This window comes from Camelus dromedarius, chromosome 35 (genome assembly GCF_036321535.1).
Source record: "Camelus dromedarius isolate mCamDro1 chromosome 35, mCamDro1.pat, whole genome shotgun sequence".
Lineage (NCBI taxonomy): Eukaryota > Metazoa > Chordata > Mammalia > Artiodactyla > Camelidae > Camelus > Camelus dromedarius.
Genome location: NC_087470.1, coordinates 9,160,701 through 9,232,789, shown reverse-complemented (window position 1 = coordinate 9,232,789; position 72,089 = coordinate 9,160,701). Strand labels below are relative to the sequence as shown.

Genomic DNA, 72,089 nt, shown 5'->3' with positions numbered 1-72,089 from the left:
CTCTGGTGTGTAAAAAATATGTTGGTTTTATCTGGATTTTTAATTCAGTGAAATTATTAAGAAATTAGCACGGGAAATGAGATAACTGTTGTTAAAGGCCAACCATGAAGCATAGATTTTGAGAAGTTCTTTATATATTTTAACTTTCTTAATGTAGCAACATGTATTATTAGAGAGGATTTTACTCCATTTCATAAAAGAAGAAAATGAGACTCAATAGCCTTAAGCCATAATATGTTGTCTTTAGACTCTGCCTATCTATTCTTCCCACTCCATTCTCCTTGTTTTAATGATGTGAAAATACCAAAACATAGATCTGAACATTGGCCACATTGTGGAGACTGTCATTGAGGCATTCTTATTTTTTGGGTGGTGGAGTGACTTCTCTTTAGGTCTTTGCCAATTGCCTTTTCCTAAGTTACTCATTTAGCAAGCATATTATGGTTATGAAAACATGATGGAGAGTAAGAACACCATCTTCAGCATCAAGAGATATGGGTTTTATTACACATTATGCCATCTTTTTTTTTTTTTCGATAACCTTAAACAGCCTCCCCTATTTGTACAAGTAGTTTGGGTAAGTTGGAAGGTGTTTCCACGTTGTGTGATTTTGCCTGAACCAATATGTTTATTGCCATAAATATAGTTATTTTTGTTTCTACTTCAATTGGAGGTAAAATTGGAAGAGTTATGAGACCACAGTCCACCTCCCAAAACTTTTCTGTTTCTGGTAAACAACTTCAGAGATGTTCTTCTGTGATAAAATTGTCTCTGGATTGGACTAACACAGCATGAACTCTGCTCTTGTGTGCTTTGTTATATTGAGAACATGTTCCTCTACTTAGTGAAATGTCATCAAAACACTTTGGCAGATATCTTGTTTTTGTGAAATTAGTCCCTGAACCTATCAAGGTTAATCCATTCCTCACCTAATTTCTGATCAACTGTGGTAAAATCTATATAAACTTTCTTCTGCTTTCTTTCTGATTTACTCTTCAAGTTTGAGAATCTGTGATGCTGTCTCTTCAGAGTTTACAACACTCTGGCCTTGGATTTGTATTCTGGGTACAGACTTTCCTGGTTTAGCTCCAGGAACTCCTTTTTTGAAAAATTATTTTCCTGGACAGTGTTCACTGCTTTAAACCTATCTCTGTTCTCCTTCCAAGCCTTGCTTCTCTAGGGCTTGGGGAGATACACTAGACAGGGGTTGGGTTTCTAAAGCAATCTCTCTGCCCAAAACTGTAGCTATTTAAGTAGAGGATGGAAGGACACTTAATGGGCCATTGCAAATGGATGTCAAGCTTTTATGAGGTTGGAATGATGATTGTCTGTACCTGCTAATTCTTTAATCTGACTCTGGCTTTCATTCCAGAGTTGAAAGAAAAATTCAAGTTGAAAGACATTCTCATGATGACACTTCAGGAAAATCCATACTCCCCATAGTTTTATAGATGGTTTCAGACCCTCATTCATATAATCTTCAGCATCTAACATTACAAATATTATTTTTGGCACTATAATATTAAAGTGTCTAGTCAAACCAGGTTTACTAATGTGGTTTCAGTTTTCTTAAACTCTTTCCCTTGGTGACACATGCTGCTCACAGTGACCACATTCTTTGGAGCCAATCCAGAGTTATGTACAATTTTTTTTCTTATTATTAATTCAAGCATATTGGAACATGGTGATTTAGTGTGGTTCTGTATAGGAATATCCATAAGTTGAATTGGACTGAATCTATTTTTAAAATAATTTCAAATATCAATTTTGTTTATTTTAGTAGATAATTGTAATAGGCCTTACAATTGGTGGCAGCATAAGAGTATCAGGACACTTGAGTCACAAAAGTATAAATGAAACATAAGAATCCTGGCCCAGAATTTAGTGGCCTGGCTTCTTATTTCCCCACCACAAATGGTGCTCATTTTCCTGTAAACTTGCTGTAAATTGTGAGTATTGATGCTTATTTTTTTTCTATTCCATAGGAATATTATGAGATTAAATTTAAATAATTGAAATAAATGCATTCCACCATCTCTGAATGTAATTGAAGGATGCAATTATTTTCATCATTGTCATTACCATATCATCTCAATTGCAGAATGAGACAAGATCCAACTACTTTGAAAATTGCTGTGAACTTTATTAGGCATAAAGTGCTAATATTATAATAAGGTTCATAATTGTCACTTAATGTACATCTGAAAACAATATTTAAAGCTGTGATTAGCGTTAATTGTAGATCAATTGAAATATAGAATACATTCATGAAAATGTTTAAATCAGATAGTTAACCACCCAAATTTTTAATTCATACAATAGGCAAGAGTCAACCTCCATATTATACACATTTGTTATCAAATACTTAAACTCAGAAATGGTAAACTTATTTTTTTATCATACTGTTTTGTCTTCATGTAGACTTAAAGAGGAGTTCAAAATTAAAGACGAATGCTACAATAATTCTATTGTGAAGTTCTCATGTTGCTGACAAGACCTCCTAATGATGGTGAAAGACCCCTGAGGTCCAATCAGCCACAGCTAAGAAACTTCACCAAACTGGCCTGCAAACAGGATATGTGGTAGCACTTTTAAGGCTCAAGAGAAATAATTTATCTAAAGGTAAATCAGCAAAGACTGATTGTAACTGAGCTAGTTGGCATTTTTCATCTTACTACTTTATTTCTTTCTTGGTGAACTAACGGCTACCTGGGACCCTGGCCATGGAGCTATGTTAGACAACTTCATAGGTAAGATCTCCTTTTCCCCAAGAAACCACATAATCATAGATTTTCAAGTTTAAATGAATCTTACAAATTATATAATCACTGTCATCCTCATCAATCTGAGATTTTAACCCCTCTTCAACTTGCAAAACATCAAGAAAGATCGACCCATCTACAATACCACCAACTTTGAACAAAAAATATTTGGATTTACTTTCTCAGTGATATGTATTTAAATTAGTTATAGGAATAATATAGTTAGAATTAAATTAGTTATAATAATTATATACTGCAAATTTGCATCATTTTTTCCTACTTAATAATACAATGTAAGTATATCCTATGATATTACACAATTTTTAAAACACTTCTGTTAAAAACTACACATCAATCAAAGAGATGCACTATATTTTAATTATCCATCTTTCCAATGTTGAACAGTCCATGTAGTTTCTAAATTTTCCACAGGTTTTAATAATTGTGTTGAATACATTTATAAATAATTATTTTTATGTTTTAAGAATATTTTTGTTTAGGGTTTATTTCTAGAAAGCGTATTGTGGAGCCAAAGATAAAAGAAAAAATTAATTTTTATTTCTTTAGTTATTTCTAAACTGATTTTATTAATTATGTCTAATTCTTACTATATGTATAATATACTCTCTTCTGACCTATAGGATAAGTCAACCAGAGAATAAGGGAATGCAATGAAGCTGATGCACTTTGTTTTCACATATGGATACATTTTCCAGCTTGAGAAATTAAAAAATAAAGCTCTTTTAAAAAGGCAAATGAACTCATATATAAAACAGAAACTGACTCACAGACATAGAATACAGACTTGTGGTTGCTGGGGGAGGGGTGGGAAGGGATAAACTAAGAGTTTGAGATTCACAGATACTGACTGGCATATACAAAATAGATAAACAACTTTATACTGTATAGTGCAGGGAAATATATTCAATATCTTGTAGTAGGTCATGGTGAATAAGAATATGAAAATGAATACATGTTTATTCGTGTATGACTGAAGAATTTTGCTATACACCAGAAATTGACACAACATTGTAAACTAGCTATAACTCAATTAAAAAAATAAATTGAAAATTAAATATCTTTGTAATGAAAAGACATATTTTAGGCAGAATACATCTTATTTTGTTTATGTTTCCTCTTTTCTTTGGGAAATTTATGTCCCTAAATGTCCTCATTCTATTAGTAATGCAGTGTCCTGTAACCAGGAATGATGGAAGATGGATGCTGTGGAAAGATGGGAGAAGTAGGCATGAGAATGCCTGTAGCAGAAACATAAAGGGGTGGGAAGGTCACTCACATCATGGAGGGATGGGTTGCTGCTGTTTGGTAATGAAATTTCAGTCACTAAGGACATTTAACAAGGACACTTCTCATGACTGTGTAAAACAACATGCATTAATATATATAGTAAATATCCAATAAATATTTTTTGAATGAGTGAATTTGACATAGGCATTTAGAGTAATAGATTTTGCATGTGTCAGGATTATGTGTGTATGTGTGTAAATATCTAGTGCATTACCTACCTCTCCACCTTATCTAGCAGATTATTTCTTTTTGTTCTCCACATTAAATTTTTATTTTTAGAATTTTGAAAATAGGGATTTTTTTCCTTGATAGATCCTTGTGTGTTGAACACCTATGCAAGAGTTTTTCTTTTTAAATCAAAAATATGAAAGCTCAAAATTTACCAAATATGACTATGTTAAATTATATGTGGAACAAATTTTGAAGAATAAAAACTATTGATTTGCAAACACTATAATTACCTAGAAAGTAAAATGATCCACTAATATATTCTTTCTTAGAGGCAATTAATATTTCATATTTACCCTATAAGTGTAATTGAAAATGTTAAACTGGAATACAGATTACTTTCAAATGTTTATTTATGTTTCTCATAAAGTAGAGAGTGTGATAAACAGAGCAGGAGGACGAGAACACTTGAATTCATTGTAGGTTTATGGTCTGGGGAAGCAGGTGTATTATTACCCATGGAGAGTGACAATTCACCAAGCTTCACTCATAACCTAGTGAGTTTCAGGCAGTGCAGACATTATTCCAGGCACTGTGGTAGGTGCAGTGAATACCTTATATGTTCTGGTAGGTACCAAGGAGAGTGAGTTGCCAATGACATAATACATTTCCCAAAAGTACCTGCTTATGGTAGATATTTATTGATGATATCTTTCTTTCCACAGTTAAAGTGAGGATTCAAATATAAATTCTCATGGAAGAGGAAATACCTCTTACGTGTGTGCAGCAGCTTTCAGGTTACAATATACACCTGAGAATTACAATTTGCAAGCCCACAGACACAGAGGAGGAATCAAAACCATGGAACACAGAGATGACTTAGCAGAGTCACATGGAGCTGGAACAAGAAAGAGAATCCAGATATTGTGTAGACAGCCTAGGATTTTCTCAGTAAATTACTGACCAAATGTTGCCCTATAGATGTTTTACAGGTGACAGGTACGAGGTGTCTGAAGAGATGGGAACATCATGGAGGAGGTAAGAGAGAACTGAAACAAGCACTGAGGCAGGAGTGTCAGGGACATGATCCACAGGTACAGTGACTGCTTTTTCTTTTACCAAAAATTTCAGATCACAATTCTTTCATGATTAATAAGTATCATTCCCTATTCTTTTAGATAATTGAGTCCCCAGGAAGGTGTAACTTGCTGAATGGATCTCCTCATGCCTTCCAACAACGTGACTGAGTTTGTTCTCTTGGGAATCAAGCAGAATCCACACTTGCAGAAAATACTGTTTATTGTCTTTTTGCTCATTTTCTTATTTACAGTGTTGGCCAATCTGCTCATGGTCATCACCATCTCCCTCAGCCCTGCACTTTCAGCTCCCATGTACTTCTTTCTTCCCTACTTGTCCTGCATTGATGTCCTCTTCAGCTCTGTCACAACTCCTAAAATGCTTATTGACCTACTGTACCAGAGGAGAACCATCTCCTGGGGTGGCTGCATGACTCAGCTTTTTGTGGAACATTTCCTAGGAGGATCAGAGATCATCATCCTGGTTGTCATGGCCTATGACCACTACATGGCCATCTGCAAGCCTCTTCAGTACATGACCATCATGCAACAATGGCTCTGCCAGTTCCTGGTGGTGGTGGCCTGGCTTGGGGGGATCCTACATGCCACTGTGCAGTTTGTTTTTGCATTTGACTTGACCTTCTGTGGTCCCAATGTCATTGACCACTTCAGGTGTGATTTCTTCTCACTGTTGAAACTTGCCTGCAGCGACACCTACAGGCTTGGGGTGGTAGTGACTGCTAACAGTGGGGGCATGTTCTTACTCATTTTTTTATGCTACTCATCTCCTACATAGTCATCCTGAGCTCCCTGAAATCCCACGGCTCTGAAGGATGGCACAAGGCCCTCTCAACATGTGGCTCCCAATTTACAGTTATGATACTCTTTTTTGTCCCTTGTATATTCACCTATGCACGTCCTGTGGCCACCTATCCTGTGGACAAGTTGGTAACTATGTTCTTTGCAATATTCACTCCTATGTTAAATGCTATCATTTACACAGTGAGAAACATTGAGGTGAAAAATGCCATGAGGAGTTTGTTGAAGAGGAGAGTAACTTAGGCTGTTCATGATGCCAAGAAACTCATGATTTATATACATGGGAGGGTTATACATGTTGTAAATTGTGAAAAAAATAAGAAATTTTGCAGTCACTGACAGAAAAAAATGGCTCAGAGACTAAATTTTGTTGAGTATTTTATTTTGATGAGACATTTATTAGGCATTTTGATGAGTTGTAATGCACTTTACCAAAGTTTTAATGTTCATGTTCATAGCTTCAGAATAACCAATGGTAAAGACAACAATAAACTGCTAGTTTGATTGTAGAGTATGTTTTAGTCCAGAGTCTTACTGCTACTTTGCCAAATTTTTCATATACGTTTGTTGGATGAAATTGGCTTTTCCATAGCACCTTCATCTCAGAACTCTTGTTTTTTGTTATTCTTGGCAAAGTAAGTAAGGGATAGAAATTCTTAGATAGGTACGTGGGGAAGAGACAGTTGTTTGAAGGAGTCACTGCTGATTTTTTCCCCTTGCACTATGCATTTACCAAAAGCAAAAAGGGAGACCTCACAAAAGGAGGAAAGAATAATTCAAAATCTCTCTCTCCTTTCTATCTTTTCATAGCACAACAAATAAACCAGAAATTACAGATTCCTATTAATTTGGTTTTAAATTCTTAAGCATCCCTATGGCTCACAATTTTTCTTGACTATAAAGAAAATGTTTACTTTTGTGATATTAAGACTTCAGGAGCCATGTGAAACAAAAAGTGTAAACTTACTTTCATTCAATTAAACAAAAAGGTATATATTTTGGTTTCAAAGCTATTAGTCTATAGGTCTGATACATACTTTTACACTAAATGAACACCTTATTATCTATCAGACATCTTCACTTCAGTTGATTCATCCATGCACTAAACTGGTAATTCCATTATTAGTGTCCCGTTTTACAGAGAAGCAAATTGAAGCCAAGAGAATTTTACTAATTACTTGCATCACATCACACATGCTTACCCTATAAATTGTGCCTGAAACTATTACACTGAAATGCACCTTCCTTTCAAAGGTTTTAGCTACAAAATTCCAGTTAGGTCTTTAAAACTCAGTCTTACTTTCAATGAATCACAATTGTATCTGGTATGTTTCTGTTTATAGATAAGAAAAGTTATATATATATTAAAAGTCTTAATGATTCACTTTGACCTTCCAGAAAATGTTGTCAAACTTGTTGTAGCCTTGTCTCATCTGTAGGTATTCATTTCAGCACTACAAGTTTTTCCTCTTTTTGAAATTTTGACTTATGTCACTTCACTTTTACAAAAGATCAACATTAATATGGTAACAAAAAGTTTTAAAGCAAACAACCCCTACTGATTTCTTTCAGTCAGTGGAAACAAGTCCTAATGTTGGCCTTCATTAAAGCAAAGTGGCTCAAGTGAACTTTTGGAAGGTGAGGGATACCTGCAACTCTCCTCTATACATGTGGAGAATATTAGATCATTCCGTATTATTACATAACTCTTTATAAATTAGACTTTCTCTGATTGCAACACTCCAACTCATGTTATTTCTCACAAATGTACCTTCACAAACTTGCTGGTCAAATGGAGCTACTTCTTTCCATAATTTGACAATACAATAAAGCCAGAGCATGGTACTGGGGCAACTGTGTTTACTAAAATGTGCATGGCTGTCTCAAATTCATAAGAAACAGAACATTTTCTCCAAAATCTAAGCCTGGAAGATGATATAGTCATCATTTCATCTATAAAATGATCAAGTTTACAATTGCTGGTGGGAACTAACCATTTCAACAGAATCTAGACTAAATGACATGTAGTTCATTTTGTCTTATGACTCTTAGGTAGGAGATGAGAGTAATCCAGGTGTAAGGATAGGTAAAGTATTGAGTAACAGTCATTTTTATTCTAGGACCAAACAGAGGAATTGAAGAGGGAAACTAAGGCCAATGATTGTGTCTTAGAGGCTATAACAAGGGCTCACTGAAGGGGAGCAAGGGGGCTGAGATTACTGAGGCAAAATTATACATTGTCAAAAGCAAACTTGGAAGATACAAGAACTGAAGGACAAAATGTAAGACTTTCTGGAGTTCTCAGTTGTTTAAGTCTTGCTAATTTGTGAGTAAGTTTAAGCCCTGTTAAGATGTTTCTTTACACTCACCATCAAAAATCTCTCCTGAGGACAAACTGCTATCTGATTATTTCCAATTCTTTAAAGAAAAAACCTAGAAGGAAGTAAGTATGTTTCTTCTGAAATTAATGACATGAGTATTGTTTGGATATGTTGTCCCATTCTGTTAGCATTTATTACTGGGAAAATGGCTCCATGGCCAGTTCAGCTTAGGAAATTTTGACTTATTGAACCAAAAAAGACTGTTCAGTGCCTATAATGGAAGAGAATTGTAGGAGCTGGGTATACAAGGTAAAATTATACAAACAGGGTTGTATTTTGTGTGGAAAGTAAATTCCAGTAGGGAGTAGATGGGTAATAATCAGGTAAACAAAAAAAGAAAAAACAAAAATATAATTTTGCTAGTAATGGATTTGATAAATGAGAAGCCTTGGGTATAGATTTGTGTAGTTGAAGCACCACAGAATTTCAGTTGGGTCAAAATTTAAATAAGCACATTAAACCCCTTCTATTTTTTTAAATGTTTGTTTTTTAAAACGTGCATTTGACGGGAGTGCTATTTCTCCCAAGTAGGTAAAAATTGTTTGGGGGGGTATGAATATTTTTTTACTGTGTATGTATTTATATATAATACACAGATATAAATAAATCATAAAAATAAGTTGTACATTTGTAGCATTACTATTTTAGAGGGTGAAGTGACTAAGGGTCTAAATGCCAAAAAAAAGCACCTTTGTGGGGCAATAGTGGAAAAACAGTTGAGGAATATTGCCTTGAACCTTGTCTGAATAATTACATTAGCATATGGGGTAACTAAGAATCTTAGTAAGGGCAATCTAAACAAAGAGGTTGGCCAGTCACCTGTGAGGATCATATTCAGTAAAACTGGAAGAGTCTTCCTTCGCCAGGGACTTCCCAGAGTGTACGGTCAAATATATTAATGACCCAGTTGTAATCTATGAAAGGTATTATTAAGTGTACGGTATTGGTACTTTTACTTTTAAAGGTAGAAATGAATGAAGGCTATAACCCCAAATATTTCTAAGTTGAAAACAAACCATTTGATAATACTAATTCTTTTGCAGTGAGAAAAGATTTAGTTATTTTTCTGGCTAAGAAACATTTTAAAATCCTTTATTATGGCAACTGTCCTGCAGTTAGATGTGACACAATTTTAATAATAGCCTTGAGAGATGTAGACAGCACCAGATTGGGTGACAGAAAAATTCAGTTCTGGTACCAGCTAGGTGGCCAAAAACAAGTCCTACTGACATTTTCATTTGTTAATACAGGGAGATGGATCATCGTGTGGCCATTCTTCTATTGAAAAAGAGAGTTTAGTTGTGGAAAAAATAAGTGAACTTTTAATACCTTGATCTGGCTTTGAGCTGGTAGAGCATTGGGTTGGCATGTCTCCAGTGAAGCTCTGCCCCTGGGAGAAGTGGATCATCACAGGGACAGATGGACATTCACTGGTATGATGATTAGTGCCTCGGTCAGCAGAGACACAGCCTCAGAGGGATGCAGGTGAAATGATGCAAGTCTGCACATGTTGAAATCCTGTGTCATTTGAAAATTCTTCAAAAATAGTAGAAATCCTGGTTCTGTCAAAATAACTTCCCACTAAGTATTTAGATGATTTGTTTCCAGTGTAAGTCCCGATTTACTCACTTCAGTGTTAGGAATTGCTAAGTTGAAATGCTAATGTATTATGAGTCCTACCTTTTTTGTACATAAAACTTTGTATGAGTACATCCTTGATGAGGTGAGGCCTTTGGTTACCCTGACTTGATTCTAGAAAATTTACTTTTACAATCTCTGCCTCACACTTACAGGGACCATGAGGTGGCTGGTTTTAGAGGTCACAGAGACCACATTAGACTGAGTTGTGGAGGTGATTTTAGAAATGTTTTGAGTATTAAACATGATATTATTAATTTGAAGTACTATTTTGAAATCACTGAAATAATTGAATCACTTCTATACATGCACAACTATATTTTAAATGTGCTACTAGATCACCTGTTTTTTCTGTATAAACAAATTTTAGCCTCAAGATGGAGAGCTTTGAGCTATCGACAGTCTTTAGCTTAATTTACATTCCTCTTGGTTGGCATTATGGAAATTTAAGTGTTTACCTTTTGGACTCTATCCAGATTATGAGATTAGTAAATAAGTGTTTGTTTATGTTTCAGAGATGATATGTTAGGAAAAGGAGGAACAGGAGTAGCCGGAATGTATAGGACACTTCAAGACAGATTTTATGTTTCCCACTTTTTCAGCAATTTTCTCTGTATATGTATTATATAAGTAATATATATAATAATAATATATGTAGTATATATTTCTGTGTTCCTCTGGTACCAACTTCCTTTAACTTTATTCTTTCACTAATCAGTTTTGGAAAGACTTTCTGTTTTGGTAAGTATATATTTATTATAATTATTTAATGAAACTAATACATTGAACTAAATATATATGTGCATGCATATATGTATATACATGTAAGTCAGTGCTATGGGTGATGCATTAGGTTGCTCCGGAATTAAGCTTGTTCCCTTTGGAAGCATTCCAAGACAGAATTAATTTTTATATCTACAAATGCATATTAATTTTTTTCCAGGGAAAGTTCTACTGTAGATAATTCCATGTCTATTCATCTTTCAAGGAAATCACAGTGAGTTAGGAAGACTAACTGACTGAAATAAGCCTGCAAAGCCCTGCACTAGAGACAGTCTTAGTGATGCACATGCTCAGTGCACAGGCCTTGTGAGCAGCAAAAGGCCCTACTGCTCCTTAAAAATGACAACACAGGGACACTCCCTAAATACACTGCTGTCACCCTCCTGCTATCCAGGATGTTACTGAATAAATCATCTAGCTCCATAAGAAATTTAGACACAAGAAACACAATCAACTCTAAAGTTGTCTCCTTGGATTCAAATCCAGTATTTATTACTTGCTAACTGTATATTCTTAAGCACATTAATTATTTTGCTTCATCTCAGCCATACTGTATGTCTCATCATAGCTAATTGTGAAGATGAAGTGAGAAAACATGTATAAAATATTAGAAAAATTTCTAATACATAAGATATACTAAATAATATATTATTGTTGTTAGTTTGAGTTAGACACTTAGATATGTGTATAGATTATATATCTCTATATAGATATTTCATTGCATTTAATTTAGCTTTATCTGGAGGCCAACATTCATTTTTTATCTCACAGTGAAATTCTGTGAATGAATGATTAAATGAATGTAAATTAAAATGATTTAAATTTTTACCTCATTTTTAAAAAAAGTATATATTCAATGTTGATAATATTTAGTGTCTGTAAGGCTGTGGGGAAAATTACTCTTTAATACACAATTTATGGGAATGAAAGATGCTTCAGGATGTTGAGAGCAGTGTTACAGGATCTACCAAATTTAAATCTATGCATATTTGTTTTGTTTGGTGATGACATAGATTTCTCCAACAGAAATATTCAAACAAGCAAGTAGTGATTTCTGTAAGTTATGTTCATTGTAACCCTGTGTATAAGGCAAACTATTAGAATAAATTTTGAGCAAACATGGACTTATTAAAGGAATCATGTGGTAACCATAAAATGGAATGATATGTAGCAATTAAAACGAAGGAAAAATCATAAGTACTGACAAATAGTGCCCATACAAAGTGCAACTAGAATTTCAAATGCATTTGTATATACTTATGTACTTTGACATAGAGTAAAACACATACATGACTGCGTATATACCTACATACAAATGCATCTCTAAGGAGCATTTACTAAGTTGTTAATAAAGGGTTGAATGAGAATGAGCACTTATGGTTGGGAGAGGTTCTTGGACTTTAAATTTCTGTCACTCTATCTACCTATATAAACTATGTTCCTTGGGTCCATTTTAAATTTACTTTAAATTTTTATAAAAGTATATTATTTTTATTTGAACTATTCTACTTTTTGTTAAAATTGTGTTTTAGAGAACAAGTTTGGAAGAATTTTCTTTTAAAGTCAGTTTAAAAACCTATATGTTGCCAAGTGTGGAGGAGTCATTGGACTGATATCCTGCTGGCCATGGAGCATTTAATGCAAACATATGTAAACACATGGTCCATAGGCAAGGGACCTGTTTTAAAATAGTTTGTGGTCTGTATCATCCTCCTCTTGCTGGGAAAAGAAATAAGGAAGCTGGTCTAAGCATTTTATGTTTAGAAAATCACTTATTCTTTACAACAAAATTGCACAATAGGTGTCTTTTTTTTTTAATTTTACAGAGAATAAAAGTGAGGCACAGAGAGGTTGTCTGACTTATTATAAGTACTCAGAACACAGAAGTAACTCTAATGTGAAAATTCAAAAATTTACACAGATTTCTTTAGGATTATAGCTCTTACTACCCATCCCTAACTGAACTCCAGTCTGGCTGGGTGCATCTACTCAAGACACTTCATACCCGGGATTAATGGGGGGGTGGGAATGGGACTAAGTTTTATGAGAAACACAAAATGTGCCAGGCCATTATACTACTTAATAAACATTTAAACGAATATAAGTTCACATTCTTATTACATTTTACTGTTTATAAGGTTGAATATTAAAATTTAAGCTATAATTCTAGGAACTTAATGTTTAATACCACAACACTGAAAAGCAACTGAGATTTAGGGGAATAAATAACTTCTGGTTAATTATATCCCTGGAAGGTCCATAATGAAACCCAGGTTTTCTGATGTCAAAAGTCCCTGAATTTTGACTCTACACCGTGTTTCCCCTTCTTTCTTCATGCCTTTTTTGTATGGTTGTCCTTCTTGTTCAGTTTCTAAATTTACAAATTTCTAATATTCTCAATGCTCGTGTCAAGGATTAGCTCACTTCATCTTTTTTGAAGTTTGTAGATCATACTGATATTTTCCCTTCTGGAACTTATTTTGTACGTGCATTGTTTCAGGAGTGCTCATGCAGTCTTGTCTCCCTCTTTATGGAGAAGGCATTGCCTTGAATCTTTTGCATTAATATACATGCTATGAAACAGAAATATATACAGTCTAGGTAATAATTAGACAATTGATGAAATGTAATTCCTCACTTCTTTATATGAGCACTCTTTTGAGCAATGGCATTTCACAGGAACACTGGAAGGAAACAGACAACATCACAAAGAGGATTTGAAGGCAGTGATTCAACATTCAGCTGGGAGTCCAGGTATGGCCCAGCTCTTGGTTTTGGCTAAAACATGTCTAGGGATAAAAATGGTAAAGATGGAAGATGCAAAATGGGATTCTGAGCCTCACTGTCAGAGGAATGGCAGCCAGGCTCTGAGAACCGTACTCGGTTCTGGAGACATAAGCTAGCACCAGTTTGCTTGGGTGCCATGGCTCAGTGAAATTTTCTTTAAATGAATTCAATTTCATGGATTTATATAAATTTAATTAAATAATTGGTATGCACACAGCACACCATTCAAAATTTTGTGGATAGAGAATCAATTATCTATCCCTAAACATCCACATAAGGAGTTAAAACTGATATGTCCTTGAAAATACCCTGATTTTTTGAGAATATGTCCTTTTTCTTCCCATAGGGCTATTAACTTTTTTTCTTTTTTTTTAATTTCTTGGCCTGGATATGGGAGAGGTTGGAGTTAATCTAAACTGCAGATTTTCAAAGTGTCCTGGAAAATATATCCTTTGTTTAATAAGAGAAATGAGTCTAAGAATGGGTCTTTGAGTGTTGAGAAGTTTCTTAGAGAACCTGTAGTTTACATCCCCATTTAAAGCAATGATCTCAACTACATTCTCATCAAGGGACAGACAGCCTCTGCTTAAGTATCCCAAGCAAAGAGAACTTTGCTACTGAACCAGTTCTTTTACCACATCATTTGACTTTAATATCACTTGTATTTAGCCAGTTGAGGCTATTGTTCACTATTCATTGGTATAGTGTAACACTTAGAATTTGTGATTCAAAATGAGATTACCTGGATTTGTAATCTCCACATATTTCAGAAGAGAAGCATAATGTGTCTGAGCTTTTTTGTCCTCATCCTCAAGGTAAAATTTGTGACAGTACCCATCCCATGTGTGATAAAAAGATGTAATAATGCAAATAGCAGACCAAGCAACTTGCTGGTACATAGGGAGTACAAAATAGATGAGTCATGTTTTATTGCTTTTTTCACTATTATTTAGAATCCTTTGTTTCATCTGGGTGTGGCTCTACACACACAAAAAAAAATGGAATAAATGATTGACACTGATTCAAGCTTATCTGCAAGGATGGTGTTGGACAAGTTGGATCTGGGTCTTCCTGGAGCAGAGAAAGAGATTTAAGGTATTTTTTTTCAATTTTGCATATCTGGAAAATAATTAGAATCTTGAAAACTTAGTTAAAGGTTATAACTTGTAGTTTCAGGATTGGATTATATTTATAAATAAAACATGGTCTTTATTGTAGAATTATCATTGGATTTCTCACTGAATTTTATTATATAACTATTGAATGAAATAAGCACAGGAAGCATATATTTATCTCAGTGGAATGTTGTGATATTGAAGTTATTAAATGATCAGTATCTATTCCACACCAAGCACTCATCATAAAAGAAGCAATATCACTTGTTATTGGTGTTGATTTTGATTCAGGAAAAGCTGGACTTGAACTTGGCTTCAATATTTACTACCTGTGGGTATGTGGTTTCATTTTTTTCATGACTTTTTGACTCAGTGTCATCTCTAAAATGAAGAAACTGTCTCACAGAATATTCCATTGCTTGGTACAGAGTAGGGATTTATTGAATATTCACAGTAATAATAATATTCCAATTTTAGGAGAAGAAATATAGATGGAAAGAGTACAGTTCTTAATAAGTGAAGAGTCCTTGGGCTACAACCTATCTGTCTTGTAAGATCTTCAATGAGCATATTTTAGGTGATTGATAATTATATGAAATACATAAATGAAATAAGATGAATTTTTCCAAGTTCTTGGTTATTAGGTGTGTCTAGTGATAATTAAGGTCAGATCGTTAGCTTGGGGTTCTTGAAAGACAGTGTCTGAGAGAAGGGCTTGAGTGTAGGTGGTTCATTTTGGAAAACAGAAGGGAGGTAGTGAATGGGGGAGAGTGAAACAGGGAAGGAAAGATAGTGAATCTAAGATTGTAGTAAGTTGCTTACCATTTATCCACTGGCTCCTCCTACTAAAGATCTAGGATTTCCTTGAGATATATTAATTATTCATATTATCAGGTATGTGTTTGAACCAGAGTGATGAAGAATGGTCTTCTAAATGTCTCAAGCAACAAGTGTCAGGAAGGATAGCTAGATATACACTGGAGATAGAAGATTTTGGATGGATTAGTAGGATCAAGCTGGTCTCAGGATATAATTTTTATCAGCTGGTTGCTGAATTGGTGTCCAGGTAAAAAGATAGGACATGAGGGTATGAGACAGAGTGCAAAAGAATGTCCAAAACTTTCAGTTATACCTAATTAAAAATAACATTCTTTGTAGATTTTCCAGCTCAGACTGATAAGTTTACGTCAGTCCACAGTAAATGGAGAATCCCAACAACGTGACTGAATTCCTCCTTTTGGGCATTACAAAGAATCCAGAGCTGAGGAAAATACTCTCTTCTGTGTTTCTAATCATGTATGTGTCCCATCTTGGGAAACCTCCTCATTGTGGTAACCGTGGTCACAGATCAGAGTCTGAGATCACCTATGTATTTTTTCCTTTCCTCCTTGTTCCTCATGGATGCCACCTAATCTTCTGTCATTGCCCCCAAGATGATTGTGGACTCCCTCTCTGAGAGCACTGTCATCTCCCTCAAAGGCTGCATGACCCAGCTCTTTGCAGAGCACTTCTTTGGTGGAGTGGGAATCATCCTTCTCATTGCCATGGCCTATGACCACTACGTGGCCATCTGTAAGCTGCTGCACTACATGATCATCATGAGGCCTCGGGTGTGCTGCCTGTTGCTGGGAGGGGCCTTGCTGGTGGGATTTTTCCATGCAGTTATACAGCTTCTCTTCATGTATCAAATCCCCTTCTGTGGCCCCAATGTTATAGACAACTTTATGTGTGATTTGTTTCCATTGTTGAAACTGGCCTGCATGGACACCCACATCCTGGGCCTCTTAGTCATCCTCAAAAATGGGGTGATGTGTGTGTCCATCTTTCTTATCCTCATCGCCTCCTATGTGGTCGCCCTTTGCTCCCTAAAGACCTGCAGCTCTGAAGGACGGCGTAAAGCTCTCTCCACCTGTGGCTCCCACCTCATGGTGGTCGTCTTGTTCTTTGTGCCATGCATTTTCTTGTACATGAGACCTGTGGTCACCTACCCCGTAGACAAGGCAATGGCTGTGTCCTTTACCATTGTTGCACCTACGTTAAATCCATTGATCTACACCTTGAGGAACACAGAGGTGAAAAATGCCACGAGGAAACTGTGGATGAAGGAAGGGACCTTGTGTAGTCATTAACTTATAAGCTAGAACCAATCTTTTCTGAAGGACAATGAGATGTTACCCTCCCCATCCCAATTTATTCCAATCCTTTGAGGAGACAGCAGCCAATGGCAGGTTTTAATCATGCGAGTCAGGTTAAGATCATGTTACTGCCCACATCTCCAGTACATTTCTCTGTCTCTGTCTCTCTCCTTTTTTAACCTGCTTTTTCAATAATTCAAGCATTTCTCAGTTCTAGATTTTGTTTTTCTTATGCAGCTTACTGCTGGACTGCTCTTTTCCAGAGTTTTCACTTGCCTGTCCAAATCTCATTTTTTCCACTTTCAGTTGAACTTCAACCTTCTTAGATGAATCTTTCCTGATGACTTTCTCTAGCTCCCCCCAGTAATTCTCTTCATCTGGTTTTATCCTGAATATCAACAATCACAAACTAACCTAAGTTATTTGCTGCTTTCATTTTCTCTGTTTTCCCCACAAGGTGGTAATCCCTGTGAGGTCAGGGGTTATGTTTATTTGTTCATGCTAGGGTAGAATATTGCTGTTCTCCTAGTAGGTGCTTAATAAATAGTATTGAATGGATATAAATTTAAAAGTAGCTTAGCTTAGGGAGTAGACAAGATAGCAGAGCAGAATGATGCTCTTAGCTAACCTTCTCTCATGAATACTCCAAGAGAGACATCCAGGGACCCAACCATTTACTCAGAACACCTGCTGAACTTTGACAGAACATCACCTATTTCAAAAGACAAAATTTGTCACAAGTCTGGCAGGATAAAAAAAGAAGAACCAGGAAATTAGTGCACAACCTGTACCATGAGGAGGAAGAAGCAAAGGAGAAAAAGCACTCTTATGCTGGGACTCCCCATCTCCAATGGAGAGGTCAGCAGGGACACAGGGGTAACCTCTGAGGCTTGAATCTGTGCACAGCAGCCCTAAGTGAAACTGGAACAAAGGGCCCCTGTGACCCCCAACCCTCGATGCCAGCTGGCAGGTGTGGGCTGGGACAGGCTGTCTGAGAAAGAGGAGTGGGGCTGACTGCACAGAGGCAGCCTGTGCAGAGGCAGCCTCAGGTGCTGTGGCCTGGAGGGTATACAGAACAGAATAGTGTGTGTCACCCATTAAAAATAAAAGAAGAAACAAAGCAAGTAACACTACTGGTGTACATTTTGGGGAGAAGCCGGGTGCGATGCAGCTGGCTCATAGCTTTGTCTCCGCAGACCTGCAGCAGCATTGCTGGCACGTTCTTGGGAGAAGAGATGCAGGGCTCATCCCAGGCCAGTGTATCCACTGGTGTGCGGCTCCCAGGCTGAGGTGGGATTGAAACTTGAATCTGTACCCAGGGGCTTCTCAGCTTCATAGACAGGAATGAGATTTGTTTACAACCCCAGGCAGAGGGGACCCCTTTGCTCTGCAGGTGCTTTTGTGGACCCGAGCCTCTAAGACAAATGAGCAAAGAGTGGAGTTCTGGCATGCCGTTGGGGAAAAGGCTGGTGTGGCCATTTGCTGTGAGCCCACTACATCTGCAGATGTGGCACTTGGGACAGAATTGACCTAGTGGCCCAACCTGAGGATGGCTGGAATGAGAGAGCAGGGGCTGTGCATTGGGGTGAGTGTAGGGGTGATGTTTGGTGCTGGGGGCAGCACTGACACAGTAGCACTAACATGCAGTCACTGAGGGCTGGGGGCACTACCAGTGCAGGACTCTAAGACTAGCAAGGTGCTGGAGCTGGTGCTGACCTGACAGAGCACCATGATCCAGGTGTGCCACCCAGAAGTCAGCAAAACTGCACTTGTAGCACTGAGAGCAGAGAACCTGGGGGACACTAGAGCAGAGCACTGACATTCCCGTGGCCAAAGCAGGGACAAAGGCAGAGTCAACAAAGAGTACTTAAAGCACTCAAACCCCACCAGCTATGCACCACAGCTCAGAAACAGGTCTGGAAGCCTCCATTCCACCAAAAGGGGGAAAGATCTGGCCCCTGTCAGAGCCATGAGAACCACAGAACAAAAAGGAGGCCCCACTCAATAAGCAGGGAAGGTTCTGGTCACCACAACACTGCCCACATCTACAATCAAGGGAATAACAGCCAACACACATGGAAGAAAGACATGGCAACCATCCATAGTAAAAACAAACCTCATTACAAAATTATTAGGTGTGCAGGCTACACAAGAATGCATCCTCCTTTAAAAAAACATTCTTTCATACACAAATCAATCAATGTGGTACACTATATCCACAAAAGAAAAGACAAAAGCCACATGATCATCTCATCTCAATAGATGCAGAAAAAGCATTTGATAAAATTCAACACCCATTTATGATTTAAAAAAGAAAAAAACTTACCAAAGTGGGTATAGAGGGACCATATTTCAACATAATAAAAGCTGTTTATAACAAACCTACAGCCAGCATACTTAATGGTGAAAAACTGAAAGCCTTCTCACTAAAATCTGAAACAAGACAAGGATGCCCACTCTCACCACTTCTATTCAACATAGTCTTGAAAGTCCTAGTCACAGTAATCAGGCAAGAAAAATAAATAAAAGGAATTCAAATTATAAGAGAAGAGATAAAATTGTCACTGTATGTGGATGGTATGATACTATATGTAGAAAACTCTAAAGGCTCCACAAAAAAACTATGAGACCTGATAAAATAATTTGGCAATACAGCAGGATGCAAGATTAACACACAATAATGAATTGTATTTCTTCACACAAACAATGAATTAGCAGGAAAAGAAAGTAAAGAAACAATTCCTTTTAAAATTGCATTCAATCAATAAAATATTTAGGAATAAATATGACCAAGGAGGTGAAAGACTTATAAGAGGAGAAATACAAAACATAGATTAAGGAAATTAAAGTTGACTTAAAAAAATGGAAAGATATCCCATGCTCTTGGATTGGAAAATCAATATCATTAAAATGGCCATACTGTCCAAGGCAATCTACAGATTTAATGCAATACCTATCAAATTACCCAGGGCATTTTTCACAGAACTGGAACAAACCTAAAATTTATATGGAATCACAAAAGACCCAGAATTGACAAAGCAACATTGAAGAGAAAGAATGAAGCTGGAATAACTCTACCAGACTCCAGACAATACTACAGAGCCACAGTAACCAAAACAGCATGACATTGTCAGAAAAAATGACCTATGGATCAATGGAACAGAATAGAGAGTCCAGAAATAAACCCACAGACCTATGGTCAATTAATATTTGACAAAGGAGACAAGAATATACAATGGAGAAGACAGTCTCTTTAGCAAGTTGTGTTGGGAAAACTAGATAGCAGCATGTAAATCAATGAAGTTAGAACACTCCCTCACACCATACACAAAACTAAAATCAAAATGGCTTAAAGACTTAAATATAAGACAAGACACGATAAATTTCCTAAAAGAAAACATAGGCAAAACATACTCTGACATAAATCTTAGCAATGTTCTCCTAGGCCAGTCTACCCAGGCAATAGAAATAAGAGCAAAAATAAACAAAAGGGACTTATACATTTATAAGCTTTTGCACAGCAAAAGAAACCATGAGCAAAACAAAATGACAACCTATGGAATGAGAGAAAATATTTGCAAATTATGCGACTGTCAAAGGCTTAATTTTCAGAATATGTAAATAGCTCATACCACTTAATAAAAAAAAAAAATTCAAAAAAGGGCAGAAGACGTAAACAAGCAGTTCTCCAGTGAAGAAGTACAAATGTCTGAGAGGCACATGGAACATGCTCACTATCGCTACTTATCAGAGAAATGCAAATCAAAACTGCAACAAACTATCACCTCACACCAGTCAGGATGGCCTTCTGAAGCATCACAAAGTAACTGAAAGTCAAAAGAACTTTAATTAGATTTTGACACAAAGTTTGTCAACAACATCTGAAAGTTTCAAAACACTTAGTCAAATAGGGTCGTAGGTCACTGTGAATATGCATTCACTTAACGAAGTGACAAAAGATTTCAAAAGCAAACGCAGACCACTCAGAGGCAAGGAAGTTCACACAATCTGTTATTCAAAAGCAGGATTTAAGTCAATTTAATCTGTCGACAGAGAGGAACCAAATCTAGCACCTGTACCAGCCTACTTTTAATTTAATAATCCAATCACCTAATTGAATTTAATCTAATTTCAGCCTGAAGAGGCACAAAATTCCTTTTTCAAATCTCCCTTTCTACAAACATTTCATAAATATCTATAGCCATTATTAGTGTCTCCCTTATGTCTCCATCCAGAAAAACAAAACAAAACAAAACAAAGCAAAAAACTAGTTTTTGAATTAAGGTATACTTTTTTTGACAAAAATGGATGTACATGTGTGTGTGTGTGTGTGTGTGTGTGTGTATGTGTATATATATATGTGTGTGTGTGTGTGTATATATATATATGTATATATATATAAGGGTATATATAGTGTTTTCTTTATCCATTCATTAGTGGACATTTTGGTTGTTTCCATGTCTTACTCATTATAAATAATGCTGCAGTAAACTTGAGAGTAGAGATAACTTGGCAGATCCCTGTTTTCATATTGTTGGGTATATTTACAGACATGAGACTGTTGAACCATATGGTATTTTTATTTTTAATGTTTTTGAAAAGCTCCATTTTGTTCTGCATAGTTGCTGAACAAATTTATATTCACACAGAAGTATAGTAGGGTTCCATTTTCACTACACCCTCACCAAAATGTATTGTCTGCTATGTATCTCATATAGACATCCTAATGAGTGTAAGATGATACCTCAGTTTAATTTTGATTTTCATTTCCCTGTTGATGAGTGATGTTGAGCAACTTCTCATGTCCATATTGGCCATTTGTATGAAAAGTACCTATTTGTTTAAAAAATATCTATTCAAATTCTTTGCCCACTTTTATTATTTATTTTTGATGTTATTTAGTTGTAGTTCTTTATATATTTTAAATATTAACTTACTATGAAACATATGATTTGCAAATATTTTCTCCCATCCCATAGGTTACTTTTTCATCTTGTTGACTGTTTTCTTCAATGTGTAGAAACAGTGAGGATTTAGAGCTTGAGATCCCGGACTTCAATCTGATGTTATGATGGGATGAGACTTAAGATACCTGACAGCTTTTTCCTCTTCCCTCTTGGAGCCCTAAGCTGCCCTTTTACAAGTCTGACAACCACACTGGACAGACATTGTACATTGTCTTATATCACATGGAGAAGGAAAAAGACCCAGAAGAACCCAGTCTTGTAGCAATCCCTGCCAAGGAACCATTCATATAAGTGAAATCATCTTTGACCCTTCTTACAAGCCCAGCAATCAGCTGAATGCCAGAGAGTGACCTCAGTCCATGCCACATGGGACAGAAGAATTGTTTAGTCAAGTTCTGCCTAAATTCATATACTGTCAGATACAGACCAGTGAAAGGCAAAATAGCTCTATGTGTGGACAGATGCAGGCCTGTGTGTGAGCACATCAAATACATATACTTGTACATAAACAAATGCTTTCAGATAGGTAGTCAGATACTGATCTATGTGCCATCATATATACACCTATGTGTCTTCACATTTAGACACACACACACAATTGTATAAAGACCTACGTATTATTGAAAATCTATGTACAAGTGTCCATAGAGATTCTCATGAGGTCTGATATAGATCTGAGCTGTGGTGTAATACATACCTGTGTATTTGTTGATACAGGCCTAAGATTGTTTCAAAATAGACACATGCCTGAGACTTTGAGAACTGTGCTGTATTTCATGCTAGAAAAAGACACAAAGACCTTTCTGGCCAGATCATTGAAAATATGAATCAAATGTAAATAAGAGGGGCCTCTTTTTAAATAAGAAAAACATACAGCAGGATTCATGTATACTCTGTGAAGATGATTATAAATTTTTATTGAGACATCAATCAATCATTCACAATGTGTGTTTTTTTTTTCCTCCTGGATAGAAACACAAAATAGTAAATTGTAGTTCTTAAAGTAAACATGTAGTGTTATGATATTCTAAATACATTTTATGGGGAGTCTTCAAACTTCACAAAATGACCCTAAAGTTTTGGAGAAGGTGGAGAAGATGAGGAGAATGGCCCCCCAAGATGAGTACTTTTTTTTATTGAGTTATAGTCATTTTACAATGTTGTGTCAAATTCCAGTGTAGAGCACAATTTTTCAGTTATATATGAACATTGTCACATTTCATTGTCACTTTTTTTTGCTGTGAGCCACCACAAGATCTTGTATATAATTCCTTGTGCTATACAGTATAATCTTATTTATCTATTCTATATATGCCTGTCAATATCTACAAATTTTGAAATCCCAGTCTGTTCCTTCACACCCCCCACCCCCTTGGTAACCACAAGTTTGTATTATATGTCTATGAGTCTGTTTCTGTTTAGTATTTATGTTATTATTATTTTTAATTCCACATATGAGTGATCTCATATGGTATTTTTCTTTCTCTTTCTGGCTTACTTCACTTAGAATGACTTTCTCCAGGAACACCCATGTTGCTGCAAATGGCATTATGTTGTCAGTTTTTATGGCTGAATAGTATTCCATTGTATAAATATACCACATCTTCTTTATCCAGTCATCTGTTGATGGACGTTTAGGCTGTTTCCATGTCTTGGCTATTGGAAATAGGGCTGCTATGAACATTTGGGAAGGCTTGATCTCCAGAATATATAAGCATCTCATACGACTTATAAGAAAGAAACAAACAACCCAATTCAAAAATGGGCAGAAGACCTAAACAAGCAATTCTCCAAGGAAGACATACAAATGATCAATAGGCACAAGAAAAAAATGTTCTATATCACTAATTATCAGAGAAATGCAAATCAAAACTACTATGAGGTATCACCTCACACCAGCCAGAATGGCCATCATTCCAAAATTCATAAATGACAAATGCTGGAGAGGCTGTGGAGAAAAGGGAACCCTCCTACACTGCTGGTGGAAATGCAGTTTAGTGCAGCCACTGTAGAAAACAGTATGGACATTCCAAAAAAGACTAGGAATAGAATTACCATATAACCCAGGAATCCTGCTCCTGGATGTATATCCAGAAGGAACCTTACTTCAAAATGAGTACCCTTGACAGTGTAAAACTTGATGTACTAAATAGAAAACTTTAAAATTGATACTGAAATGAATAATTATGATGGAAGTTTATTATGCCATTTTAACTTAATTATTTCCTTATCACAAACAAAAATATATTATAGGTGGGTTAAAAAATAAAATATTTTCAAAGGTTGTATATATTTTTGAAAAAAGATTAAAATTGATAAAATCATTAGGTTATGAAATTTACTAAGAATGATGTGATAGAAAAAAATCAAAAAGTAAAAGAATGTTAAAATAATATCTTTATATAGAACATTCATAAATATAGCATAAAAGACACAATAATTATAAATATTTGTAGTAAATGTCAAAGAAGAGTAAATATTTGTAGCAATATTTTATATATATATATCTTTAATGTAGAGTGTGTTAATCAAAATTTATCTGAAAAAATTACTCACTTCACTAGATCAAGGTTTCAACTAATTGACAAAGTCTATAGACTAGATTCTGGGTCCCCTGTATTGTTCAAGAAACAGAGAACACAAAGACAATTAAGAAAATTTACCTGAGTTCAGGGAAATTATAGACCAATGAACAGACACAATTAATAAAGACTTCTATCTCATCAATTGAAATAACTACAAACATTTGAAAATTAACTAAATGTCTGACTTAGTCCATTTGGTTACTAACAAAGAAAACTTTAGACTGGGTGGTTTAAACAATAAACAGTTATTTTTCACAGGTTTAGGGATTCAAAAGTCCAAGATTAAGGTGCCAGAAGATTGCATATCTGGTTAGGTCCCTTCCCTGTTGATAGACAGTGGCCGTTTTGCAGTGTCTTCACATGGAAGAAGGGTCAAGTGAGTTCTTGGGATCTCTTTAAAAGGAAATTTATCTCAATGATGAGGACTCCATCTTCATGACCTAATCAATTCCTAATGGTCCCATCTCTAAATATCACCACATTATAAAGTATTTAACTTCTGATTTTGGAGAGGGACACAATTCTCACTCCATAGCAACATCTAAAAGTGAAAGAATGAATTACATAAAATCTGATCAACTCAAATGTTTGAAATTTTTGGAGGATAGTATTGTAGCTGAAAAAACTTTGAGATGATATACAAAATCTCCACTTAACAAGTATAAAAGTCAGGATATAAGATTTCTCATACATTGTGACTTACTAATAAAAACCATCCATTGCCCCAAAGACTTAGCCCCTCATAAATCAAGACTAAAAATTGGAAGCAGAATAGCAAGCTTTCTTGACCACATTCTATTGACCATTTAGAGGCAGATAATGTTTTATTTCAACACTGATTCAGAGAGAGAGACTATTTTATGAATATGTCTTCAAAAAACCCAATATATTTTGGCCTCTTTATTACCTAGTAAGCAGTATTTCATTAATAAGAGAGATAAGACAGTATATATAGTCAACATCTTCCTTAACAATAGCACCCATAATATCTGGTATCAAGTTCTGTAGTTTGTGCTTGGAGCACATGGATCATGGTTTATACTAAATTTACAGATGAAAGGAAGAGTTTGCATCTCTATAGATGGCTATGAAACACTGTAAGCAAAAGAGCAGTTGGGGAGATTGAAAAGGAGCAGATGTGTTCCCAAACATTCTAAACTATCTGGGAAGATTAATGATTGATCTTAATGAAAATATACATCTGGACAAATCTGCTCCACTTGAAGAGAAAATATGATTATACAATTGGGAAAAGAAGTAAGATTTGTTTATTTTTCTGCATATACACCTTGTTCATTCAGATAATTTTTATTAACATAGCCACCTTATGAGTAGTATTACAACCAAAACATCATGTTTCTTCAATATTAACTTGCTAAGAAATATAAGCAAAATAATACATGCAAAGTGTCCTGCAGACTCAAAAATAATACACGTACCTCAATATTAACATAAGTTGTCTTTAGGGAAATAGAGTGAATAAATTTTTATGTTGTATCGCTATTCTTTTGAAAGCTATAATGAGTCCTATGAATTATGAGAAAGATTACATTATCTAAGAGTAACAAGAGAAAATCTTCCACTAACTAAAATAAATTTATAGTATTAAATATAGCTTAACATCATATAGTACATAAATCTATGTTCTCAATGGAGACATTTACACCCAAATGTATACATAGTTTCCTAAGAAACTGAAAATCTTAAAAAATGTATTTCAAACTATATACACATATGTATTGAACTATCAAATCATGCAAATCTTAAGAGTATATTTTGATCATTGGAAGTATTCACAAAATAAATGTTTTTCATCACGTCCAAGTTACTAAACCTGAGAAGTTTACTGCAGTTCAGTAATTACATATATGTTTCCTGGAAAGAAAAAGTCTTTGAAAATAGATGATATATATATCTTTGCTGCTTCATGTACTTTTTCTGGTCCAGAGCTTTTTCATGGCACTTTTCATCTCTCCATTTCTCAGAGTATAGATTAGAGGGTTCAACATAGGGGTGATAATGGTGTAAAACACAGTCAAGGATTTATCAATGGGTAAGGTAGAAGGAGGTCTCACATACAGAAAGATACAAGGGACAAAGAAGAGGACCACCACAGTAATGTGGGAGCCACAGGTGGACAAGGCTTTGTGCCTCCCTTCTGCACTAACATTCTTTAGGGAGTGCAGGATGACCCCATAGGAGATGAGTAAGAGCATAAAGATGACCGTACACATTGCCCCATTATTGGCAACCACAGTGAGGCCAATAATGTAGGTGTCAGTGCAGGCAAGTTTTAACAAGGGGTACATGTCACAGCCAAAGTGGTCAATGACATTGGGACCACAGAAGGGAAGGTTGTAAACAAAGAGAAGTTGAACTACAGCATGTAAAAACCCACCAACACAGGCCAACAGCAGCAACAGTACACACACTCGCTGATTCATGATTGTGGAATAATGCAAAGGTTTGCAGATGGCCACATAGCGGTCATAAGCCATGATCACCAGGAGTAAAATCTCAGCACCACCAAATAAGTGTTCCATAAAAAGCTGAGCCATGCAGGCTTGGAATGAAATGGTTTTCTTCTTACTGAGTAAGTGAATAATCATATTTGGGGTGATTGTGTTAGAATAAAGAACATCCATATATGATAAATAGCCAAGAAAGAAATACATAGGGGAATCCAGGGTTGGACTGACCACCACAGTCACAACAATGAGTAGGTTGCCCACCATTGTCACAATGTACATTAGCAAGAACACAACAAATAATATTTTCTGAACCTGAGGGCTCCGAGTGAGCCCCAAGAGGACAAACTCAGTCACATTCCTCCTTTGTTCCAAAGAGTCTTCTGTATGTCTTATTTCAGAGTTCAGAACAAAGCTACCTACAAATATAATTCTTACTAGTGACTTTCTGAAGTCTTAAGATAATTTGTTTATTCTTTCCACATATAAGCAATATGGTTTATGTTCCATACTTTCAAGTATTATCATGTAAGGCTGATTAAAACCTCATCACTAACCTGAAAAATCTTTCAGACTAATGGAGAGGCAAGTAATTAAGAGACATATGGGGGAAAGAACACATTATTAATAACTGATTTGTCATAATTTGCTTTCTATTTGGAGGGTAATATAGTTGTACATATAGCTAATGCCTTATACAAAAAATTTAAATGGGTTAAATTTTAATAAAAGATTAAAGCAAGGTTTACTTTGTTTTACTCTTCACATATTAAGGAGATAACTCTTTCATTTCTATGGGTGGGAGAGTCTTCTTTACCAATCATTGAAATTCCTAAGAGGTATATTTAACAATTTCAAAAAAATTAAGTATTTAGTAAATTTAGATAGCACAATATAAATACATGAAAGCAGTCTGGAGAAAGATTTACATTGTAGAAGATTTACATAGAGGTAATATCTAAAATAGACAAAGATCTCTAAGCAATTAACAAATGAAAATATAAATTAAATATAAAAGAAATTTAAAATATATTTTAAAAATTAAGGGAAGAGTGTATCTCAATGGCCAACAAACATATGTTAGTACACTGAAGCTCAACTGGGAACAGAAAAGTGAGAATTGAAGGAAAAGCTTGCTTGCTACAGTATCACTTCATGTTCTTGAAAGCCATTCAATCGAGGTCTACAGATGCTACATCATCTTTTAATTTTTAACAGATTAATAAGCAATGTGTAGAGAACATATTAACTCAGAATATCAGCAGATTTACAAATATCTGCCCATGAAAATATCTCCAATTAATTACAGTTGAAATTATTCCTTAAGACTAGTTTATGTTAGAGAAGGTCAGTTTATCCCAGATCATTGTAACTCAAAAATATCCAAAAAGAGCATGACAGGATAGACTCAACCTCCACATATCTTTGTAAATCAGAGGAACACTAGCATGGCTGATTGTGAGAATGACAAAAGAGAGCTTCTGAAAGAGTGAATTCTCACACCACCAATGTACTCTTCCAAAATGTAAAGCCTAGTTCAGAATCTTGTGTATAAATACCTGTCCTGGGTTATCTGCACAAGAAGACAGCGTTTCAACTCACATTCTGTGCTCTTCTGTCTTCTCCCTTGCTCTTCACTCACTGACGCCATCTCTAAGAACACAACGAACAAGATACATGCAGCATTAGTAAGCAATTCATAGAGAAAGAATAAAGTCATTTTAAACACGTAAATAGGTGCCCAAATAGATGGCATTTTTGCAATAAATATGAACATCAACATTTTAAATACATATAACAATTGAGTTAATTTCACTTCTAGGAACTCATACTAAAAAATTTCAAAACATTGCTTTTGTAGAATTACCTAACATCAAAAAAGACTGGGGAAAATATAAAGAGGACCACATACATCAATTTCAGTGCTGCTTTATGAAGAATTTAATCAGTATGAAGAAACTAGGATGAGTTTCATCTGTATAAACTGGCACATAAAGACCTACAGGGGGTTGAGTGAAAAAAATAAAATTTATACACTGAAACATAAATATACACACATATATGAAAAATGGTTAATTTGAAAATATTATTTCTTCAAGAATCTTAGAAAAAAATTATAGTGATTGTATCTGAAAGGACTGGAAGAAACTGGTTTGGGATAGGTTGGAGGTTTATTCAACACTATTCCATTTTGCATAAATTTTATTATTAAAACATAATTCTCCATCATAGTTATAATTTTCATTTAAAAACAAAATATTACACTAAAAATTTCATGTATAAGGCAAATAAAATGGAATAAAGATTGTCTATGCAACAGTAAATATTTAATATAATATATAGAATGAAGATTATAAAAATAAGAATCTGACTAAAAATAAAATGAACTAATAGATACTAGTAAGAGTAAATGCAGAAATTAATTAACAATTGCTATATATAAAATAGATAAGAAGAAATGTTCCACTATATAACACAGGAAACTATATTCAAAACTTTGCAATTGCTTATAATAAAAAAAATGAAAAGGAATATCTATATGTACAACTGAATCATTATGCTGTACACCAGAAATTGACACAGCATTGTAAATAAACTATGCATCAATACAAAAATTTAATTTTTAAAAAGGTAAAAAAATTAACAATTGGTGTAACTCGATAAAAATTTCATTAATTCATTAAAAATTACTTATTGATGCCTTACTATAATTGCATCCTACTTTTCTAGATACAGTGATGAAACATTATACAGTTTACATTCTATTAAGGAATTGTTATTAATAGCATGAACATACAATTTATTCTTCAAGAATAATTATCCTAAATCATTTGAAAAAATAAATTTTGCATCAGATTTATGAAGTTTTTTACATTCCAAACAGATAGGACCTAATGCTAAATTACCAACTTCATGACGGATACAGCAATTATTTAATACTTGATCTGCCTGCATTTTTCCACCAAAGCTTCTTCATAGCATTAGTCATCTCAGAATTTCTTGGACTGTAGGTTAATGGGTTCAGCATGGAGGTGATGACTGTATAAAACACTCTTAATGATTTGTCAATTGGGAAGGTCTTAGCAGGTCTTGCATACATGAAAATACAAGGGACAAAGAAGCAGACAACCACAGTGATGTGGGAAACACAGGTCTGGAGGGCTTTCTGCCTCCCTTCCTGACTCAGGTTCTTTAGAGAGTGCAAGATGACTCCATAGGAGATGAGTAAGAGCAGAAACACAGTAGTGCAGATCAGTCCTCCATTGGCCACCACTAAGATGCCAATGACATAGGTGTCACTGCTGACCAGTTTCAATAAGTGGTACATATCACATGAAAAGTGATCAATGACATTGGGGCCACAGAATGGGAGCCCATAAATAGTGCCAAGTTGAATGACCGAGTGCAGAAATCCTCCAACCCAGGACACCAGCAGCAGCACAACACACACCCTTTGCCTCATGATAACCAAATAATGCAGGGGCTTACAGATGGCCACATAGCGATCATAGGCCATCACCAACAGAAAGAAGACCTCTGATCCACTGAAAATATGCTCTATAAGTGGATAAGTCATGCAAGATTCAAAGGGTATGGCATTTTCCTCAAAGAACAAGTCTGAAAGCAATCGGGGAAATAGAAGAGGAATAAGCCATGTCCACAAATGATAAGCTAGCAAGAAAAAAGTACATCGGTGTGTTCAGGGTTTTGCTTACTGTTATTGTCACAAAAATGAGCAGGTTTCCCAACAAGGTCAAAATGTAGAAGAGCAAGAACATAACAAAAAGGACTTTCTGCTCCTTTGGATTCTGTGTGAGGCCAAGGAGGATGAAATAAGTTACATTGTTCCTTGGTTCCATCTAGTCTGTATAGGTGCTGAGGTCACATTATTAGAAGCAATTTACCTACAAAACAGGTGGAAAATCTTTAAATGCATTATACAATTAATCTATTTTACCCATTCAATTAAAACTACATGTATGGAGTATCTATTCATGTCCAATGTGTCATAGACATTGTAATTACCAAGTTCAATGAGGCAACATTTGCAATCCTCAGTGATGTAATATATGACAAGGGATCAGACACTTCCAGACTCATGTAATAAGTTTCACTGTAAGGATATTCACACACAGCTAAGGGTCATGGAGTGGGAATGTGTCAGTCAAACTAGAATCAGAGAAGGCTTCCCAGAGGAGGCAATGTTTATCTGAGTTTTAAAGAAATAGTGAAAGAACAAGAAAAGAGGGGAAGAGGATTTCATGAACAGGTCCATAATTTATAAAGTCACAAAGTGTAATATTGAGACCCACTTAAACTAATTTACATATACAGGGCGAGGAACTCAAACTATGAACAGAAGTTCACTGTCCTAGATTGGCTCAGAACTCACTGAGGCCTATCTCATGTGGCCTTTAGTTGGCTATTTCTCCTTTTCCTGAACAATAAATGCTGAAGCAGTCAAATTTGGGTCTCCAGCCTTTACTTTTACACTAGCTTTCCAATTTTTACATGTGGTGTCTCCGATTTTGGACATGCACAGTTGGATATCAATTTAGTAAATATAACACAAAATTTAAAATTTTCCACAACACTAAAGGTGTTCCCCATTTCATGAAATGGTACCACGTTCAATGTAATTGCTCAGACAGAAAATCTCACAGTATTATTCACTCCCTTATTGCTCTCATACGACAAATTGATAACTTAAAAAAAATGCTACTGTCTTTACTTGGAAAGTGTATCACAAATTTGATTATTCCCTTTCCCCCATTTCCTTCTTGGCTCACTGCAATAGCCTCCTGCCAAGTCGCTACACTTTTATCTGGACTTCAATAATTTGTTCTCCTAAAGAAGCCCAAATGATTTTCTTTAAATCTTGTTCTGATTATATCACTCAAGTGCTCAAAACTCCCACAGTGGATTGAAATCTTTCACTTACATTTTAATATATCACATTTAATATTCACATTAATGAGAAGAGTAATTCCCATTTTTATTTGAAGAAGTAAGTCTCAGAACATCTCATTAATTTCCCCAATGTCACACATTGTTCAGTGATTAAACTAGAATTGGATTCTAAGTTTGACTTATTTCAAAAATATTTAATTTTTACATGATAAAGACAGTGATATAATGGTGAGCCTGGTGGCCAATACTGGTAGTCTTACCTTGTGGAGGCTTGTTCACAGTCTGGAGGATGACTTAAGTTACTCTCAAAGACTTGGAATTCCTCTTTCATTCAATACAGCCACAGAGGGGAGATAATTAGAGAGCTGTATATATTTTCCTTCATTCAGCTGTCTGTTCATTTCCTATATAGTCTCCTCTGGTTATTCAGAAACTACTATTATTTGAACTGTAGATAATTTTAAAGAAATTCCACAGTGTGCATAAAGAAACAAATATTCACCATGTTGGGATAATTTATTAAAAAGACAAGTAAGTTCATGTTTACATAAGAAGATAGCAACTAGCCATTTCCCAGGGAAATTTATGTCGAGGAACTTCTTTCTCTACTAAATTCAAAATAGAAAAACACCATTCAGTTGTTTAGTCCTACTCATTCGATCATGTCAGTGTGGCCAGATTAGTCAGTTTGAGATTTCTAGACATTGTGGGGCTGCTTTTATTTTATTTTTTGCATTGCTTTAAGTCTAACCAAGGTCATCCTGAAATATATATATCAGTTATTAAAAGGATGTCACCTCTTTTCCCCCTTGGGGTCAAATCACTGGACTTTTTCTCCCATGTAGCTGCATTTATCATTGTCTTAGAACTGGAATGTGTCCAGGACTGATTCTTGCTTAATTAAATTCACTGGGATTTCCCACTACATTTCAAAAGTACATCTGTGTGTAAAGATACTGCTAAACCACATCACACAATTAGGATCAAAAAGATGGAAAATGAAGAAAATAATCCACTAGAGAATCATGTTGAGACTAATGCAAGTAAAAACAAAATATCAGCCCAATCATTTTGATTCAATGAAGATTAATTTATCATATATTTTCACAATAGCCACAGCAAGTTTTTCTTTCTTTTTATTTAGTACTCGATCTATTCTGCCTTATTGTTTGGTTAAATGTATAAAAACTTTAATCATCAAATCAGATATAGTTACTAATTATTTATACAATTTTTTAAATAAAATATTTAGGGTACTTATTTTCATACACAAGCTGTGCTATGGGTGAGAACACAAAATTAATAACACAGGAAAATAAACTTATATAAAAGTTCCTATCTACCTGGATTTTATATTCTTATTCTGTAGCCAGACAATAATGAAAGAGAAAATTTAATAATATATTTGTAGTCCAATGCCATTCTTATAAGACAGCAAATTAAGCGTTTTTTTTTTTTTTTTTTTTTTTTTTGGTTTGTTTGTTTTAAATTAAGCATTGTTATAGAGAAAAAAGGAAGAAACTTACTGTGGCAAATGTAATCAGAAAATACCTTTCTTAAAAAGTGATGTTTAAGCTGAGATGAAAAGAACAGGAAGTGACTACCAGTGGAAGCACTCTTACAGACAGTAATATTAAATAAAGATTAAACAAAATTATCTCATTTCAGAGATGACCGGCTCTACACATAGAAAACACTAAAATTTTAATAGGAATTTTTATTGCAATACTATGTTGCAAAGGAGCAATGAGAGTCTTGTCTTGCTCCTGATCTTAATGTAGACACTTTCAAACTTGAATGTTGAGTGTGATGTGTGGTGTGGTTCTGTCATGTATGACACTAGTTGTGTTGAGGTACTTTCCTTCTATACCCAATTTAATGAGACTTTTTATCATGAAATGATGTTGAATTTTTATATTATCAAGAAACAACATGAAGAGAAAATTAAAAAAACAATTCCATTTGCAACAGTATTAATAAGAATAAAATTCCTGAGTAAATGTAAGCAAGGCGATGAAAGTCTTGAACACTGAAAGATGCAAAATGTTGCTGAAAGACAATAAAGAAGACACATGTAAATAGAAAGACATTTATGGGCTAGAATTTTAATATTGTTAAGATGTCAATGCTACCTAAATTGATTTACAGATTCAGTGCAACCTTTATCAAAATACCGAAAAATTTCTTTGCAGAAAAAGAAAAATCCATCCTAAAATTCATTTTTTTTTTCTATTTTGGTTGCTATAGCTAGGACAACTTATACTATGCTGAATAGAAGTGGTGAGAGTGGGCATCCTTGTCTTGTTCCAGATATTAGTGGGAAGGCTTTCAAATTTTTACCAATGAGTATTATGCTGGCTGTGGGTTTGTCATGAACAGTTTTTATTATATTGAAATGTGTTCCCTCTCTGCCACTTTAGCAGGATTATTTTTATCATAAATGAGTACTGAATATATCAAAAGCATTTTTCTGCAACTATTGAGAAAATTATTTATTTTTGTCCATTCACCTGTCTATGTGGTCTTCCACACTGATTGATTTGCATATGTTGAGCCATCTTGTGTCCCTGGGATGAATCTAATTTGATCATAGTGTGCAATTTTTTTTATGTGTTGTTGGATTCTGTTTGCTAATATTTAGATGAGAATTTTTGCATCTATATTTATCAAAGAGAGTGGCCTGTAATTTTCATTATTGGCAGTGTCTTTGTCTGGCTTTGATATCAGAGTGATGATGGTGTCATAGATTGGCTTTGGGTGTGTCCCCTGCTTTTCAGCCCTTTGGAAGAGTTTGGAAAGGTTCAGTATAAGTCCCTCTTCCTATGCTTGGTAGATTTCCTCAGTGAAGCCATCTGGTCCTGGACTTTTATTTGCAGGGAACTTTTTTATTTTTAATTCTATATCACTTCTACTGGTTGGTCTGTTCACATTATCTATTTTTACATTTGTTTATTTTATTTTTTATTTGAAGTACCATTAGTTACAATGTGTCAGTTTCTATGAGTGTTCAAATAAAGACATATTATCTGTGACTTTTGGGACTATGCTATAACTCAGAATGTCAGCAAAAGACACTAAACTTTTCTTGAAATCACTAAAAATGTTAACCAAATCTACATCAGAGGGTCCTCTGTTTAAATTAAAAAAAAGGCAAATTTTACTTACGCTCTATGGAAATGATTACAAATTTTTTGAAACATCAATCAATTCTTCACAATATATGTCTGAATGCAGAATGAAAATGAGATATTAAAATATCATTTTCCTCTAAACAAAAATGTAGAGTTATGACATTCTAAATATATTTTATGGGAAGTTTTCAAACTTTGAAAAATAACCGAAAAATTTATCATAAAATGCAAAAATTTAGAAATGGTAAGAACCTTCTGAAGAAGTATTTAGGGGAGTAATATCCTTAATAGGTATAAATGCACATTAAAATTCCTTGACCGCTGAAGTATGTTAGTGGTGATATTTCAAATGGAGCCTTTGGGAAATGATTAGATAATGGGAGCAGAGCCCTAGTGAGTGAAAGTAATATCCTTATAAAAAAGCAATGTTGGTAAAGATTTAGAAACTTTGGACCCTTGTACACTCTTGGTTGGAATATAAATTAATGCAACAACTATGGAAAATAGTATAGTCATTGAAATAGGAAAATTCTTTCTAAGCAAGACAAAATCCAAAGAAAATATTGAAAGATTTAATTATGTAAATGCAAAATTATTTCTACTTGTTCAAAAACATTCTGCACAGTATAAATATATCAAAAACTAATCACAAGCTGGAAAAACAATAACTCCACATATATAGTAAATGGGATAAATTCCTTAGTGTTTAATTAAATCATAAAATCAGTATGGGAAATATTAGCAATCTAATAAAACAAATGAAATTCATTAATAAGTAATTGATGAAAAAGAAATACATATCACCTTAAACACATCAATGTATGTCCAAATTCTAATTATATTTATTTATTTATAATTAAAGTATACAAGTGAAATACAGTTTCTTTAATGAGATTGTCAAATACCACAAAGTTTACCAAGCACTGGTTTCTGAGAATCTCATCAAATGTGGAATTTCCAGAATGAAAGGAATAGTGAGTTTAGCACAGGATTGTGGATGGTATTTTGACAATAACTATGAACACCAACATTATAAATACATAAACCAGTTGACTCAAAAATTTCCCTTCCAGGACTCATACTTCAAAAATTTCAAAAACACTGCATTGTACAATTATTTATCCTAGAAAAAGATGGGAAAAACCTGAAGAGGACTGGGCATTTAAATTTGAGTGTATCTTTATAAGGAAGTTAAATAGTATGACGGAAGTTAAATAGTATGAGTTAGATCTATATAAGACCAGTCACAAAGATCTTCAGGAGCAGTAGTAGTAAAATGCAAAATTTATACACAAGGACATAAACACGCTCATGTAAGAAAGTATGCTTATATTTGTAAGATTACTACTTGAAAACTCTCTAGAACAGAGTAGTGACTGCAACTGGGAGAACTAGGAGACAACGCCACGGGATGGAGAAGAGTTCTGTTCTACAGTATTTCAGTTTGCATGGGTTCTACTTCTAATATTTATTATTATCCATCATACTTCCAAGTTTATTTGAAAAATTAAAATACTATACTAAAAATTTCAAATGTAAAGCAAATGAAATTGAACAAATAGTCTATATAGCATGAAGTATTTTAAATAGAACAATAAAAAATGAAGATAAAAGGTAAGACTCTGATGTAAAATAAAACTAACTGTGAAAAAGTTACAAAGTAAATAAGGAATTAATTTAAAATTAATGTAACTATAAACATTCCATTAATTAATTAATTACATATTGATTATAGATTCCCTATTGTAAATGCACCCCACCTTTCTAGGTTTTGTGATAAACCAGACATTATACAGTTTATATTCTAGCAGGAAAATTGTCATTGATCGCATGAACACACAGTTCATGTTTTAATATAATTTTTGCAATTCCTTTAGAGAAAAGGAAATTTCCACCAGATTTATGAAGACTTTTACATTCAGGAAGATTGGTCCTAAGGTTAAATGAGTTTCATCATGATTGACAAAGAACTTACTTAATACTATATCTGCTTTTTTTTCTCCAGAGTTTCTTCATAGCATTAGTCATCTCAGAATTTCTTAGACTGTAGATTAATGGATTCAGCATGGGGGTTATGATTGTATAAAACAGTCAATGATTTGTCAAGGGGGAAGGTCTTAGCAGGTCTTACATATATGAAAATACATGGAACAAAGTAAAAGACAATTACAGTGATGTGGGAACCACAGGTCTAGAGGGCTTTCCGTCTCCCGTCCTGACTCAGGTTCTTTAGAGAGTGCAAGATGACTCCATAGGAGATGAGTAAGAGCAGAAACACAGTAGTGCAGATCAGTCCTCCATTGGCCACCACTAAGATGCCAATGACATAGGTGTCACTGCTGACCAGTTTCAATAAGGGGTACATATCACATGAAAAGTGATCAACGACATTGGGCCATAGAATGGGAGCCCATAAATAGTGCCAAGTTGAATGACCGAGTGCAGAAATCCTCCAACCCAGGACACCAGCAGCAGCACAACACACACCCTTTGCCTCATGATAACCAAATAATGCAGGGGCTTACAGATGACCACATAGTGGACATAGGCCATCACCAAGAGATGGAAGACCTCTGATCCACCAAAAATATGCTCTATAAACAGAAAAGCCATGCAAGATTCAAAGGATATGGTATTTTCCTCAAAGACCAAGTCTGAAAGCAATCTTGGGGAAACAGAAGAGGAATAAGCCATGTCCATAAATGATAAGCTAGCAAGAAAAAAGTACATTGGTGAGTTCAAGGTCTTATTGATAGTTATAGCCACAACAGTTAGAAGGTTGCCCCCCATGGTCAAAATGTAGAAGAGCAAAAACATAACAAAAAGGACTTTCTGCTCCTTTGGATCCTGTGTGAGGCCCAAGAGGATGAAATAAGTTACATTGCTCCTAGGTTGCATGTAGTCTGTACAGGAGCTGAGTTCACATATTAGAAGCAGTTTACCTATAAAACAAGGGGGAAATTTATTAAATGCTTTTTAAACTTTGTCTTTTATTTATCCATTCAATTAAAAGTATGCGTGTAGAGAATGTATTTGGGTCCAATGCATCACTCACATTATGATTACCAAGTTGAATAGTAGTAGGTCCCTACACTCAGTGGTATGACAAATAATGAGAGATCAGAAAATTCCAGACCCATGTAATAAGTGTCATTATAAGGATACTCACACACAGCTAAGAGTCACAGTGTAGGAATATATCAGTCAAACTGGAATCAAAGAAGTCTTCCTAGAGGAAGTAATACTTCAATTGAGTTTTAAAGGAAAAGTAAAAGAATGACAAAAGATGGGAAAGTAATTGCATGAAAAAGTACAACATTTATAATTGTAAAGATATGGGGTTGGGTATAACTGAAGTGGTAGAGCACATGATTTAGAATGCATAAGGTCCTGGGTTTAATACCCAGTTCCACCTTTAAAAATAAATTAAAAAAAATAAATAGACCTAATTACCACCCCCAATAACAACAAAGAATAATCACAAAGATATAATATTGAGACCCATTTAAACTAATTTATATATTCAATGTGAGTAGATCAAAGTATCAGTAGAAGGTCACTGTCCTGGATTCTCTCAGAACTCACTGAGACTTCTTTCTTGGGGTCTTTGGTTGGATATTTCTCCCTTTCTTGAACAAAAAAAAATGTTAAAGCAGTCAAATTTGTGTCTCTAGTCCCTCTCTCTACCCAAGTTTTAACATTTCTATAAGAAACACCTCTATTTTGACATTTAAAGTTGGATATCAACTTACTAAATACAACATAAATTTTAAATTTTCCACAATTAAAAAGTTGTTTCACATTTCATTAAATGACACCACCTTCAATGTATTTGCTCAGACAAAAATCTTAAAGGATTCTTCACTCTCTTTTTGCTCTCATATTATTCATTGATAACTTTATCAAATTATGTGATCTCTATTTTCAAACTATATCATAAATTTGTCCATTCCTTACCCCTCATTTCCTTCTTGGTCCACTGCAGTAGCCTCCTGTCATGTCTGTCCACTTCAATTCTGTCCTCCAACAGTTTTTTCTCCTGAATCAGCTCAAATTATACTCTTCAAATCTTGTTCTGATTATATCAATCAACTGCTCAAAACTCTCACAGTTGATCCCAATCACGCTCTCACAATTTAATGCATCACAATTAGTATTTACAGGAACAAGTACTGTAATCACCATTTTACAGTTGATATAATGAGGGTCATACTATCTCATTAATTTTTCCAAATGCACACATTTTTAAGTGATAAAACTAGAATTAGTACCTACATTTGATTTATTGCAAAATGATTTATGTCTTACATACTAAAGAAAGTCACACAAGTGTGACTCCTGTTTCCCACTATTTACTGTTAGTCTTACTTGTGGAAGCTTGTTTACAATCTGAAGGAAGACTTTTTAAATCACTTATAAATCCTGGAATTCTTCTTTCATCCAATATGACAAAGGAGGTGTGAAAGGCTGTACTATTACTTGAGGATAGGTTTGATTTCATTCAGCTGTCTGTTCATTTCCTCCATGGATTCTTCTGGTTATTCATAAGAATGTTTTTATTTGCACTATAGAGTGTTTTAAAAAAAATTCCACAGAGCACACAAAGACAACAGTTTACCACGTTAGAATAATTTATCAAATAGACAAGTGAATCCTGTGTTTATATATAAAGATAGCAAGTGCCATTTTCCAGGGAAAGTTGTCTTCAGTTACCTCTTTTCCCATTAACTCCAAGATAGAAAAATAACATTCAATTGTTTAGCCCTTCTCACTCTCCCATGTTGGTACAGCCAGACTACTTGACTGGAGATTTTGAGAGACTTCCTTGTGTTGCTATTGTTGTTGCCTTTTAATGCATTGTTTTAAGTCTAACAAAGAACCTCCTAAAATTTTTATATCAGTTCTTAAAAGGGTATAATCTATCTTCCCAAAAGAGGTAAAGAACAATGGACATTTTATCTCTGTTAGTTATATCCATCATTAAGTCTTAGATCAGAATGTGTCCAAGATTGATTCTTGCTTAATTAAATTCACTGGGACTTTCTATTAAACTTTAAAATTACATCTGTTATATAAAGATCCTAGTAAACCACATCGCAGAATTAAGGTAAAAAAGATGTAACCTGGAGGGAAAAAAAACAGCTTTATAGTCATTTTCTGACTATTGCTAGACAAGAATAAATATCAGTCCAATCATTTTGCTTCAGTGAATATTAATTTATCATGTATATTCCCACTTGCCACAACAAGCTTTTCTTTCTTTTTTATTTAGTACTCAATTTATTCTGCCTTGACATTTGGCAGAATAAAAATTTATCAATTCAAGTACAATAACTAATTATTTATCCAATTATTAATTGTATCTTTTTTTAATATTTAGGGTACCAATGTCAGTACAAAACTGTGCCGTGAGTGAGGACAAAACAATGAATGAAATGGAAAAAGTTTCATATAAAAGATTCTTCCCTCATGGATCTTATATTCTTGTAACAGAGTTAGCCAATAAAGAAGGAGGCAATTTAATAAAGCAGTTGTAGTCTTATGCACTACTTCTAAGGCAAGAAATAAGGTACTGTAGCTGAAATAAGGGGGGGAATTCTACTACGGATAATGTAATCATAGAAGTCCCTTCCTGAAAGGTGATGTTCAAGCTGAGATTCAAAAGATAGGAAATGGCTACCACTGTTACAGACAGTAAAAATAAATTAAGTAATATTGCCTCCCATCAACAGGGTCCATGTCTAGAATAATGTAAATATTTAACAGGAAGGATGGATGGCAAAGCAATCTGGAGGGGTGGTATGTGGATGGATCACTAGGAACTGACCAAATGCAAAAAGGTCTGTTCATCATATAAAGTTTCTATCAGAGAAAATCTCAGAAATCTGGTTGACAATGTGACCTGTCTTGTGGACATCAGTCAGCCTCTTCAGCCACTTTGGTGGTCACCATAACAGAGATGAGTGATCTACACAGGCTGAGTGAGCAACAGGATCTACATGTCACCAGTCATGGTCTGGCTACTGTCACAGCTGAACGTCCAAAATTCCATTAATAAATTGCATCACTGACTCCCCCATAGGGCAAAATACTCTAGGGCAATCAGTCAAAAACCTTACTCCATTAAAACTCCTCAACCTGGAAGAGACAGATTCTTATCATCATATATTTTGAATGTGTATATGTGTGTGTGTGTGTGTGTGTGTGTGTGTGTTTGTGTGTGTGTGTGTGTGTATCCCTTCTATCTCCAGTACTTCAGCTTGCTTTATTATTCATGGAGCATAATCTGTGATTCATTGCCCTGGTACTCCACTGATTATTATCTCTAACCAGGACACACATTTTGTACTAAATAAAGTAAAACAAATCACTCACCAACATAGAATTCACAGCTGTGACCATATTACTCATCACCTGGAAGCATTAACTGAATGGAATATTGGCATGGTTTACTGAAGGCTGAGATTTGGTGCCACCTGGGAGACTGTGCCCCAAAACTTTAGAATACACTCCTAGATGTTTAACATAAAGTATGTGCTTAGTAAACTTTAGTCATCTTATACTTCAGGCCATCAACCAACTCTGAAGCTTCCATAATTTTGAAGTTTGCAGTTATGCTAGTCAATCAATAAATATCCTTAAATCTCAAAACAATTTCGATTGATTTTTCTATTATTTAGAACCAAAAGTATCCTAATAGAAATATCCTTATTTTAAATGTATGTGTGAAACCAGGTTATTTTATAAGTTCTTTTAATCATTTATATTGTAGCTATTTTTGAATCAGTACCACATGATTTTAATTGTAACATTACAATCTGTGTTAACATCTAGAATTGCTCATAATCCTTTCAAAACTTAATTGCAAATTGCATGTCTTTATGTTGCCATACGAAATTTACTATCAAAAGAAGGTCAGGCATAGTTTACTTTTATGTGGAAAGGAGTGAAATATACAATTATCATTTTTTCCTCAAAGATATACTTATTCAAGTATTTTAACTCATTACTGTATCTACTTGCTTTAGACTGGTCGTCATATAAGTTCAAACACTTTCTAAAAAAAAAATCCACATTTTCTTACTCACATCCCCCATATTTTATGATTTTGATGTGCTGTTTTACATCTTCGTGTTTATTCATTTGCATTGTAGCTATCATTGCATTTCCATTTGTGTTTTCTGTTTTCTGTAGATCTTGGGTTTTTTTCTATTTAGAAAAGGCCTTTCAATATTTATTTTAGGATAGGCTTAGTATTGCTGTATTCTTTTAGTTTCTACTTGACTGAGAAATTCTTTATTTCTCCATCTATTCTAAATGATAATCTTGCTGGGTAAAATATCCTAGGTTGCAGTTTTTCAGTGTGGAGATTCCTCAAAAGACTAGGAATAGACTTACCATATGATCCAGGAATCCCGCTCCTGGGCTTATATCCAGAAGGAACCCTACTTCAGGATGACACCTACACCCCAATGTTCATAGCAGCACTATTTACCATAGCCAAGACATGGAAACAGCCTAAATGCCCATCAACAGATGACTGGGTAAAGAAGATGTGGTATATTTATACAATGGAATACTACTCAGCCATAAAAACCGACAACATAACGCCATTTGCAGCAACATGGATGCTCCTGGAGAATGTTATTCTAAGTGAAGTAAGCCAGAAATAGAAAGAAAAATATCATATGAGATAGCTCGTATGTGGAATCTAAAAAACAAAAACAAAACAAAACAAAAAAGCATAAATACAAAACAGAAAAAGACTCATAGACATAGAATCCCTTTCAGGTTTTTGAGTATATCTTGTTTCCTTCTGGTCTGCAAATTTTTCATAAAGAAATCTGCCAATAGTCTTACTGGAGTTCCCTTGTAACCAACTCTTTGTTTTTCTCTTGCTGCCTTTAGAATCTTCTCTTTATCTTTAATTTTTATTTTAACTATAATACATTTTGATGTAGGTCTGTTTGGGTTCGTCTTGTTCCCTGTACTTGGATATCTGTTTCCTTCTGTAGGTTTGGGAAGTTTTCAGTCATAATTTCTCTAAATACATTTTGACCACCTTTTCTCTTACTTCTCCTTCTAGGACCCCTATGATGCATAGATTGGCAAGCTTTATATTATCCCATAGATCTCTTATATTGCTTTCATTAGTTTTCATTTGATTTTCTCTCTGCTGTTCTGATTGGGTGATTTCCATTATCCTGTCTTCTAAATCACTTATTCATCCTTCTGCATTATTTAGTCTGCTACTGATTGCCTTTAACTTGGCTTTTATTCCAGCAATTGAGTTTTCTGTATTTAATTGGCTCCTCCTTATAGTTCCTATTTCCTTTTTGCAATATTCTGCATTTCTGTTCATAGGCTCTCTCATTTCCTTTGGTGCTTTTATCAACTCTTTTTTGAATTCAGTATCTAGTAGACTGTCAAGGTCTATTATATTGTCTGTTCTTTCAGGGACTTCTCTTGTTCTTTTAATTTGGAGCAGTTCCTCTGTTTCTTCATTTTACTTACATTTCTCTGACTCTGTGAATTTAGGAGTAAGAGTTATCTACTGTGATCTTGAAGGGCTATTTTTATGTGGGAGCATCCCCGTGTTGCATGTGTACACCTAATATTTTTATTGCAAGGGCTGTTTTTAGTATGGATGCCTGCTACATCTTTTCTTTGTGTGTGCTATTATCCCCATGATAGGGAGTGTAGTTGGTGTCATGGTGACCAGAGTCTGCACTAGATGTTAAGCAGGCTTCCTCTTTGCTCTGTGGTTGTCACAGACCTGTTGGGGGGCCACATCTGTTCCCCAATTTTGGGGGTAGAAGCCCCCAGATGCTTTTCTGAGGTATGGTGTAAAGCAGGTGGGGCTAGAGTGCTTCTTCTAGGGGAGGAGCTGTTGAGTTTTCCTCCACAGGAGCTGTCTACCAGGAAGTGCACTCTGGTGTCACCTGTCACCTGTTGTGTGGGTGTACATATGCAAATCCATTCACATCAGTAGTCAAACACTGATCCATACTTTGTCAGATGCAGACCCATGAGGTTGGATACAGATCTAAATGCATGGTGAAATACATACTTATGTATTGTTGGATACAGGCCTATGAATATTTGGATAAGACATACACCCTGTGGCTTTGGGAATTGTACTGTGTTTCATGCCAGCAAGATAGTAAGCCCTTTAGGACAAGTTCACTGAAAATGTGAATCAAATGTAAATAAGAATGTTTAAAAGAAAACCAAAAAGCAGGATTTATGTATACTCCAGAGAGATTATTTTTATTGAGACATCAATCAGTCCTTCATAATACATGTCTTTTTCTGGATGGGAAAACAAGATATTAAACATGGCATTTTCCTCAAAATAAATATTTAGATTAATGACATCCTAAATATATATTTTATGGGAAATTTTCAAACTTGGCAAAATTAACTTAAAGTGTATCAGGAAAAACAAATATTTAGGAATTGTAAGAAGCTTTAGAAAAAATGAGTACGGGAACAAACCCCTACTAGGTATAAATACACATTAAAATTCCTTAATCACTGTAATATGTTACTGGTGGAGGAATATAACAAAGAAGAAAGCAGAGAAGAAAAGAAAGGAGGGGCATGAGGAGGAGAAACAGCCAGAAATTGGATCCTCTAGATGGTGTAAAACCTGACATATTAAATTAAAATTTCCATAGTATTACTAAAATTAATAATTGTATTTGCAGATTATTTTACTTGTTTAGGGAAAAGAGGCTTAGCTATTTTTTCACATCAAAAAAATCTAAAATGTGTTAAAAATTGCATTTAAAATGTTTTTTTAAAAAGATTAAAATTTATAAAATCACTGGAAGGAAATGGAATTTTCCAAAACTGATGTGATAGACAAATTTGAAAAGCAAAAAATATTAAAATATAACATCTTTATATAAAAACACTCATAATTATAACATAAAAACATAACAATATAAATATAAATTCGTAACAAATATATGTATAGTTAATCAAAATTTATCAGTAAAAATTCTCATCCCAATAATTCAAGAACTCAAGGACACATATAATTGACAAAGTTGAGGGGTGAATTCTATGTCTCATACATTGTGCAAGGAACAGAGAACACAAATACAATTAAGTAATTTTCCTGACTTCAGAGATCTTATACACCAATGAACAAAGAAAATTAACAAAGATTCTTATCTCATCACTTGAAATAACTATGCAAATTTAAAAATTAACTACATTTCTGTCTTGGCCATTTGGGCTCCTATTACAGAACACCATGGACATGGTGGCTTAAACAGTAAACAATAATCTTTCACAATTCTAGAGCCTCAGAAGTCAGACATTAAGATGCCAGCAGATTCCACTTATGGTGAGGATCCACTTCCTAGTACTCAGACACCATCTGCTGTGCCCTCATACGGCAGATGTGTCAAGAGATGCTGGGATATCTTTTATAAGGGCATGAATCCCACTTATGTGGGATCCATCTTCCTAAATTAATCATAGCTCAAAGGGACCACCTCCAAATACCACCACATTATAAAGGATTTAACTTAGGAATTTGAAGGGTGATGCAAACTTTCAGTTTACAGCAACAACCAGAAGTAGAGGAATGAATTATATAAATTCTGATCAACTCAAATATTTGATATTATTTGGTCAATATTGCTATTTTTTTATAAGAATTTGGTATATTAAATCTTCATGTAATATAAAAAGCAGGACATAAAGTTTCTCATACAGTGTGATTCATCAGTGAAAAGAAATGATTGCTCCAAAGCCTTAGCTCTTGATGAATCCAGGCTAAGTAAGGGAGGCAGAATAGTAAGTTCTTTGACCACATACTTCTGGTATTTGATAATGATAATATTTTGTTTCAAGTCTGATTCAGAAAGAGAGAGAATGTTATGAATGATGTCTTTTACGTAAAACAATAAATTCTGAACTCTTTACTACCAAGTAAACTACCTTTCATTAACAAGAGAGATAAGAATGGCATATATTGTCAGCATCTTTCTTAACAATGATGATCAAGATATCATGTGTCAAGTTTTTTAGTTTATGGATTATGGATTATGCTACATTCATACATGAAAGGCAGAGCCTGTGTATTTACAGAAGGCTATGAAACACTTTAAACAAAAAAGCAATAGGACTATTGAAAAAGAGCAAAGGTGTAAACAGACATCCTAAAGTATCTGGGAAGATTAATGGATCATCTTTATGAAATATAACTCCATACAAATCTGCTTCACTTGAGAAGATAATGTGATTGCCCAATTGGAAAAATAAGTATGATTTGGTTATTTTTCTGTATATATATTTTGTTCATTCAGATAGTTTTTATATACCTAGTTTCCTTATGATTAATATTACAACTCTGAAACATCATTATCCTTCAACATTAACATAAACATTAAGAATAAAATAATGTATGTAAAGTATCTTGCAGCTACAAAAATTAAGATACATACTTCAAATATTAATATGGGCTATCTACAGGAAGAATAAACCAAGTTTTTATGTCTTATTTTTATTTAATTTTTCTGAAATCTGTATCAAGTCCCATAATTCTGAAAGATTATATTATTTAGAAGAGAAACATGAGAATATCTTCCACTAACTAAAATAAATTTAAAGTCTTAAAATAGCTCAATTCATCATATAGCACATAAATCTATAATCTCAATAATCATTATATACCCCAAAGCTAAATATATTTTCCTAAGAAATTGTGAAAATCTAAAACTAAATACATTTTCCTAAGGATTGTGAAAATCCTAAAAATATATTTAAAAACAAAATGCATACTTTGAACTAGCAAATTATGAAAATCTTAAAAGTATATTTTGATCATTGGAAGTATTCACATAATAAATGGTTTCATCTTGCCCAAGTTATCAAATCTGAGGAGAAATTTACTGCAATTAAAGAATCACACATGGCTTACCTGGAAAGAGCAATTCTTCATTGAAAATAGGTGATCTATTTTGCCTTCTTTTCTTTTTCTGGTCCAGAGCTTTTTCATTGCATTTTGCATCTCTCCATTTCTCAGAGTATAGATTAGAGGGTTCAACATAGGAGTGATTATGGTGCAAAAAAAATTCAAGGATTTATCAATGGGTAAGGTAGAAGGAGGTCTCACATACATAAAAATACAGGGGACAAAGTGGACCACCACAGTAATGTGGGAGCCACAGGTAGATAAGGCTTTGCACCTCCCTTCCAGACTCAGAGTCTTCAGGGAGTGCAGGATGACCCCATAGGAGATGAGTAAGAGCATAAAGATGACCATACACATTGCCCCATCACTGGCAACCACAGTGAGGCCAATAATGTAGGTCCAGTGCAGGCAAGTTTTAAAAAAAGGCACATGTCACAGAGGAAGTGATCAATGACATTGGGGCCACAGAAGGGAAGGTTGTATACAAAGAGAAGTTGACCTACAGCATGTAAAAACCCACCAACCCAAGTCAACAGCAGCAGCAGAGCACACACTTCCTTATTCATGATTGTTAAATAATGCAAAGGTTTGCAGATGGCCACGTAGCGGTCATAAGCCATGATCACCAGGAGCAAAATCTCAGCACCACCAAATAAGTGCCCTATAAAAAACTGAGTCATGCAGCCTTGGAATGAAATGGTTTTCTTCTCACTGAGTAAGTCTATAATCATATTTGGGGTGACTGTAGTAGAATAAACAGCATCCATAAATGATAAATAGCCAAGAAAGAAGTACCTAGGGGAATTCAGGATTGGACTGACCACCACAGTTATAGCAATGAGTAGGTTGCCCACCATTGTCACCATGTAGATGAACAAGAACACAACAAATAATATTTTCTGACCCTGGAGGCTCTGAGTGAGTCCCAAGTGGACAAAATAAGTTACATTGTTCCTTGATTTCATCTAGTCTGTACAGGAGCTGACTTCACATATTTGAAGTGATTTACCTACAAAACAATAGGGAAAACACTCAAATGCATTACAAATTTAACCTTTAATTTATCCATTCAATTAAAATAAATTGTATGGAGTATATATTTGAGTCCAATGTGTCAAAGATATTGTGAATACCAAACTGAATAAGGCATAGTTCCCTGACTTCAGGGATATATTAAAGACTAGGTATCAGAACACCCCAGACTCATGTAATAATTAGCATTATAAGTATATTCACACAAGCTAAGGTTCCTGGCGTAGGAATGTGTCAGTCAAACTGGAATCAGAGAAGACTTCCTGGAAAAAGCAATGCTTAGCTCAGTTCTAAAGAAAAAGCAAAGAACAAGAAAAGATGGGATGGGAATTCCAAGAAAAGGTACACCATTTATAAAGTCACAAAGGTGTAATATTGAGTCCCATTTAAGCTAATTTACATACTTAGTGTGAGTAGATCAAACTGTGAATAGAAGTTCACTGCCCTGAACAGTCTCAGAACTGAGACTTCTTTCTGAGGGTCTTTCCTCCAGTTTTGTATCTCCAGCCCCTATCTCTACCCTTAATTTTAACACTTCTCTGAAGAACATCTCAATTTTGGACATCTCCAGTTGGATGTCAGTTTAGTATTTATAAAATAATACTTTAAATTTCCATAATAAATAAGGTGTTTCCCATCTCATTAAATGGTACCACGTCCATTATAATTGCTCAGTCAATTAATTTCATAGTGTTATTCACCCTGTTATTGGTCATATTACTCATTCATTCTTTTGACAGATCTGGTTGTCTCTAGTTTCAAAATATGTCACAAATTAGATCATTTGCTATCTCCCATCTTCTTCCTGGCCCACAGCTAAAGCCTCCTGTCAAGTCTGCAATTTTATTCTGGCTTCCAACAATTTGTTCTCCTGAAACAGCTCAAATGATTCTCTTTAAATCTTATTCTGATTATATCACTCAATTGCTCACATCTCCTACAATGGTTTCCAATCATGCACTCACAATTTAACGTACCACATCTAACATTTACATTAACAAGAACAGTAATCTTCATTTCATATTTGAAGACAACAAGGCTCAGAACATCTCATGAATTTCCCCAAGGTCACCCATTTTTAGGTCAAACTAGAAATGGGATCTAAGTTTGATTTATTTCAAAATGATTTACTTTCTTACATAATAAATATACACAATTGTGTAGACTGGTTTCTACTATTTACTTTTAGTCTTACCTTGTGGAACCTTGTTCACTACCTGAAGGGAGACTTTTTAACTCATTCATAGATATCTGGGATTCTTCTTTCATCTAATATCACAGCAGAGGGTGAAAGGCTGCATTATTTCTTGAGGAGATGTTTGATTTTATTTAGCTCTCTGTCCATTTTCTCCTTGGAGTTTTCTGATGATTCAGAAGACATTTTTTACTTGCAATGTGAATTGTTTAAAAGAAATTCCAAGTAGCACACACAGACAATCCTCCCCCCAATTACCTTGTTAGGATAATGTTACAAAAAGGAAAGCAAATCTATGTTTACATAGGAAGATAGCAACTAGCCATTTCCCAGGGAAATTTATTTCAAGTCAGGTCTTTTCCTACAAGCTTCAAATTAGAAAAATACCATTCAATTGTTTAGCCCTTCTCATTTTACTATGTCAGTATGGCCAGACCAGTTGACTTGAGATTCTGTGAGACATTCTTACACTGGTTTTTTGTCTGCTTTTTTTCCCCTTTTTTTATGCATTGCTTTAAGTCTAGCAAATGACCTCCTAAAATTTTTGTATCCATTCTTAAAAGGATGTCATCTTTTCACCCTGATAGGAAAAAAAATTAACTTCATTACCTCTTTGAATAGCTGTTTTGTGTCAGTCTCAGTCTATGGAGAATAATGCTGTTAACTAGGAATCCCTGGCCACACTTATCTGAGCTTACCACTTGTGGGGAGCCCCCATAGAGGTTTTCCCAACCAGAACCAATGTTGTCACTGGATGGAATCTTGTGCTTTTTATGACAAGTGACACCCAGCAGGGAACTTTGGAAAAACAAGGTTTATTCCTCAGTGGTCATGAAGAGTACACTGCATGCCTGAAGTCACACAGGGATGCCACAGGTTCAGAGAGAGAGAGAGAAGAGAACCTGGGGTTCTGCCCTCACTGAGGTCAAGGGTGGAATGCCTACATCTTCTTGGGGTCTCTCTCTATTAGTTAATTTAAAACATAAGAGAAGGACTAAATCATAGGAAGGGGAAAGCAAGGTCACTCAAATGGTCAATTATAGGTCACCCAGGGCTTTGTAAAAGGGGAACTTCATGGACAAAATGCCTGGATCAGTATCTAATTATGCCAATGTATTTATTAAGATGAGTATCTTTGAAATGAATGGCTGGACAATCAAAAGCTTAATGTCAGGTGCTTACATTACACTCCAGAAAGCTGCCAGGTTCTTACACCACAAGACCCTATCTCTAAATAAAGGTCACATTTGGAGGTACTGTGAATTGACTCCAACACATTTTTTTTTTCTTAAGGGGAACAATTCAACTCATAACAACATCAAATTTCAAGTCATGGGTGAATGTCTCCTGTTAAAAACCTTTTCTTTCTCCAAATGTGTTATATATATATATAGTGTAAAAGTTTCCTCTTTAAATTTTATGTAACATGAGGCAACAGTAACTGATTTGCCAACAAAGTGGATGGCAGAAATTAGTAATAAATTGTTAAATTTGGATAATAAACATGAAAAAGAAAAATACAAACCAGAACAATATATAAATAAATAAGGTAAACTAGAGAAACAATAAGATCTGGCTCACAAGCCTCAAAAGAGCAGAAATATCAATGCAGACAGCAGACATGAGGAACAGGCTTGGGCTTCCACAAATATGACTGTACTTAATGGTCTGTCACTCTATGAGACATTGGTTTAAAACAATATAGATCTTTGCTCTGTGCTCAGTCTGCCTATTCCATACAAGGTCCCATTGGAAGAGGATAATATTGTCCACACTGAGATGAGAACATTTTGCCTTTTCTATCAATCCAATTTTATTTAAACTGTGACAGAATTAGCAATTGGTGTCTTCTGCTCTTTACCACCTCAAGTCAGAGTTTGTTGCACCATAACTTTCTCATGGCAGTTTTGACTTCTGCATTCCTCAGAGTATAAATCAGAGGGTTGAGCAAAGGTGTCCCAATCGTGTGAATCACAGCCACCATCTTGTCCACTGGAAATACAGTTAGAGGGTGAATGTATGTGAATATACACGGTACAAAGAATACAATGATAACAATAATGTGGGAGGTTCAGGCGGAGAGGGCTTTTCTTCTTCCTTCTGCACTCTGAGTACTCAGAGAATGTAAGAAGAAAACATAGGAGATATGCAGCATTATGAAACTCACCATGCATATGGACCCACTGTTAAACACAATGAGTGGATTGATGACATAAATATCCATGCAGGCAAGTTCCAGTAAAGGCTGCATATCACAGAAATAGTGATTGGTAACATTGGGACCTCAGAAGGATAATTTCAGAGCCAAGAGGATCTGTGTTGAAGAATGGATGCAAGACCCCACCCAGGTCAGATTCACCAATGCACCACAGACACGCTGGATCATGATGGTTGTGTATCTCAGGGGCTTAATAATGGCCACATAATGATCAAAGGACATGAGAATTAGCACCAAGATCTCCATGCACCCAAAGAAGTGACCTGCAAAGATCTGGGTCAGGCATTCATTGTAGATGACTTTCTTCTCACATACAGAATCTACAATCAACCTAGGAGCAGTGGTTGTTGACAAACAGGCATCAGCAAAGGATAAACAGGAAAGGAAGAAGTACATGGGCTCCCACGTGTCTGACTACATCTTATGTTCATCACAATAAGGAAGTTTGCCAACAGAGTTGCAAGGTATAGAAGCAAGAAGATCACACGTACTACTTTCTCCTTTAGAACATCCTGTGTTAACCCATACAGAATGAACTCATTAATGCTCCTATTCATAATGTTGCTTTTATGGTGAATGTAGGACAGACACAGCTGAGAAATGGTTCACCTGCAAAGAAAATTGGGGAAATGGTGACTTGGCAATACCAGTGTATTTGGACTCAAAATCACAACTTTCAGGTTTCTAATTCCATCAACACCTAGAACTCAGTGTTTCTCAAAGTTGCCCATACATTATACTCACTTGGGAAGCTTTTTTAATTTTTTAATGCTGATGTTTATGCTTTAAGCATGGACATTGATTCAAGGTCTTTCTAGGGGGACTAAGTTTCTTTTTTTTTTTTTTTTTTTTTTTTTTGGTGGGGGAAAGCCCTTAAGTGATTATTCTCTCTGCCAAGTTCTGAGCACCAGTGACTTTGCTTTATGATCTCGATCAGGTCACTTTAATGTCTTGAAGCTCTTTCTTCATATGACAGAGATTCTAAAGATATTTTATTAAGCATATGCATATGTTAGCTTATGTGCATGCACATAATGTGTATGCATCTCAATTACTGAAAAACAATACTCATATATAATTTAGAAATAATGCTTCTGGAGATTCTCTCTTGACCAAGACTATTTTTTGATTTGGACACCAGTTTGCACAATTATTCCTGACCTCTTCAGTATCTTTCTTGGGTTATGCTTTAAGAAAAAATTATTTCTCCAATTTTAGACTTGCAGTGGCCATAGTTTGACTGTCATTGCCAGTTAGGGTACATGAGAGTTATATCTCACAAAGGTTAGAGTTCCAGTGAATAATTAGGAAACTCTGGCCAGATTAATCCCACTAATAAAATCCAAATTTGAAGCTATATATGATTTTGTTAGGATCAGAATACTTTAAGAATGTAAGTCAGATTTAATTTTGTGAGAAAAGGAATGAAGCAAAAAGAATGAGAAAAAATAGGCAGAGAACAATGGGTTTATTTTCTATTCAATTATCTATATTGATATAATTATAAAAAGTTTTAACATCAAAAATCAGGTTTAAAACCTACAACACTATATCTTCCATCATCTAAACTGTTCAGAAAAAGAAGATGGGGTTTAATGATAATTTTATTCTACCCAGTAGAATTAATTTTCATAGGTGGAACTAACAAACTACAAAATTTCAGCTACACTAAACCATCCACAGATAGCCGAATTATTGGTACAGCCCTCCCTAACCTCTGTACTCACTCTGATATCAATTTTAACTGCATGTATTCTTATACAAGATGCCATGTTCTGTTCACATTTTTCCTAGATGATTTCATGGTCTTTCCTTTCTTGACAGCCATGTTCTTTAAATGCTGGGGCTCTAACAGAGGTTGCTCAGGGCCTCTCAAACCACAGGCCCTGGGCCATGTCTTGGGGCTATAACCTTGGAAACTTTGCCTCCCCACTATTCCCATTGCCCACTGCTTCCTTCCCATTCATTTTGACAATGATACTATTCTAGTATCATTATGAAAATAATGCAAATTCCTGTTTCAATTTTGAAGTATATATAAGATTCAAAACTCTTAAAATTAGTAGTAGAATTGCCATTATAATGTTTTGTAATTTTATGACAATATTTAATTAAGATATTATCCCATTCTAATTAACCTCCCTGTTAAGCTCCTTAAATCTACTGCATTTTTAGTCCAGGGTTAGTATTTACTTCAGCACTGATTTATTCTTTATCTGTCTATTTAAGCATATTCTTTTCCCTGTTAATCTAAGAAATATGTTCTCTTCATATATCAGATCCTTTTCTCTCCCTTCAATATTGCTCAGCCAATTTCCCTAAATGTCTCAACTTTTATACTCTTTCTATTTCTGGAATTTTGAAAAAAATAACTTTTCAGTGTTCCCAGCTGAGTCCTTCCTGATGGATGCCTGGGCCTTATTTCCATCTGCTGTCTTAGTGATTTAGCTCATTTTAAGAGAGAGACAAATCCACGATCAATGGCCCTAAAGCACTTCAGAACTTCACCCAATTAAATACTCTTGAACAATCCTGGCAGAAATATAGTTCTATTTATGACATTGTTGACTGAAATAAAATCCCACAATGTGAGAATTGTGGGTTCTTTTATTTGGGGCAAAATGAGGATTCTAGCCCAGGAGACAGCATCCCAGAAAGCTCTGAGAAACTGCTTCAAAGAGTCAGGGGGATACTCAGTACCATATTTTTCAGTGAAGGGGGCACATGCTGCCAAGCACACACTTAGGCAGAGGCTTTCTCCTCATCATGAGGAACAAATGTCACTGGTAATGACTTTAGTGCTTTTCTAGATATGAGAAAAGGCAAGAAGTTGGACATATAAAATCTTCTTCTGAAAATATCTAACTATCTGAAGGCCCATTCAGCCAGTTTTCCTTGAACACAGAATGCCTCATTCCTGACCTCCATCCTGAACTCCTTTCAGGGTGTGTTGGAGGTTCATTGGCTGCAGTGGCTCCTGATTTAATCAAAACAAAATTAGATGACAAGTGCCAATGTAATCCAATACTCGTAAAGGCAGATGGCAAGTGCCAATTTTTATTTAGCAACATTAAATGCACTTAGAGAAAATTAAGTAGATGAATTTAAAATAAGAAGGCTATACTCTGCGATTTGAGTAAAACATCCTTACCCTTCATGCCCTAGGCCATTCCTTAGTGTTTCGTTGCAGGAACATTAAATGCTACGTTACGTATTAATAGTGCTGTGAGTGGTAAACAGCACTTGCATTACTTTGCTCCTACATCAGTATTATTTACGTAGCCTCAGAATAATCCCACTTTTTAATCTAAATCACCAGGAAAAGGGACAATGTTAGAGGATGAATGATAAATGTATGCTATGAAAGAATAAATAAAACTATTGACTCAGCTCTGACAAAAATATTCACTTGTTGCATTTCACAATTATTTGGATTGAAGTTGGAGAAGATAAACTGAAGGTAGGTCTAACTCCATTAGACTTGCAGTAACAAGGAGCCCTGGCCTCCAAAGTAAGTTTGCATTCAAATGGCTGTTATTTATTGAGCATTTAAAATGTGTCAAATGCTGTCCAATCAAAGCCACATTATTATTTTGTTTCTAAATCATTTGAGGTTATTAGTATATAATTCCCATTAAGAATGAAGATTCTGAGGCCAAAAAATGGTTATATAACTAGCCCAGTGTACACAGTTTCATGATAGACCCTAGCTTGCCTTAAACTTGGCAGCCTGCATCAAGACACCCATACTTCTAGTACTACATCCCAATTTAAAACCCTCTTGGAATATGCACAAATGCAAATGATAAATCTCACCATGTCTCCATTCCTTGAAAATTCTGATAATGACAATCTTCTATTCTCTATGGGGGAAAGCCCATCTGCTAGAACTATGGTTCCAAGTCTCACGTCTACTTCTAAGAATGAGGACAGGCAGCTCTGGCTGATGAGATAAAGAATTTTCCCCACTGCTTCTCAAGCACTGTCTTCAACATGGTCTCAAGCTAAACATAAATAAAGAAGCAGAAGTTTCCTCATTGACTTCCAAATGGTCGTGTTCAGATTTCCCTGAAAGGTCATAATCCTGCAGAACCACCTCTCAGTTCCCCTCAGGGTTTATAAATTTCCCATCATTACAATTTTCCAAGACACAGTTATCTGTGGTCTGACCTATTCAAGTGTTTGCAAAATGTTTATGTCCCCAACCAATTAGATATTTCTTTCTTTCTTTCTTTCTTTCTTTCTTTCTTTCTTTCTTTCTTTCTTTCTTTCTTTCTTTCTTTCTTTCTTTCTTTCTTTCTTTCTTTCTTTCTTTCTTTCTTTCTTTCTTTCTTTCTTTCTTTCTTTCTTTCTTTTTTATCTTCTCCTGGGCTTCTATTTGAAGATGCTTTTATTTCCCATCATGTTCAGAAATAGAAAACTGTGTAAACTGGGTCAGAATATAGTGTCTCTGCAGAATTGGGGTGAAATGCTCTTATACTTATAAAATGCAAAAGATGAGTTCTGGGATGAGATACACCATCAATCCACACAAATATATGCTGTTTGGTGACTAGAGGAGAAATTCGTTCTTATTCCAGAATAACAAAATTTATACATACATGTACAAAAATGCTTACATTAATCCAAGTTGTTCTTTTCTTCTTTCAGTACCTGAACTTAATATGCCATGACTTTTAAAAATAAAAGCACAATTTCTAGAGATTAAACAAACTTAACCCTCTCCATTTTTTTTTTTTTAAAGAATGACAGGCCTGTTTTCTCTGATGGAATGTAGCACTGGGATTGAAGACTGATGGAAAACCTGGACTTAGTCTATGAGGCCTTTCAGAGAGAGTCTATGCCAAGGAGTTTGCTGTTCTATACATTCTTGAATCCTACCTATTTTTATGTGTATTCACACCCCACAGAAAAAAACCAGTATTGAACTGATTCATTAGAAAAGTAAAAGTCCATGAGTGCCTAGAATTCACTAGACTATTGTATTCAGGGACAAATGTTATTTTATTTTAATTAAAATTTTAGGTGTTTTTCCTGACATGGAAGAACCATCTGACATGGACTGCACTCCTGGAGGGGATGATAGTTTGCTGTTTTACATCATAACTAATGATGCTGCATAATTTATGGGACTGCCCATGAATACTGCCTTCCAGTTACTTTCTCAGTAATATTTCTTTATTAATGAGCACAAGTACAAACCTGAGGACCACAGTCTGAAGGAAAATATGAACAATAATTCATTCCCCAGTCATGTTAAATTAATGACTTGGAATTTTAGGAGTATATAGAATTATCCTCCAGCCATGACTTCCCTTGAACTCTTAATACCACAATGGCTGCATTTCTGGAAAGTGATAGATTTCACCACTGACCACAGCCCTGTCATCCACACACCACCACCAGCAGGCAGAGCAAATGGAAAACCTGAATGCAGGCAAAGAAAAGTGCTCCCATTCATGCTAATGATACTCCTCATCACACATGGTTTAGAAACAACACAAGAGAGCACAATTCCACCACATCCGTGGAGGCGAGAGAGGAACAATCCTCATTGAGAACAAATGCTTTCAAAGCCTTGCAAGATTTAAGTACAGCCACATCTGAAGACCTGACTGACACATGGCACAGAGCTTGTAGAAGGGCTGGGGTGACCTACTTGGGTATCTGCAGGAGAGATGCACAGGATGTAAGATGTCTGCATCTACTACTGTAGGTGGTGACAATGCAGTCAGACCTCAGATAAGTGACAGCTAAGAAGGGCCCAGACATCTGGCCCAAGCCAAAGGTCAATAGAGGACCATTTATAACCCAGATCGTTGAATGTGCCCTGTGTCACCCAAAAGCAGCATGTAAACACCAATCTAGTAATCAGCTTAGTACAATATTATGAAAGAAATAATGAACCAGCTCATAGAAGACATTTACTTCCTAGACGGCCCTCCTGGAACTAAGGTCCTGGCCACAGGGCCAGAGATAACCTCACAGAGGCAGATCCAGTAACCAGGGGTATCTGGTGGACCCCAGGTGAGGGATAGAACACCAAAGAGCACCTGGAGGGGAAAGCAGGGATGAGGCCCAGGCAGTCTAATCCTGGCTGGAGTGCCCCACTAGAAGGCACTTCCCAGTCCCTGACACTGAAAGAGAACTTAGAAAATTTCTCAGAAGACACTTCAAGATGTAGAGATAAGAAGAGTGTCTCTGCTTGTCCAGGTCCAAGGTCAGAACTAACTAACATATTAGTTATTTCCATTTACCACTATGAAGTGAGTTAGTCATACAGATGTCTGGGAGAAAGTGTGCTATGTAGGGAGAACAGCCTACGTAAAGGCACAACAGCAACAACACACCTCACCAGTAAGAGGCACAGAATGGTGCCAGAGCCGTCAGTAAGGAGTGGAATAAAAGAGAAACAATTTTTACTAATTGTAGGGGTTTTGACTTTTACCCTGGGTTACATGGAGACTGTTTGCTGAGTACTGAATAGAGGTGTGATGTGATCCGACTTATGAGTTTAAAAGATAATTGTGAGTGTTCTATTGAGGATAGAGTATTATTTGGCAGAGGATGCTAAAATAGAGCAAAGAGAGTAGGTTTGAGGCAATTGCAAGGATTCAGGGAAAGAAGATAGTAATTTGGTGCAGGTCTAAAAGTGATTAGAAGTGATTGAATTTGGGATATATATTGAAGGATAAGCAAAAAGATTTCCTAATATACTGGATGTGGGATGAAGAGGAGAGACCAAATGTACCATCAGCTAAGACAGAGAATGTTGTGAGTGGAGTAGGTTTGGGGATGAGGGAAGAACCAAGACACAGACTTAGTTAAGAAATCTATTAGTCATTCAGGAGGAAATAACATGGAGGAAGATCGATTTCCAGGTCTCAACCTCAAGAAAAAATTCTGAGCTGGAGGTAATAATTGGGGAATCATGTCATCTGAAGAAAGTGTGTCAAGGAAGATTGGGTGAAATGTTGCTGATGGATTCTTTACCATGAGAAGTGAACAATAACAAGTATATTTAGTGATGCAGAGGTCATTGGTGACATTGAAAAGAGCATTTTCAGTGTTAGTAATTGAAGTGTGACTGAATAGGGTTAAAGAGAGTGGAAGGAAAGAAATGGGAGACAAACATGATAGAACCTCCTGATTTTTGTTACAAAGAAGAGAGGGTGAAATGAAGTCATAGAAGATAAAGGGAATGGAACCAGGAAAGATTTTATTTTAAGAATGAGTGAGGTAACAGATTGCTTTTTGCTGATGTAAAATGATTCAGAGAAATGGCAAATATAGATGAAATAAGAGACATAGAAGAGATTTTTGACCAATACCTTCATGAGGGTTCTGACCAGCAGAAGACCCACTGAGACAGAATGAATTACCCGAGCCTCTGTGGAAAGTCATGAGAGCAAGAGGGAGTCAGGGACCAACTCCACAAACCTCTCAAATGCTCCCACATTTATTGTGTACAATCAAAGGAAAAATCACTAACAGTTGTGTGATGGAATGCAGGAATTTAGGGAAAGACAGGATGAGATGGAGTTTGTAGAAATCACAATGAGTACAAAGGTTTAGTTTATCTTTAGGGAAGTCACAGGGAGAGGGGAACAAGGTATATTCTTTAGGTATGTTAATTAAAAAGCAGACCACCAGGCCAGCCAGTTCCTTGTCTTGGGCATAACAGACTATCTAAACATCAGGCACACCCAACATTTATAGTTTGAGGGCCTGGGTCATTGCTTTGCAATGAGCACAGTGCTATCTAACACCTCAACTATGCAAGCAAGGGATTGCCCCTGCTTTTTATGACAAGGAGACAGGAGTGCGATGCACAGACACCTGCTAACAAAGCAGTTACTAAAGCACATTTGTTCTTCCTAAAGGTGACAAGTGGCTGGGCTCTGTTGCAATTTGTTAACCAAGTCATGGGCTCCCACATATTCATGTAAAATATAAGGAGATGAGGTCCAGTGTATATGAGGTTGGTTGCCTTTGGATTGGAGTACAGAAAATGCATGTATAAGACTCAGGAGGGAGGTAGCATATAACTGAATGGGTGCTGCCAAATTGGTAAATAAAAATTCTCTCTTCTGTTAGCTAGTCCTCAGTGATATAGGAAGCAAGTTCATCCAATGTTTTCCAGTAAGTTTGAAGTTTGTAACTGATCTTTAGACCTGTCTCTCCCTCAAATTAAAAGATATATTCCTTTATACATCACACATGCATTCTCATATTGTGATGTCTTTGTATCATGAATAGTATTGGCTAATTAATTAATTTAATTGAATAAGTTCAATTCTGATATAGAGATCATATAAATTACAATCTAATATTAGCAAAAGCAAGTTCCTATAAAAAAGAGGTAAGATCAAGATTTATTTTAAATGTCGGAGTGTTAGGGAAATGACAAGCCAGCCAAGAAACAAGCACCACTCGGAGGGTTGGAGTACAGATGTATTACACTGGCGGACTCAGAGGGGCTTCTGCTCTGAAACTCTGAGCACCTCCAAGACGTGCACATGAGGTTTTATAGGGTAAAGTACAAGCTTGGGGTATTCGGCCAATAGGCATGGAACAGCTTTAGCAGCATCATTATCACAAAAGTGGAGGCAGGGAGGCAGCAAACCAACATTCCAAAGCCAGATACATCTCTTTGAAAATCCAGATGGCTAGCAAAAAAAAAAAAACATGAACAGCAAACCAACACTAATTAACTTAGATTTATGAGTTAGTCCAGCAGAACTCAGATCAGTATTCCGATACTTAGATGTGTGAGTTATCCTGCCATCCCAGCCCAGCTTTTCCTTCACATTCCTAGACTTGTGAGTTATCTTGTTAGCCCAGCCTGGCTTTTCCTTCACACTTTCATATGTGGACTGGAAATGAATTTTATATTTAAAAATTAAAACAGAGACTGCATCAGGTACTTAAAAAAATGTCCTAGGCCTTCTAAAATAATGGCTTATCTTCTGGCTTAATTCAGCCACAGAATCTCACCTAACCCCCCTCCTACTGTAAGAGGGAAGAACAAATCTGACTCCTTGCTAGACCTGTTTCTTTGGCTCTAACCCTGTGCTCTGTTTCCCGTGCTGAGTCATGCTGATTGTGCACCTTTTGTAAAAGAATGTTGCCTACAGCCTGAAATATAAAGGTGAGCCCATTCTCAAGGCACTGACTTTTAAGGGTATAATTCTTTCCCATTTATATAAATAAAAAGTTGCAGAGTTGAAAATAACATTGGTCTTGTTGGAGGTCTTCAGGGACACCATGACCTGACCTATGTGGGCAGCTGCATGAACGAAGGATTCTGACACCAAGAAGTTTGCAACAATCAACCATACTCTCTCCCCTTTTTAGTATAAAAGAAGCCTGAATTCTGACTTGGGTAAGATGGTTCTCCAGGACATTAGTCGGCCTTCTTCTCTGTCTGCTGGCTTTCCAAATAAGTTGTAATTCCTTGCCCTAACACTTTGTCTCCCAACTTATTGTCCTGTTGAGCAGTGAGCAGAATGATTTTGGGACCTAGTAACACTACCACCTGCCCCATCAGCTTTTACTTTAGGGATTTAGGAAATTTGCATTTAGGAAGAAAAATGTAATTATTTTTAGAATAAGCAATAAAGGATGATTCTTATTTAGATGTCTATGTAATGGAAGAGTGTGAAATACTGCTACCAGAATCCATCATAATTCATTTTAAAGCCACCCCCCCTCAAATTTTCTATCCACAGACACATAACTAGACTGGAAGAATCAAATTCAAGAGATAGGTGGTTGGATTCACTACAAGGTAGCCTTTTAAGAAGCAGTAGTTTTAATTTTCTTGTATGACTTTTTTGCAATCCAAAGAAGTAAAGGATTAAAATTGTTTTCTATCTAGTCTTGCTCTACTACATTAAAGCCCACTGACATCCCACTTTGCTTGTGTGTGTGTGTGTGTGTGTGTGTGTGTGTGTGTGTGTATGTGTGTGTGTTTGACAATTAGTTCCAAATAATAGGTTCTTTTGAAAAGCTTCCCTTGCTGAGGTGTGGAGCAGGCATCACTACCAATTCTATTGCAGTTTTTTTTTTTTTTTTATTTTCAGAGATTGTAGATTTCTGTTCTTTCTCTATACTTGCCCATTTTTCCTTCTATTCTTTTTAACAATCAGGAAATCAAATGCCTTAAGGGAGCCATTAAGTTATTGAGAGTTTCTTAAATCCCTCAAGAAGCACAGAGGAACTTTTAATAATATATTTAATATATCTTTGGATCACAAGATTAACTCCAGGGACTGTATTTCCATTTGAACGAAGGGAGATATATAACTGAACTTTTTAACAAAATCTATCTTCTAACATGATTGTTTTTGATCATCTTTCTCTTGCTTTCACAGCTTGGAGTCTGTGGCTTTGGTTCTCACATTTAAATAAGTTTGAATTTCAATCTTGCTACTCAGTAACTACTATTATTTACCCAATATATGTATCACTGAAAATATCAGTCAATTCACTATTCTTGTGTGATTTGGGTTTGTTTGTTTTGGTTGGGAAATAGAGAAAAATAAGCTATGAGGATCAGTGTTGATGAGGTTCATAAATGAACTAAGGTGTTGACTATTTTTTTCTTCCACTGGTAAGTAAAATTCACTTATTTAAATATCCAGTCTACATACATTCTGCTAATCAGTTAAAAATAACCAAAAAAAAAAAAAAAAAACGAAGAAAAAAAGGTTCAGATTTTAATGTGATGAAGACTTCAAGTTATAGGGGAGGGAGAAATTTGTAACTTGACTGTTATTCCCACCTTTTGTCTTACACTTCAGTCTCTTTTTCTATATTAGCATCAAAATTGTTATGCAACTTCTATTGGAGTAATGAAAAATCAGTGTTTAAATTCAATCTGGAATATTTCCTAAAGGATGAATTGCAATCTAAATCATGACTCTGTATTCCCATGGGGATGTTTCATCTGTCACTCTAGATACTCTAGATGTAGCATAGATGTTTCCTTATTTCATATTAATCCAGTAATCTTGCAATGTTATTCTTATTCTAAGTTTTATCTCTGTACACAAGGAATAGCATCTCCTAAGTGAAAAGGATGATTAAGACACCAAAAATATATATATATATATCATCCTATATTCTGCAGAGGTAAAGTCACTAGTATCCTAAATTGTTTAAAATATTTATTTTGAAAATAAATATTAAAAAATAGTTCAATTTTACAGGCAAAATGAGGTCACAATCAATAAATATGCTTGGCTTAAGTGGAAAAGGTATTGTATATTCTAAGAAAGGAGTTGCAATGTCAAGGAAAACAAAGTATTACAAAGCAGTAGCTGAATGGTTTGTAGGCTTGTTTTACTTTATAAGCTTGCTTTACTTTTTGTCAGAAAAAGCTAAAGACTCTTTTTCCTGAGTCTCCTGAGTAAGGTATTTCTATTGGATATCAAAGGCCAATTATAAGTTACTGTTCACCATTTTCATATTCCAGCTCAGAGCTCCCTCTCCCCACATGCCTAATGAGCACTCTTTTCAGGAGCTATTGCCTCTGGCTATTTTTGGAGAATGACTCCAGAATTTATTCATATTGGGGACATGCCTTTCTTCATAACCCAGTTTAAAAAAAAATGTGGAGTGTGAACTTAACATGAAGTCATTAAGTGGGAAAACTCAAGTTTAAATGTCACAATACCATTTATTCTTATATATTGTTATAGTTGACATTGGCTACTATGAGATCCCAAGGAAGATGTTTCAAAGAGAGCTTCAATGGTACCACAGATTAAATTTTCAACTTCAGTCATTTATGCTTTATAAACTAGATTTTACATATTTTAGAATGAAATTCACTTAAGGTTTTGAATGTCTTCTGAATTCATCCCTAACTGAGACCTTAATGTTTTCTTTCTTCATGCATGGAATTTCCCAATGGAGCAGGCAAATAAACAGTGCTTAAAGAGACTAGAAAATTTTAGTTAAAATTTTATAATTTTATTCTTAAAATAAGTAGAGCAGAGAAGTCAACAACTCAAGTCACTAGTTAGGGATTCCAGATAGTCTTGATAATGCCACATGGTTACTTCTCAATTTATTCCAATCTCCTTATTGTTAAAAAGTCCCAAGAAAAGTAAGCACATGGCTGATGTTAATTTCACACTGGTGACCAAATTTATCCTCTTGGGACTGACAGATCGTGCTGACATGAAAGTGGTCCTCTTCCTGTTGTTCCTGCTCACCTACACCATCTCCTTGGTGGGGAACCTAGGCATGCTCTTTCTCATCCAGATAACTCCCAAACTCCAGACACCCATGTATCATTTCCTTAGCTGCCTATCACTTGTTGATGCCTGCTATTCATCAGTCTTTGCACCCAAAATGTTGATGAACTTCTTCGTTGAACGGGAGACGATTTCATTCTCTGTGTGCATTGTGCAATATTTTCTATTCGTGTCACTCCTGACCATGGAGGGCTTCTGCTGGCAGCTATGGCTTATGACCACTACATGGCCATTGTGAACCCTTTATTTTATACGGTGGCTATGACAAAAATGGTCTATGTCGCTCTAGTAATTGGATCGTGTGTAGGTTTAATCAACTCATTGACACACATGCTTGGTTTGCTGAAACTGTCTTTCTGTGGGCCCAATGTCATCAGGCACTTCTTCTGTGACCTTCCCCCACTGTTGAAGCTGTCATGTTCTGACACATCCGTGAATGAGCTGTTGCTTCTAATCTTCTCTGGAGTTATTGCCATGACCACTTTCCTGACTGTGATGATCTCCTATGTCTTCATCGTCGCTGACATCCTGAGAATCCACTCAGCAGCAGGAAGACACAAAGCCTTCTGCACATGTGCTTCACATCTTACAACTGTTACCTTGTTTTATGGCTCTATAAGTTTCAGTTACATTCAGCCAAGCTCCCAATACTCCTTAGAACAAGAAAATGTGGTATCTGTGTTTTATACTCTGGTGATCCCTATGTTAAACCCATTGATTTATAGCCTAAGAAATAAAGAAGTGAAGGATGCTGTGAAAAGAGTTAAAGAAATGAAATATATTCCTTGTTAATTTCATACCATACGTGCTCTAAAATAATAGACAGACAAGTGCCTTGGATAATGAAATTTATATGAATTTACTAAAACTATGAATCCAAAGAGCTCTTAGAGTTTATTTAATTGGAAACTTCTGCTTTACAATGGAAGAAAAAGGCCTGGAATAATGTCATAGTTGGCTGGTTACTGTGTAAACTAACCTAATAAACCATCCTAAATCTAGGTTAGTTATTTCTGGACAGTTGTTAACATTTTCATTCCTGTATGTGGGTAGAAATGAGTATATACACACAGATATATAGACACACAAACACACACAGAGATACAAACATAATATTCATAAATAGCAAAATATCTCTTAACAGGTTTTCTCTCGAGCATAGAAAAAAGCAAAATACTTTAAAAGCAGAAAGTACTAGTTTTTGAATTATCGAGTAAAACTGGTAGATACATGCTCCAAGAATTAGCCTTGATTATTTATATTCAGGTATTCTACAAAATAAAAGACGTGCTCAAAAATAGAGGGAGGACTTGGTTTTGACACCTTTCCACTCACAGAGGTTATCCTAAACCATTTCTCCTTTCCTGCCCTTGGTGTCCATTACTACACATGAAACTGAGCAAGATGGAATGCCACAGCTTTATTACCATTTCCCATGGAAGAGCCACTAATTCTCAGAGAAAACTTACGCTGAAGAACTTTTCTTCATATTTAGGAAGGACGCCTCCAAGTTAATCAGAGAATATTCACTAATCAGACTCAATTCTCCTTTTCCTTTAAGTCTCTTCCAACATCTTCTTTAGACATTAAATGAAAAACTTCCCTGAAGGTCATCTAGGTAGGAGACAACTGCTGCTCTGTATTCTAAGCAGGGAAAGCATGTGAGGTCAATTGTTTCCCAGTGATTCAAATTATATGTACAGGGACATAATGATAAAATTAGAACCCTAAATACTGATTGCTTCATAATGATCTCTTTTCCCCAAATTGCTGCAAAGTATCCTGCCTGGAAAATAAAAACAGTATTGTAAAGAATACTTGTATTTACAAATAAAATTATATTTAATTTTTGGAGTCTGTTCTAAATACTGACATAAATAGTGGCAGTTTGGCTAAGCAGTGCAGAGACAGCTGGATGCTCTATATTATTAACTCATGTTTTTACAAGGCAGTGAGCCTGGATTAATCTGTATTTTTTCTTCTCAGTGACAGCCAAAATCACATAAATGAATGGTTCCAGTGTCTGTGAAGTTAGGAAATTGAAATGCTTATTGTATTAGACATTCATGAAAAGAAATTCATATGAAAGTTTACTTTCCAGAATAAAACAATCATACCACCACCACCACCAAGGACAGCATATAACATTTATATATACAGTCCTTCACAATTTTCCAAAATCATTTAATATATTATTTAAAACTGGGTGCTACAAGTCTGCATTTATGTATGAGGCATTGATGTAAATGTATTTGTATGTAAGTCTTCATTTTCAGAATAAGATAAAAATAAAATAATAACAATAATTTTACATAATTCATCACAACTTTTTGGGAGCATTAAGTGTCTTATATCTGAGAGTATGAAACACAAGAAATATTATAGGGGCAAAAGAATTGAAACTCAGAAAAATAAATTGAGCTGTTTACAATTTTTAATAAATTCTATTACAATATACACCCTATAGGAGAAGGGGGTGGCCTCCCAGCATGCAGACAAAAGAACACAGTTTACTAAGTATGAGTGTGTGTGTGTAGGGGGTGTTACTTTATGGAAAAGAAAGATTTTTGTTTCTTTCTAGTACTGACCTTCAACTAACCCTAACAAACAACTACTATACTATAAAACAGGGACTTGATGCTTAAATGAGAAAAAACATTCCGGTCCTAGAATTCTGAGGCAAATGGAGGGTGCGTGTGCAGACGTGTAGAACGTAGATTGGAAAATGAGTAATGTACCATTAATATGAAATGTATAAATATTAAAATTTATAAATTTTAACTTTAATACACCATTAAAATGAAATATTCTGAAAGGAAGTGAAATTGATTTTAGCAGGTTCCAAATGTCCTTAAATGGCAGATATAATTAGTCAATAGCAAATGAACAGTTGACAAGGAAAAAGAAATACTCTTGCTAATAAAACTCCTTCTAACATCCCCTGTGTGTTTGTCTGTTTTCAGTATTGCTTCATTTTAAAATTACTGCAGATTTTCCCCACCTTTTCTCATGCTGTGTGTATTGGTTTGGTGCACTTGACTCATCTTAGGGACTTAGTCTTACAAGAGAATATCCCGTCCCCCTCTTTTAAGTTTAGCCTACCATTTCACTCTACAGCTACCTCCTTTTTATTTCCCAGTCTATCCCCCAAATATCAACCTACTCAGTATTTCTAAAATTTATTTTTATGTTCAGCCGCTATTGTGACAAAAGTGTTGAACCTGATATTTATTTTAGTGTCCTAACTGACTGAATTACCCCAATATTAAAAGGCAATCCAGTGTATAAAAACACACACAGACCTGAGTTCTGCTTAGTCATTGCTCCCCCTTCTTTTGAGCTCTCTCAGATGTAAATGTGTGTGTTTTCCATGTTCATATCAGTAACAATGTATTTATAGAAGAACATGGCCCCCAACAGCGGGAGCTTAGTGCTCTTTAAAACCAGTATTATAAACATATATAAAGCCAATGTACATATTATTAAGTTCTGTAAATCATAACTATAGACACCAGTGGAGTTCATTTTTTAATAATTCATTTTTTCCTTGTAGAGACTCATCTAAGTGAGATAAGACACATGTGACAATTTTCTCTAAAACAGAGAAAAGGCCATTTACGTGAATTGCTATCATTTGACAAGATCATGCTGGGACATTACTCTCCCAGGACTCTAGCTGTTTGTTGAGACCAGGTGCTGACAGGACCCCTGTGGATGGCATCCCCCAAATGCCCTAAGCCAAATATAAGCACAAGTCAGGAAACCAATAGGAGTGACCAGGATTCCTCTCAACACCAGGTAGGGATTGCATTCGTGTGCTCTAACAAAGGAGTTATAAATGCCTTTCCCTGTATTCAAACAGAGCAACTCTCAATAGACACTGTGAATGAAATGTGAAGATAATCGTCTCCTCGAATCCGTCCCAGTTACTGAGATAATTGAAACCCAGTTAGACCATGACCAGGTCAACCGGCTTGCTTGAGGTCATTAGAGGGCTTATTCCGTATTTCCTCAGGTAGCTGTGTTTATAGCGTCACATACTTGTGCCAGTTACAGGAGGGAATTTACTTACAGAAATTCATTGAGATTGACTATTGCAAACTGTTGAATTGTGTTAAATCTGAGGAAAAGAGCAGCCATTTATTTGGTCCTGTTAGCAGAGCTAAATTTTAGACTCAAAGACTAATTTATTCTGCATAACTGACTTTACAGTGAAAGGAAGTCCAGATGAAATGTACCAGTTATAAAATGAAAATTAAAGAGAAATACAAAATCAGTGAAATAAGAAGAAATTCATCATCAAAGTAACAAATTGGTTTGTTTAAAAACAAAGTCAAGGCAAAGCTAATTCATCAAAATTAACCAAAAAAGCAAAAATCCAAATAATCACTTTAGTCAAAGGCATCTGTCCAGTAGGTCAGCAGAGTCCAGTCTGTTTTCCTTATTTGTTTTACTTTGAACAGACAGCAAACATTTGAGAGTACCCATGGTGAGCCACCCTGTTTCCACATATTTTCTTATTTAAGTCTTACAACTACTGCTTGAGAAAGGTTTAGACATGAATCTAATAGTTAGGCTAGGAAACCAAGAGTTAGACTTGCAATCACAGCTCAACGTGGTATAAAGTGACTAGCCATTCTTTTTATATCTTCTATATCCAGTGTGAGAAAAATTAGACTCGGGATGGTCTCCTAGCCAACGGACATAAAGTTATCTGACACCATGATATGCAGAATTGTCATCAAATAGCTTTCTTTGTATAACACTGATAATAAAGGTTAGAAATCCAAGCCCACACACTCTGTATTCAATATCAAGGAAATATTATTCCCAAAGCACAGATTATGGAACATCATCTTCATTAATATTTAGTGAAGATAGATCTGATTGTCAAATTAATATGAAATGTGTTCTGTATTTATTTATCTTATTGGAACTTGCAAAGCACAGTCAAATATTATGCATTTCTATAAGTCCTGCAGTAAAGAAAGCTTTCCTTAAAAGTTATTTAGCCAAGTGTTTCCCAAATATATTAGATATCAGAATGTTGCTTCTCACATAGTTTGGGTGATAAGATAAAAGCTAAAATAAAATTGATTTAATGATTTAACTTTTCCTGGATAAAACCCCAGATTCATATGTGAGCTAATGTGCCAAAATCACATGCATTGTCCTTGAAGTTAAAGTTTAGACTTAAAATCTTTTTTTCTTTGTGTGTGTGTGTGTGGGGCAGTAATTTGGTTTATTTATTTATTTACATCGATAGAGGTTTTGGGAATTGACCCCAGGCCTTCATGCATGCTAAGCACTCATTCTACCACTGAGCTACATCCACCCCATCTAGAGTTGAGATTTCTTGACTGTAGGGGTTCAAATACGTGTTTGACTCAATCTTAAGGCAGAAAAATCTGCTGTGGTCTAATTTAGGCCATTTGGTAATAAATGCTATAAGAAATCCAACCGTGGAATGATAAATATCTTTTGGCATAACAAAGAATGACTTCCTGGAATAACTGAGTTTTAACGAATAAGTGACATCATATTGAGAGAAAATGTTTTAAGTTGTTTCATTCAGTCTGGACACACCTAATTCTCATTTTCCATTTCTATGGATAATGATCAATTGTATTAGATGACATTATATACACATATATGTATATTCTGCCCGCTTGTTATTTATATTGTTTAACATGTCATGTGTATTTTAGTCTAAGTTAAAAAGATGTCATAGAGAATAATTTTGCCAGATGCCCCAAGAATTTACCTGTTAAACGTTGAGTTTTTTGTTCTTTGTTAAGGGATCTTCTTCCTTAAAACATGAGGTCCTTGTCTTGTGTTCTGGAATCTGAGACGTACTGTTATCCAACATCCACCTCTGAACTGTATCTGTTGAACTAAGATCACTATTACAGCTTTTCACGTGGAGTTTACTTTCTCCAGGGGTTCTTATGTGGAACCTACTACCAGTTCACAGCCCCTGGTGAGACTTTGATCCAAATACGGTTCTGAATCAGGCTAACTTTCATACTTGCAAGAAATGAATTGACTATGGATTATTATTATTAACCAAAACCATGCAGTTTTCTAAAGATGCTGGTAGAACAAATTCATGTTCAATCTGCACCTTTTACTTATTTTCTGTTTCCTCTCATTTTCTGTAGACCCATCAGAAAGGAGCCACATAAATGGCTAACAGAAATGTCGATGAGATAACTGAGTTCATCCACCTGGGGCTGACCAATGACCCTGAACTGAATATGTCCTATTTGTGCTGTTTCTCTTGATTTATCTCATCACTGTGTTGGGCAACGTTTGGCTGATTGCAGTCATCCTGGCTAGTGCCCAGCTCCATTCTCCCAAGTAATTTTTCCTCAGCCAGTTGGCTTTCTTGGATTTCTGCTATTCCTTGGTCTTTATCCCTAAGATGCTGATGAACTACATAGCAGGACAGAGAGCCATCTCCTTTTGCAGTTGCCCCCTTCAGTATTCCTTTGTCAGCATGCTCTTGACCACAGAATACTTCTTTCTGGCTGCAATGGCATTTGCCGCCCCCTTCATTACAAAGGTCTCATGACCCCTACACTCTGCATCCAACTGGTGACTGCGTCCTACCTAGTAGGTTGCACCTACTCACTCACCCATTTGAGTGGCTTGCTCAGTCTGTCCTTCTGTGGTCCCAATGTCATCAACCATTATTTTTGTGATATCCCACTGCTGTTCCAACTTTCCTGTTCTGATACCCAGTACAATGAGGCTTTGTTTACAGTCCTTTCTGGGACCGTGTCAGTGGCTACCTTTCTGATGATGGTTAGTTCCTATCTGAGCATCCTTCTCACTGTCCTGAAGATAGTCTTTGAGGGGCAGATACAAAGCCTTCTCCACGTGTGCCTCCCACCTAATGGTAGTGACTCTCTTCTACGGGAAAGTGATGTTTACTTATCTGGGGACCAGCTCTAGCTACCCACAGGATAGAGCCAAAATCCTGTCTGTGTTCTATACCCTTTTGCCACCAATATTAAATCTCCTGATATACAGTATAAGAAACACAGAGGCCAAAGAAGCAATAAAAAGAATTATTATGCAAAAAAATTTGCTCAATGACTATAAAATTTCAAGAAAAAAATTTAAGAAATATTGATTGATGCTACACGTTTTTAGGTTTACTAATTAAGGGCCTGTGAATTAAACTGATAGCTCAGTGGTAGAGCACATGCTTAGCATGCATGAGGTTCTGGGTTCAATCCCCAGTACAGCCATTAAAAATAAATAAATAAATATATTTAATTAAAAAAGATAAACTGACAAAAGGCAGCTTGACAGGAGAATAGACAAAGTGCATTCATATGTATATGAGTGCACCAAAAAAAGTGGCTAGCTCAAAAATTAGAGATGAAGTTTATCTCCCAACAATATAGGAAAGAGAGAAGGAGACATGGCTTCTATGGGAAAAACAAATGGGTTTCTAAGGGAGCAAATGAGAGACAGGAAATTCTGTGACATCATTTGTTTATGCAGGAGCAAGTGGTCTTTTCTGACTTCCTCTTCAAGACAAAGCAGTCCAGGGAGAGAGGATTTATGGCAGCTTCATTCTCAGAAGTTCTGCCTTTAGTCAGATAAAGGAGGCTCAGAGAAAACATCTCTCTGCATCGACTGAATCCCAAGTGGCTCCAGTTTAAAATAATTTTGTGCCATTGCATAATTTAGATTCTTTCGATTCCTCAATTATTACTTTGAATCTCTACTAACTTCTTAGGTAATAAATTGACACCATCTTCTACAGTTTGGTTAGTTACAGAATATGATTTTCAGTTTTAATTAGATATAGAAGAACCAGTAGGTGACAATCACCCAAACACACATACAGAAACACACACGTACACACACACACATGTGCATACAGATACTTCAAAAAGAATCAGTTACAGAGAGTGAAATCAGTTTTCCCTCTTTACAGATCTAGAAGAGCTGACCCATTTTACAGATGAGGAAACAAGTGATCAAGGGAGTTAAAAGCTTACCCGAGATCAGACAGCATCCAACATTTGAGAAGTAGCGTTCAAACACACATATATTTGTGTACTTGTCCACAGGCCTTCTCCCATTTTACACAAGGAAACACAATTTTCTGCATGCATTTTGTTTGCCATATTTACCTGGAACTTTCAAAATTTGAATATTTTACTTTAAAAATAATGCCACAGGCACAGAAGTGTTTATTTTTATGACAATTCTATTTCTCCCTGTTGTTTAACAGAAATACCAAAATAGCAATGCAGAGGTTTTCTGTTATATCAGTGTATATTGGAATTCACACACACACACACACAAAATCAGCCTTTAGGAAATTTCCATTAAATAGTACAGCCACTTGAAAATGCTGAAAGTTTTTTTTTAAACAAAATGACTCTTAGA

The 72,089-nt window shown here is 35.4% G+C and overlaps 2 protein-coding genes and 6 pseudogenes across 3 annotated transcripts; 3 read left to right on the top strand and 5 right to left on the bottom strand.

Annotated features, from left to right (window-relative positions):
* The first annotated feature begins 5,416 nt into the window (after positions 1-5,416).
* On the top strand, positions 5,417-6,376 carry LOC135320019 (olfactory receptor 4C3D-like). The gene is given in 2 exon segments (XM_064482412.1): positions 5,417-6,084; positions 6,087-6,376. Coding segments are annotated over 2 exon segments (924 nt in total). The 5' UTR covers positions 5,417-5,450.
* A 9,662-nt stretch (positions 6,377-16,038) lies between these two features.
* On the top strand, positions 16,039-16,968 carry LOC135320018 (olfactory receptor 4C6-like; annotated as a pseudogene).
* Positions 16,969-22,038: 5,070 nt separating this feature from the next.
* LOC116155210 (olfactory receptor 4A47-like) lies at positions 22,039-27,286 on the bottom strand. 2 transcript variants are annotated; one of them, XM_064482410.1, is made up of 3 exons: positions 26,458-27,286; positions 24,098-24,110; positions 22,039-22,078 (listed from the first exon to the last, which is right to left on the bottom strand). In XM_064482410.1, the coding sequence occupies exons 1-3, from the start codon at positions 27,272-27,274 to the stop codon at positions 22,039-22,041; spliced, it is 870 nt and encodes a 289-aa protein (XP_064338480.1). In that variant the 5' UTR covers positions 27,275-27,286. The 2 variants fall into 2 exon arrangements, with proteins under 2 accessions (XP_064338480.1, XP_064338481.1); XM_064482411.1 differs by lacking the exons at positions 22,039-22,078; positions 24,098-24,110 and having other exon boundaries at positions 26,441-27,286.
* A 2,635-nt stretch (positions 27,287-29,921) lies between these two features.
* On the bottom strand, positions 29,922-30,852 carry LOC116155464 (olfactory receptor 4A47-like; annotated as a pseudogene).
* Positions 30,853-37,005: 6,153 nt separating this feature from the next.
* LOC135320017 (olfactory receptor 4A47-like) lies at positions 37,006-37,932 on the bottom strand (annotated as a pseudogene).
* A 9,025-nt stretch (positions 37,933-46,957) lies between these two features.
* On the bottom strand, positions 46,958-47,931 carry LOC135319983 (olfactory receptor 4A15-like; annotated as a pseudogene).
* A 3,124-nt stretch (positions 47,932-51,055) lies between these two features.
* On the bottom strand, positions 51,056-51,968 carry LOC116155209 (olfactory receptor 4C11-like; annotated as a pseudogene).
* Positions 51,969-63,534: 11,566 nt separating this feature from the next.
* On the top strand, positions 63,535-64,519 carry LOC135320016 (olfactory receptor 5J3-like; annotated as a pseudogene).
* The last annotated feature ends 7,570 nt before the right edge of the window (positions 64,520-72,089 follow it).

Bases quoted from the DNA above. Each gene is read 5' to 3' on its own strand.
- LOC116155210 (XM_064482410.1), bottom strand. From the start codon at position 27,274: ATGTACATTGTGACAATGGTGGGCAACCTACTCATTGTTGTGACTGTG.